Below are 72,089 nucleotides of genomic sequence, written 5' to 3' on the forward strand. Positions count from 1 at the left end.
TTAAAAACATTCTAAATAGTGGCCACTGGTCATTTTATATGCCATGAAAATGAAAAATAATGAAAAAGTTTGGCTTCAATCTCGCTGAGGCAGTGAAGGAAAGTAAGTCCCCCTTCCCCTTCCCCTTCCCCTTCCCCTTCCCCTTCCCCTTCCCCTTCCCCTTCCCCTTCCCCTTCCCCTTCCCCTTCCCCTTCCCCTTCCCCTTCCCCTTCCCCTTCCCCTTCCCCTTCCCCTTCCCCTTCCCCTTCCCCTTCCCCTTCCCCTTCCCCTTCCCCTTCCCCTTCCCCTTCCCCTTCCCCTTCCCCTTCCCCTTCCCCTTCCCCTTCCCCTTCCCCTTCCCCTCCCCCTCCCCCTCCCCCTCCCCCTCCCCCTCCCCCTCCCCCTTCCCCTCCCCCTTCTCCTTCCCCTTCCCCTTCCCCTTCCCCTTCCCCTTCCCCTTCCCCTTCCCCTTCCCCTTCCCCTTCCCCTTCCCCTTCCCCTTCTCCTCCCCCTCCCCCTCCCCCTCCCCCTCCCCCTCCCCCTCCCTCTCCCCCTCCCCCTCCCCATCCCCCTCCCCCTTCCCCTTCCCCTTCCCCTTCCCCTTCCCCTCCCCTCCCCTCCCTTCCCTACTGTACCATGTAGGTAGAGACATTCCCAGAATTGTTTCTCAGATGTCAACTCCTCTAAATCCATAGGTCTTTTCTAGTCAACATGTTCAAGTTTTCTCAGCTGTGACAATGGGCTATGTGTCATGAACTGCTTCAAGGGTGTGCTCAGACCACAGCCAAAGGATCCACAGTGTGTTTCCTTTGCTAGGAAACTCTGTAATGCTAAGCAAGCTTAATCCTCTAGCTATGTGCAAAGCATGTCTAATATCAGCTATCAAAAAATGGAGGGACTTTGAACATGAGGGAGAATATTGTGTTACAATACTCCTCCTTGGAGCCAAGATATGGGGCACCTCCCAGATCATGGATTTAGTCATAAGGGACACTTTTTCTGCAGTTTTGGTTTTCCAAACAGGACAGGGAAATCACACATTAAACATATGCCTGAGCTTAAAAACAGCATCAGGAGAAAGATGACGGAGAAGAGAGGTAGCTATGGGGAAGTTACATTTCTTCAAGGATATTGTTAGGTGTCTCTAGCTAGGTCAGCTGCTTCTGCACCAAAATTTTGTTCATGATTAAAGTAGGTAGCCCTGATAAGCATCTCATTTTCTATATGGATACTGTAACAAACCTAAATGCATAGTGGTCTAATGAGCTGATGGATCCCAGTGATGAAATCCTGTACTCACGAACCAGTAATAAATCAAGCACTGCTGTGATGTTAAGCTCAGTTTTCTGAGCTCAGTATAACACAGATGAAACATAAAAAGAAAAAAAAAAAAAAGAGGATTTTGTTGATGAAACAAAGATAAAAGTCTGTTACTGGTCTTTTTTGCAGGTCTCTTCTATCAGGTACTTCAGCCATGACAGAAGTTTCCTTTTGGCTTCTCGTTGGAAACAATGTTTTCCTTGCTTAAATGAATGTGAAAAAATGTCATTGTCAGTGTTATTGACTTCATCATGGATAAAGTCAAAATATTTCTTAGGATCTGTGAAGCATTTATGAGGAACTGAACTATTACATTTTTTGGAAAAGGTTGAATTTCCGGTGAAATTTGCTAAGATTACAGAAATGGAAATCTATGACTAAGTAACTGTCCACTGACATTCTCCATCAGTCTTAATGTAATGGTAGAGGGGTTTGTTAATACTGCAGACATGTAAAATACTCTGTTCTGAAGTGATTTGAAGGTTTTAAATATTTGAAATATATACATCAAAATCATTCATGTTTAAATTATATTTAAAATATGTATACTCAAGATATAATTCCAGGTGTTTTGTTCTGTTTTGTTTTGTTTGCTTTTATTTCCTCTGAAGTAGCAATAGCATTTTTGATCTTTAGATTTCCTATATTTTTTTTTTTTCTCAACACAGTTTTTCCAAAAGCAGGAAAATGATGTTTTCTAATTCATAGAGGAAACGATGTGACACTGCCAATGTCTTGACTTTGTTTTTCTTCCTTCCTCTTTAGACTCTTTAGAGCTACATACACATAAGATAACAGTCTTACTGTATATCTATACTCCAGAGACAAAGAAACAATGAGACAAGGTGAGTGAAACTTCCTGCTAATGACAATGTAGCATAAAGTGAAAGAAACAAAAAAGAAGTGGGAAACAAAAAAAGACATTGAATGAAGTGACATGAAAAATTTACAGTCATAGTTGAATCATCTGTGTGACTGTCTTTCATATAAAATAAATAAATAAATAAATAAAAATCCAAAAGATTTGTGTGACTAAAAGAGCAAAGGATATCCTGAAGAATAGTGAGGAATTTCCACTTATTGTAATTCACATGGATACCAGCTCCACACAAATGAAGGGAGATGTACAAGCTAGAAGGACAGTGGTGGGTACCTAGGAAAAGAAAGGAAGCTAGCCTTGACAGTCACACTGTACAGCTCACTGGTGCCAGAAGAAAATGTGACAGGTGTTAGACATCACGTGCAAGTGGGCTATAGTGAGAAGGAGGTGTAGGCAGGGACTTCTGGAGTAGCAAAGTACTGTGAAAAGCAATGCATAAACTGGACTTGCATCCAGCTCCTGACTTCAAAACTCCTAATGCTTTTTAAAAGGTCTTCAAGACAGAAAGATTAGGAAGACACTGGAGAGGAATGTTAATTTAAATACATAGTTGTAACACTATTAAGATATGAATCAATGGAATATATGTGCAAGTAGAAGTAAAGAGTAAAGCTAAAGCTAGAGCTGGCTAATGAATAATACTATACTTTAAAAGGCCAGTAGCCAGACTAAGGTTGACATACACTTTGGTGATATGTAGAATAACCTAAGTAACCAAAGAACTAACTGTGCTGGGCATTTGCACATCTTTGGGATGGGAAGGAAAAAGAATTTATTTTTTTTTCCCCCCAGCTTCTAAGGACTCCAACACTACAGGAAATTAATGCAGTTGAGCCAGAAATTCTAGAGTCCTGTTCTACCTGTGCAATGTATTTGTGCTATATACCTCACAGAAACATCAAGGAAGAAGTGTTACATGACAAACCATTCTGACACATTAAAGCAACCCTTGCTTATATAAGTAAAGGACCACTGGTCCAGAAAGAAGGTCCATCAGAAGAAAAGTCATTCTGGATGAGATCTGTTTAAATCTGGACAGCAAAATCTATCATAGAAATGTTCGTTTTAAATGTAGACACTATTATTTTAGTTATAGCCACTCTTGCTTATTATTGGTGGATAGTTATGTGAAAAGATATTGTTATTCAGCATCAACCCTTTAAGTTATTGTGCATGTTAACACACAGGTCCATGTTCTTATACATTAGCTAAAAAGCACCCTCTGTCATTATTTGCCTGATATTTTAATCTCCAGCCACCCAACCATGCAGTCGAACACCACCATGATACTCAGGTTGCGAGTCATTCTCTGTGTGTTATAGCAGATGCTATCAGACCAAAATCCACCTATCTGAACCTCTTGGAAACTATCTGCACACAGTGGCTGATGTCAGGAACAGAATGACTGGCAAGCAAAAAAACAAAGTAGTCCTATTAACGGACAAAGAAGATTCATAAAGGAACGGGACTAGGATTTTGTCCATAATAACAACCAATTTTCATCCCTTTTCCTGTTCTTCTGCCGTTTTAACACTCACCTTTCCACCAAACAGAGGAATAAATAAAAAACTGGTCATACAGGTTGGTATTGTCTTGATAAAATCAAGTTCATGAGCAGATATTTCAAACCCTTTATTAGCAGGACCATAAACAGCGTATGCTGTTTGATTAGGATATGATGAAAAGAATTTATTAGCAGATGTGTATTCAGCTCCACTGTTTTACTGGCAGCTTTATGAGATTCTCTCTTAGGCTGACAGGTGCGGCCTGCCAGCTGCTTTGTACAGTAAACAGGGGATGGAGACCATGCCATGTGTAACGATTTAATCAGTTACCATCAACTGCTAGAAAATAAACAAGGTTTTGTACATTTCTTTCAGTTCCATGTATATTAATTGAAACCAAATACTACGAATGACACTGAAAGGGAGTATCAATGATCAGAGAAGACCTAAATTTAATAGGATACAGCCATGTAATACATAAATATAATAAAACACAGTCATGTAATACATAAATATTTGGTTAAAAGATAGCAGAATTTTGTTAAACTTGGCAATGGGAAGTCTTTTGAAGTCTCATTTGTCAGTTTCCATTCATGGGACAGTCAAATCTAGTCAGTCGGGTCACAGCTGGCAAAAGAAAGATGATCCTCCTGGTTTATTGTTCTGATAGAAAATTGTCATTACAAATTGAAAACACAGAGCAAATAAAAGAGGGCAAATGGGGAACTTGTGTGGTTATGTATTTTTAACTGTTGCGTCTGGCTGTACTTTGTTTAACAGAGGTTGCAGAATTCAAGATGTCTATATCCTGGGTCTCATTACTATTGTTTAAAAATTTCTATACCACTAGCTTACAATTAAAATGTTCTTCCTTGTCTCAGCTCTTATTTCCCATGTTTTTGGTCCTCTAAATATCTGTAACCTGAACTAATATTTTTAGTAAGTGTATGAAAGCTGCATTGAAACGTTTTTATTTTAAATGTTTGCATGTCAAAATAAAGATCCTTTTTCTGCAACAAAATGAGAATGTTCACACATTTTAAATAAAAAATAAAGTTGCTTAATCAACAGAAGAACTTTTTACAAAGGTTGAATTAGCTTCATTTTCTACATGCTTATATTGAAAAAATGTCATAATTTCATTACAAGCAAGGGCACCTTGAGAGGTGATGCAAAAAAATCTAGAAAACTTACCAAACTCATTGCCCAAATTATTATAGCAGTGATGAGTTAATAAAAATAAAATAAAATAAATGATAATAAATAATAATAATAGTAATAAAGATGCGTGTCTCTTGAGGAGGATGTTGTTTCGTTGAACTGAGAAGCCAACTTGTGGCATCAGGTATTTCTACTTCCTTCTTATTAGAGCCAGTGGTGTGTAAAAATGTAATGTTAATTTCAGAGAAAGTGCAGTGGTATTCACTGGTTGCACTGGATAACCATAAGAAAGAAAATACAGTAGAAGAGTGAAGAGGAGGTAACTAGTGAAGGGTCTTGAACATATGCACCAGAACTTTGAGATTTTAGCAGAAGGGAAGGCAACTGAAAGACTTAAAAGAGCATGAGGAAATAATGCTGTTGTGAAGGGATATGTCTGTGGATTACAAACAAATTAGGGAGATTAGCAGCAAACAGAAAAGCTAAGGATGATGGAATTAACGGGTGGAAACTTGCTGGGAGTAAATGCAGTCTGGAAGTAGGAAAGTTTGAACCAATGAAGGAGCAAAGCTTTGAAACAGTGCTATACTGGCAGAGATGAAAGTTGAGACCTGCCTACTGCTAAAGAGGGTTTTACAGGTTTGTGAGAAGGTCTCTATGATGCAGTTTCCTACCACTGGACTCAGTGATGCGAGATGTCTCCTTCAGATCTATATTTCTGTGACTGAAGTGAGACACTAAAAGGATAATTTAAGCAACACCAATTTTAATGACTTGAAGGTGGTGAGTTTGTAGTAGTAACAGCAAGAGGATCTGAAGCTGAGATAATGACTGCTGGTCTTAGTGGGCAGAAATATGACATTTTTATAATGTATTATGATGCACTTATTCACTGTTTTTCTTTCTGTGCACCTTGGTTTGTTTTCTTGCTGAAACTGCTTTTCAACATTTTTTTAAGAAAAAGTATTAGATCAAGAGCATGTGCTGTACAACTCATTAGGAAATTGCATTTAATGCATACGCACTCTTTCATCTCTTTTGGGATGCTTCAGAAAATTTGCCTTGATCAGTTACAATGTAGGAAACCTGGCTAGACTTTTCCATGCAAATATCCCCATCATATTGCTTTTCTGTACATTTTCAGTGTAGACTTTGTCTTAGGGCACACATTTACAGAAGAAACACTCCTTGAACCCTTTCCATAGAGATGGCTTTCTATCTTCTCACAAGTGTTAAGACAGCCTTTACATCAGCTGGGGATCTAGAACAGGTGAGAACAGTAGCTCCTGGGTAACCCACAGAACTTGCATCTGCATTAGTAAACTAAATGATACTGTGGCCCTAAAGCTAAGCATGCCATGATATGGTTTTCTCCATAGTAATAAACTCATCACCTCCAAAATAAGGTGGCCACATTCAAATTCAGGATTGGGAATATCTTCATCCCATACATTATTCCCAGACCACACCTGGGAATCATCAGGAAGAGTGCTAGTTATCTTGAGTCAAAATCAGGCAAGGCACCATTTAACATACAGATAATGGAGTGCTCTGCTTAACTTGCTGGTAAAAATGAAACCTTAGGATACAGCTAAGTCTGCAGTCTGGGTGCGCAACAATCACAGACTTCAGGATGTAATAAACCCATCATAGGATACATTTATATTGCATGTCAAGCTCAGGTCAGCTTTCTGGATCTGAACTCTAACTTACCTACAGCGCAAAAATTTACAGCCCTAAAACAAGATTGCATTTCCCCCGATGGTAAGTTTTTAAGACCTTGGGGCTGCTAAGGTCCAAGGTGAGACAGCATATGATACTCAGGCCTGTTTTGTGGCCTGAAATTAATAAGGGCAGTTTGAGAAACTACTAACTGTCTCCCAGAGGCTAGACACTGGTAAATTGTTCCCAGAATTGGCCTCTTGAGGCAGCAAAGAGCACAAGGTGTGTTTGTAACAGTGATGGGATGGTGGGAGGACTGTTTAGCTACTGCCTACTAGCTAAGCCTCATGCAGTAGCAACTAGTCCATAGGATCAAGGCTATGTTGCAAGTATTATAGACTGAGAACGTTATCTTCTCTGTGTGTTGTTCAAATCCTGTCATATATAAAGTTTCTCCGACTTTGTTCCACTTGTCTCCAACATAGCATGCATGTCATCTGCTGGATTGATTACTGTTTGGTTTCCTAAGCAATCTTGCTATATTCTTCCTGTCTACTTGAAAACAAACTATACTATCTATGCCCTATTCCTAATTAGCGCAGGCACTGCATGACCTATCATATCAGAGACATCCTGCTCTGGTTTCATAACCAAAGTTTTCTTATCTTAACCCTACAAAAGGTATCTCAAATAAGCATGCAAATGCAGCCTTAGAAACCATCTGCACAGCTTTGCAGACAGCTATTGTGCATGCCTTAGTACCACCTTAAGCACACCTCCAATGACCTTGGAACTTTTTTGTGAACATACATATTCTTCACTCTCTATATGCACAGATTTTAAGAAATCACAGAAACAGAAAACTGTCTGTCCAACTACTTGGCTCAAATCTCTGGAGTGCAAAATATACAGCTATAATAATTGATTGCTTTGAGCTAAACATGTGCACTGTAGCTACACAGTAGTGGCCATTATTTCCTGGATATTTCTGGTTCTCCATGTAAAAGACAACTTATTTCTCCTTTGTGTACCTCACTACCTCCTGCTCTCCTCCCTGCTTTTACAGGCTGGTGCACTTCTGGAGAACATAAATGCAGCAAAACATATACCCTTCTGGGCCCTTTTGAGCCTGATGGTTTTTAAAATAGAAGTTTCTCCCTTACTCCCCAAATAAACAGAAGGATCAGGCAACATTTAGTCTTAAGCTCAGAGCCCCACTGAAACATATTCCTAATGTTATTTATATGGTATTTCTATGTGGAGAGAAGTTATCCTCTGGAACCTTGCCAAGGAAAGTGCACAAGTAGGTGAGGGCCTAGAAACAACTGCTAATCTCTGAGAAGACTATGTGCTTCCACCTCCAGGGTCTTTGTTTAAATTCCTTGCTATAGATTATATACATCACTGAATGTATTCTTCTTGTGATGAATTTAATCACCTCGAATCTGGACTTGCATTCTAACTTTGGGATCACTGCAGTACACCATAGCTATAAATACAAGTTGTGTGTTGTGTTCTTTTTTTTTTTTTTTCAAATGTCACGGAGAATTCTCTGAATAACTTTGCAGTCTTGACATCTGAAAAACAAACAACAACAACAAACAAAACAAAAACAAACAAACAAAAAAAAAAAAACCCACAAAATTTTACAGAGAGGTAAAAATAATGAAGATCATTTGAGAAAATATTTTCTGAAAGTATATTAACAAAAACTTCCCCCTTTTTGCAGGTAATGCCCTTTCTGTTTTAAGCACATTCTACAGGCCAAATGATTCCAACCTCTTGCTGTTAATTTCCACGAGGTGCAGTCAGTCTTGCACTCATGGTTTTGATGGAGGTCAACAGAATATAGACACACATACATTCCCATGCCCACCTATAAAATGGCATCGAGCAATCTGGAAGACATATGATGACAAAATACATTGCTTGCAATATACTCAGTATTTCAAGCACTCCGACATGCTATTAAATTCATAACTGTCCCAGAAGAATTTTAGGACCATGAAAAGAGGTTCTCTTGGTAGGAACTTAGTTGAATGTTAACAGCCACAGATTGATTAAATTCAGTGGGACTATACATGTGAGAAAAGTCCCCAGTGCGTGTTACCGTTTGTAGGACTGGTCTGTTAGTTTTGACTCAAACTGAGTTCATGGAAACATAGAATCATAGAATATCTTCAGTTGGAAGGGACCCAAAAGGATCATCCCATCCAACTCCTGGCTGCATGCAGATCTACCTAAAAATTAAGCTATATGTCTGAAAGCATTGTCCAAATGCTTTTTGAACTCCAGCAGGCTTGGTGCCATGACCACTTCCCTGGGGATCCTGTTCCAGTGCCTGACCACCGTCTCGGTGAAGAACCTTTTCCTAATAACAATCTGAACCAATCTGATGCAGCTTCATGCCATTCCCTCGTCAAGTGAGTTGTACCACTGCTTGTGCATTACTACTAGGCAGTGCGCCTGTTTGGCAGAATAGCAGTGTGTGTGTCATGTCCAAAACACTCCTAATGGAAACAAATAAATAAATAAATAAAACTGCAATGAAAACAATAAAAAAGAATTTGGCACTAAGTGAAGGACAACCTGGGAAGTGCTGATAAAGCAGAGGTGTTTTTCTCCTCCAAACAAAAATGCTAGAGTTAATTTGTTGCAGTTTTGTCTGCACAAGACCTATTATATGGGCTGTAATTTCACGGGATGGAGACTGTGAACTCCCAGGTCACTTGTAAACTGATCACTCCCCAGCCTCTCCTCCTTCTGCTTTTAAGTGTTTTGAGCCTGGTAAATTGAAACCTGAAGAAACACAGAGCTCTGATCTTTGGGACCTCTAGAGCAAACCTGGACTTTTGCTGATTTGCTCTAGGAAGTAACTGCTTACTTACCCCATAATTAACACCACAAAGCTGATCTTTGGAAGATAAAGTATGGGAGGTCAGAGACAGGATCAGGGAGAAAGGTTACATTAGAACTGCAGCATTTGGGGCCTGATTGTCTTCTCATTTGCATCAAATTGATCCAGGAATTATTTCGTTGAAGTCAAAGGTGTTACTCAACTATAAAAGCTGTCTGGATTAGAAGCAAGTCATTAGTATCACTTGTTATACATTTTAATCTGCATATTTAGTAAAAAAAAAAAAAAAAGCAATAGAAACTGCTTTCTAGCTGCACAATTACTTTTACTCTTTTATCTCACAGCAGAGGCTATGTTAACATTTTCTTACAAGTTCTGATTTGCAGAAAGGTTTCAAACTCATAAATAAGTATTGCTATTGATTGGCTTGCTTTAGCCAAGAAACTAAGTACAGTAATATTCATGACATTGAACAAGCACCGTTAAACAAGCTTTGTATAAAGTAGTATATTGTTTACTAGTTTTAAATTGTGTATTGCTGCTAAGAGTTAAAATCACATTCTTGTAGCAAAATGATAATAATAATAAAAAAAAAAAGTCCAAACCCTCAGCTGGTGGAAATCAGAACAGCTCCACATGTCCCTCATTTGCATCTTGGAAGGCTGATTTCAGGTTGCTATCAAGTTTATATTAATGAGGAATCAGTCCAAAATATGGGATACAATAAGTAATGGAATCAGTTTCCATTTCTAAACTAAGAAATTCATGAATAATAACAAGAACTCAATAGGTATATAACATATATTTGGAAATTCCTTTCCAATTTTAGACTCAGATTCCTGCATTCCACACAAATGTGGCTGTACCACAATTTTATTGTTGACAACCATTTACATCAGAAATAAAGAATCCTAATTTTGAGGTTACAGCAAGACTTATTTATACTACAGGACTGGGTCCTACCACATTTTAAATTTACTGGATGAATAGTTTTTTTGTGTCCCTCATTTTGCGTCTTTGTCACACACTGCATCCCACATTCAGGCTTTGGCATGCGAGAGTTATGCATCCCGAAGACATTTTCCTCATAAAACTGGCTGTTTACTTTTTGTGCAGCAATACCACAAAGCTAATGCTCTTTCTTTTTAAGAGGGTCAGGGTCCTTGGGTCTATTTTAAAATGAAAAATGAAGCAGTGCAGATCAACTAAACTTCAGAACATAAATCAAACCTCAAATAATGGAATGGGCAGCCTCTATTTCTTACCCAGAATATGTGAACACTGAAGATGGATAAACAGCCTGTTAATTTGCCCTCTTGTTTTAATCTTTATCTGAAAGATGATTCTAATATACAGAACAGAACAGAAATGTGTTTGTGGAGTACTTTGGCTGCCAAGAATAATTTCTGGCTTGCAAGCAAGAAGACATCACCAGTTATGGACACAATAGTCTCTTCCTACGGCTATACCTATGCTAATTGTCATAAGAATAGTCATAAACAGTAACAGTAACATTCTGGGCACTGCAACACAATTACTTATGTGGTTAAATATTTAAGAATTGCCCCTGGCATGATCTGTCCAAGCCACCTAGCACTTTCCCAAACAATTCCCTGGCACAATACAGAAGTTGATGTGGTAGAATAACCACTGAGGCAGTTTGAAATAACCCCCATCCTGAAAACAAAGAAAACTTAATAATATGTAAGTGTCAAGGCAATGCCAGCTGGCCCCCTTGTCAGAGAATAGGCACTGGCACTGTTTCATTTGTTAGTATAAGTGTAGTTTGTAGGACTAAGACACACCAGCGCAGTAACACTGTATTTCTGGATGCTTCATCCCTAAGACTCTAGCAAATGAAAGGAAATCCATGTAGGGAAGAGCAACAGAAATGTCCAGAAATGTTTCCCTCCAGCATTTAAAGGTCCACATTTTATAGCTGACTCAGGAATAACAAAAACACTGGGAATACTATCATCTTGTGCATGTATGCCTCACTGTCAATAATAATTGACCTGTAGTGATCATATAGCTTCTTTACAAACATACTTCAATGATGCATGATTATTTCAGGTATCTCAGTCCAACTTAAGATACCACCAAGAATTTTCAAATCCCAGGCAGCCACACGCAGACCCTCTGCCTAGGACGCACATTGGCTGGACAGTAGAGCAGAGTACAGGAACCTTTGTGAGGTACATGAACACTGAAGAACATTGCTATGGAAAGCAAGCAGAAAAGTCATGACAGCTCATAGACAAACTGTTAAGCCTTGCTTCCAGTTCAGGGACTAACAGTATCTTTGCTTTCCAGGTATTCTCTGTGTACACATGCTATATGCCCAAACTGGACTCCTCTGCCTATCTCACCAGCAATGCCCAGGGCAGCAGATACTCATAGCACATCCCAAGACCACAGTGAAGACTACTAATAAGTGATGACTTCTCTATATTTTTTGAAAACAGTAAGAATAGTTCTCCATATTTCCTCTCAGGTCCTAAACTGTAGAGTTAACGTGCCTTTGAGGGTTGGTCTCAAGCCAACTTGTCTCTAGTTCAGCGTCCCCCAAATGAGACTGTAGATGTAAACTAATGCTGAGGACACTCACCTTGCACCTTATTCAAGAAGTGAGTTCACCACCAACACCACCCTCCAAAGGAGACACGTATATTTTAACTAAGTGTTCTGGAGCACCTCAGCCGAAAATGAGAAAGGAATATTTTGGGGTATATTCTCTCTAAAAGGTAAGATGCATCTTTTGCAGGGGAAACAGGTTTAATATCTGAAAAATAGTTTTCCTTCTCCATGCAAGCCTTCATCTACACTGCTCAACATGTAACCTAGTATTACAAAATTGCAAATCACCTACATTGACCTCTCAGAAGCTGATTACATCTTCATCATGGTGGCTACTGCCCCTACTACTTCTAACATGGAACAAGCATGATAGATCTGTGCTCCTCAATAAAATCTATCACACTCAGCCCATTGTAGTTCATCATGGGCTTCTGAAAATTTTATTAATGAAAAGAGACATAAAGTCATAATCAGTAATGAAGGAATGTAAGAAAATTCAAGTGGAGAACTTCAAAAAGAAAGCTTCAGAACGAGTTTTCTTCAGTATGTTCCTTCTTTCTCTCTTTCTCTCTTTCTCTCTTTCTCTCTTTTTCTCTTTTTCTCTTTTTCTCTTTTTCTCTTTTTCTCTTTTTCTCTTTTTCTCTTTTTCTTTCTTTCTTTCTTTCTTTCTTTCTTTCTTTCTTTCTTTCTTTCTTTCTTTCTTTTTCTTTCTTTCTTTCTTTCTTTCTTTCTTTCTTTCTTTCTTTCTTTCTTTCTTTCTTTCTTTCTTTCTTTCTTTCTTTCTTTCTTTCTTTCTTTCTTTCTTTCTCTTTCTTTCTTTCTTTCTTTTTTCTTCCTTCCCTCCTTCCTTCCTTCCCTCCTTCCTTCCTTCCCTCCTTCCCTCCTTCCTTCCTTCCTTCCTTCCTTCCTTCCTTCCTTCCTTCCTTCCTTCCTTCCTTCCTTCCTTCCTTCCTTCCTTCCTTCCTTCCTTCCTTCCTTCCTTCCTTCCTTCCTTCCTTCCTTCCTTCCTTCTTTCCTTCTTTCTTTCCTTCTTTCCTTCTTTCCTTCTCTCTCTTTCTCTCTCTTTTCCTTCTTCTTCTTCTTCTTCTTCTTCTTCTTCTTCTTCTTCTTCTTCTTCTTCTTCAGGCAGAATAAATTACTAGGACAAAAATTAATTAGGAATGGTTCAATTTTGAAAATAAAGACAACATGCCATCTCTCCATCTCTCTCTCTCTTTCTTCCCTCTTTTTTTTTTTTGAATAAAATGGGAACAACACCTTTTTGAGGACAGCTAAAGTAGGAGACTGAGTGGACATGTTACTTGACTCGAACTTTCCTGTTAACAAAACTCTCCACCATCAAAAACCTGTCAAGGGAGTTCTTGTATTCAAACAGACAGCAAATTAAACATATCACTAACCTCAGGGAACCTAGAAATACCAAAACAAGGGATATTTTTAGCCTAGTTAGCTACTTGGGAGTGGTAAGTGTCTGCTCTTATTAAAATCTTACAACTGTTTCTCCCAAATGTCAAAATTGTAAAGCCGTTGACTGATACAGCTGAGATAACCTAGGCAATGAAATCCCACTGCTTTAGGTGACAGTGGTCTCCCCATGACGCTGCCATGGAGCTAATTTACTTTTAAGAAAAACTAGGATTTCTTCCAAGTTTAATTAGAACACCTTCATGATCCAACTCATTGCCTCTTTTCTTAGGTAGCGCTTGAGCTTCAAGCAGAGTGTATGTACAATGGGTGACTAAATTTGCCTTTCTGGTCTGGAAGCTTTGCTTTTTTCTTCACTTCATGACCTTGCTCTTTATTCCATGATTTTCAGTGTTCTGAAAACCAAGGATAGGACTTCTAACTGAGTAAAAGCTTATGTTATAATAATAATATTAATAATAATAAATGTCTCAGAACAAACTAGTATAAAAATCTATACACCATTGGCAGAAACCAACAGCAATATTAAAAAATACAGAAGACAATATGTACAAAACCAGCTCTGTTGCATATAGGAACACAAAGAAAATCAATGCCTGTGTTATAAAAAATAGGGTGAGATGTTCATAAGCTCCTTTGCATTCTGGATGTCCTGGTTTCATCTGGGATAGAGTTAGTTTTCATCCTAGTAGCTGGTATGGTGATGTGTTTTGGATTTAGAATGAAAATAATGATGATAACACACCAATATTTTAGTTATTGCTGAGCAGCGCTCACACTAAGCCATGAACTTTTCAACATCTTATGCTGCCCTGTCAGTGAGGATGCTGGGGATGCACAAGGAGCTGTGAGAGGACACAGCCAGGACAGCTGACACAGACTGGCCAAAGGAATATTCCATACAATATGGTGTCATGCTGAAAAATTAATATGGGGTGGCTGGTTGGGGTGCGGGTGCTGCATGGGGTCTGGTTGGACTTGTTTAGCGACTAGTGAGCAATTGTGTTGTGCATCACTTGTTTTGTGTATTATTATTATTAATTATTATTATTATTAACCCTTCCATTCCTGTCCTCCTAAAAAGTCTTTATCTCAACCCACCAATTTTTTACTCCGCCCCCCCCCCCCCCCCCCCGATTCTCTTTCCCATCCCACTGTGGGTGGGAGGGAGAGAGCGAATGGCTGTATGGTGCTGAGCTGCCTGCTGAGTTAAACAACAACACTGGGGCATCCAACAACCGAGGGGATATTGGAGACCACAGGAGCTTTGTTGTTTCTGGTCCAATCATTCTTAAAGTTCGAAGGAGATTTGAAGGTGCCTAGACCATAAGGAGAAGACAGCAAGCTGGGAAGTCTACTTAGGGTAGTCGTACAGGAAGATAATTGAGACAGGAGTTTCTTAGGAATAGAACTTTTTTGCACTCATGGGGTTTAGAGGATGGGTGTGGAAACAGCATGCGTGCTTGTCCATCTTGTGCTTGACTAATCTGAATAATGTCTGGCAGAGCTAGGCGTGCACAGTCCACAGCAGCCAGAGCTGGCATTTTGTCAGCCTTGCCCAGAACACAAACCTGAAAACTTTGGGATTCAGTTCAGCCTCAAAAGCAGCATGCATGAGGAGACTCTGAATGCCATAACTAGCTTGCACTTACATAAGACTATTAAATTAATTAGTCGTATGGTATAAAATGCAATTCAATCCTGGTGATAGGTTGGTAGATTAATTGTAATTTACAGCCTTGTAAAAGGGAGATATTAAAAAAACAAACAAACAACAAAAAAAAAACAATGAAACAACAACAAAAACAGTATATAGAAAAAGAAAACGTGAAAAAAAAAAGTATCCCAGTACTCCAAGCCTTCTCCTTTTTTTCTCAGTTTTTCCAGTTAAACATAGAAGTTAAAACATTATGGGGTTTGACTGCTTTCAGTTTCATAAAAAAAAAAAATAATAAAAAAAAATAAAGCAGACAATATGGGCAATGTCGAGGTTTCATTTTGAAAATAAACTCTGATATCTAGAAATATATTTATTTATTTATTTCCTGATTCTTTTTTGAACCATTCAAATATGATGAAGAAGGTGATTATCCTTGAAAAAATCTTGAACAAAAACTTCCCACAACTTCTAGTGCTCATCCCAAGCTTATACAGCCTACTCCCTTTCTTCTAAATGATATATGACTTTTCTTACACAGGTTTATTTTTTAAAAAGTCAGTAAAATAGTATGGATTTCAACATAGAGAAATTCTGTTATAGTCTTGAAAACCTACAACACCTGTATAGGGCATTTTAAAAGTGAAAGACACCATTCTGGGTCCTAGCCCTTTCATATCCCATTCAACAGCCAACACATTTTGGTGATAAAGCCCCAATATTTCATAACATGAATTTGTCTATGTCATATAAGAAATATGCACACAACTTCAGAAAGTGACTTTGTGTACTATTACTTCTTACAGCAAAGTAATGGGCTCAGCACATTCCCTGAAATGCTTTTCATTGCAGAGGATAACTCTCATTTTTCATTTTTTCCTGTTTCACAATAATGTTTTTTTCTTCATTTTGTTTGAAATTTGCTTGCATCAATAATGAGAACAGTGAATCTAAATCTCCACAGTTTTTTACTCAAGTGGTAGAAATTCCCTGAGTGCAGCTATCCTGGATGAATATTTTCATGTCTCTCATTCGGAGCCTTCATAACAATATGTTTTGCCCTCAGTTGACTGAGAGGGCCTGTGTTTCAGAGAATAAGGCTTCAATGCTTCCTGAAAGTGTGACAGCTTCAAAGTATGTCCAATGAGACCCCAGAACCACCAGTCATTTTGGAAAAATGTTGTTGCTATTCCTCTGATCCATTGTCTTTTTCAGAGTGGCACAACTGTGTTTGCTGTGCACAATTCCCAACAAAGTGATTGATGTGGAAGGCAAGCCAGGAAAATCTCTACTCCACCCCATTTTGCATGTTCCATGGTCCAAAATGTTCAATAACTGCCCAGATGGGGAATATATTTTTTCCTTTCTGTTCCTCTATATATTCCTTCTGCAATTTGCATTATCATTGGGTCGCTCGCATGCTATTTACTTCATTCTACAGCTTGTAACCCTTTAACAGTCTCCCGCCTACAACACTGCTCTAGAAATGTCACCAGTGAATTCCTGACATGAAATGTTCCTGTAAACAGAAAGAATGTGAGCAAATACATCCTTTGATTAATCCTTGCCACACACACACACACACACATTGCTTTATAATCCAAATGAAATCTGCAAGCAGTCAAGGTGCTTGCATTCAGCCCTGTGTTGTGGTGACATATGTGAAATGTTCTGCTCTCGCTTCGGTGTTGTATAACCACCATTGCTACAGCTTATGTCTTCAGTTTCTTCTTAGGTTGCATGACCAACACTGAGATTAGTAACAAGTTTTAAAAGATGTCCACATACTGATAATTTATCACACACACATTACATAAATATATAAATAATGTGTACACAAATATATCAACTGCTGCACATGTAAGTACCTGATTTCCCATAATGAGCAATTTAAGGAAGCCTATACCCCAATAGATATTAAATACTGTGTCTGAACCAGAGGTCTCACTTTTCTCCTAAACATGCTACATTCACTGGGCTGTTGGATTTATGATACTGCTCAACACCATGGTGCCTAAGCACTTTTTTTTTTTATTAAACCAAAAGAAGTTGATTTTTATTTAATTATTTATTTATTTTTTGGAGGGGGGTGCAGAGTGTAATAGTTTTCTAGTAAGACACAAGAAAAATGATCTTTGTAGGATTTATTGCTTTCTGGTTTTATTTTATTTTATTTTTATACATATAGCATTTTGGTATCAAGGGATAAGAGTATTGCAAGTACTATATTTGGAGCAAAAAAATCCTTCTGCACCAATGTGCTTCTGGAGTAATTTCCTTTGCATAACCCTTAGTTTGCACCAGTGTAACTGATAGCTGGTGATGTTTTTTATGGTAGCAGGTTTGTGCCATCACCGAGAGCTGGGTTTCTCCCCAGAAACATATCCCCACCCCATGCAGAACCTGTAACACAGAGGTACCACCATTTCCTCCCAAGAGGAAACTGCAGCTGATACAGAGCCACACTCCATTTCAGAGGATTTTTGCATGATTAAGGATCCCTACAAATTTCTGGTCATGATATCAGTAAGTCTGAAGAGGATGCAGCCTGAAGGTACATTATGTTTAACAGCCTTGATTGTGTTTTACTCTGTTAAAAGGACACCATTATACTAAGTCTCTAGTAATTGCTAAACCGTTACACTTAAGCAAATTTCCATGAAAGATATATAAGTCCCCAGAGATGTTCTGGCACAGGAGTGTTAAGTGCAGCATCCTTATTTTTTAAGTAGGTGATTCCTTGCTACATAAATGTCCCAGTCTGCTGCTTGCACAAAGGTAAGATGACCCTCCAGAGACATTAACGGGCTCTTTAACTCCTCCGTGCCTTATTCACAGCCAGGCAGCATCCCACCTCCCTGCTCCAGCCCCGCTTTGCTTATTTGTGTTTATGGTACACAAGGCGGTAGATAAACAAAAAGGTTTTAGACACTTTCTGTTCTTAGCTAAACCTTTCAGTTACACATTAGGGAACAGAAGTGTGGTACGACCCTCTGTTTATTTGTGGTTCTTTTAAGTGATGTCCAGAGACCTACATTTCATGGTTGTTTGAAAGTTTATATAACAGTGGGAAGCTGTTAAACAGCAGTTTACCTTCACTTTTTTTTTTTTTTTTATCGTGTAAAGGATTTGAAATTAACACTCAGTCTACCCTATTATTTTAGTTATTACTCAACATTCTCCAGGTTTTCTTTTCCCCCAGAATTTACGTTTCCTATAAGTAATGATAAGAGTATTCATGTCACCAAATATTTAGTAACTATGTGCTTTAAAATAGCCCTTGCAGCTTTCATAATTAATTGCTTTTGAGCTCTGAGTTAAAAAAAAAAAAAAGTTGCGATTGAAAATTAAAATATGCATTCTTCACGTTAGACCTATAAATGAGACAAAAAGTACTTTCGTAGAAATCTTTTAATTTTATTTCCTTGCATTCTATTGAGTAATATGTAATTCAGTCTTTTAGATCAGCTGGAAATGTTTTTTGAAATGTTCACAACTTTCTTGCATGTCTCCCAGTTCCTAAAGCTTTGTCATGTTCAAACACCCTCAAGATCTCTTTAACACTGCACTGCATTCAGCATATAAATTTTTGTCTCATGTCTGAAAGCTCCCTTTTTTTCCTTTGTATAATTTGACCTAATTCTCTTTCCTTAAGTCAATGGTATTTTTGCATTGCTGTAGGATCCTACTTTTGCTTTGGTGTAGGATCTTTTTCCTGCTTTATATAGCTGCAGCTCTTTCCAACAGCAAACATTTCATTCATTAAAAAAAAAATAAAAACACACCAATAAGCAAAATCCAGACTAAATATTTACTTTATTTACAAGCCAGATCTTAATGCAGTATCATCTTGGGATACTGGATACGTTGCTTTTCTTCAGATCTTCTTAAAACTTCAAGCTAAGAAATATAAGACAATTTAAATGTAAATCATTTAGCATATAAATTTGATTTTGATTTAAAAAATAACTGAATAATATCTGCCAAAATTTTAATGTAATGTATGCATTATTTTGGCTCCTTATATTAAAATGAAAGAAAATCCACTTTTTAATTATAATTTTAAGTTTTTGGAAAATTACTTTAAACTTCAGCCTCAAAGACAAGCCTTTTTTTTTTTTTTTAAAAAAAAAAATATATATATATATATATAAATTATTTGTGTCCAGGATTTTTTTTTTCTGGGAGAACATGGATGGAATTCACAGTAAAATAAATTTAATATAATTCCATCAATTATTTTTGGAAAGCTCACATGACATAGTCATATCCCATTAATTCACAGTGATCATTAGAAGGCCAAATGAAAACTACAGAATAATACAAACTAGAGCCAAAAACTTGAAATGGCTCACTACACAAGGCCACACTTATTTTAGGTTAAAAAAAAAAAAAAAAAGAAGAAGAAGGAAAAAAAGGCATATTTTTCCCCTTATTAACATTGTGTAATACTTTTAATTTAAATGACCATACTTTCTAAAACAATTTAAGGATAATGAATTCTCATGGTATAATGTTATGTGTTTATATTTTTTTTCTGGAACATTTCAGCAGCTTCAGACTCTCTGCTACAAACATGTAAAATGTTCTGCACTGCAAGGCAGTGGCAGACATAAAATTTCTCTTCTAAAGTTGCTGAAAACTCCAGAGTTTCTGAAGACAAATTTCTCTTGTTATCATACTTAGCATTTGTCAAGCTATTCCTTCCATTCTCTAACTCTCCCATAGTATATATACATATATATATGTATTAGTGAACGACAGAACTGCAAATCCAGTCCCACCCCATGAAAACTGGCCGTATGAAACTTTGCTATAGTGAAACTCCACTTAGATTGCAGCAAAATTAAAATCACAGAGCACGTTTCTGCTTTTTGAATGCGCACACTGCATTTGCAGAGCCTCTTGAAACTGCTGACAGCCAAGAAAACAGCCGCACTGAATGTCTTAATAGGTAATAATGCTAGCAGGGATTTCTGAGAACGATCACCAGTTCAGTTCCCCGTAGGAAGCAAGCAAAGGGACCAACTGTAGCTTTTGAACATTTAACCTAAGTTCGGCTCACAGTTAAAAGACAGATGTGGTGCGAAAGCTCCAATTCACAGTTAATAACTTCCCCCTCCTCAAACATATACAACAAAAAAAAAGAAGAGATTAAAAAGATATAAAGGCTTGTTTAGGCCAACAAGTTGTTAAATTTCTAGAGCAAGGACAATTTTCTAAGTACGATCATTTCCTCCAACAAGGTAACTCATGTAAACACCATCAGGGTCGTATTGTTTGTTCTGTGCTGCCAGATGGGGGATATAAACCATGCAGAAACAATTTCAGATTTCCACCCTGATTAGTTCATCTTGAATATTTTCACAGTGTGAATCTGGAAGTCAGAAGTTTACATAATGGTTATAAATTAGGGAGAAATCCTGCTGCCAAGAAAGTCACACTCAGACAAACAAACTGTCTCCTTCCTAACATGTTTTAGGTGTTGCTTATCAAACACATTCTCAGCTGTAGGTGGAAAAAAAAGAGCTTCAGCTCCTCATCGGTTTTTGGATTACTGTTTTCCCATCGCAGGCTATTTATTCCAAGCAGCGATTTACCCAGTTAAAAGCGGACACCTCTCCACACCGTCCCCATCAGCCAGGGAAGGGGGAGGCTTGCAACAGCCTGCAGCTCCCCCCGTGGGTCAGCAGAAAATCCACAGCTTGCAAAAGCCTTAGATGAGCTCTCAGCTGAATCCTCGTCCAGTGAGAAAATTCACTGGGAAAAAAAGCAAAACCCAACACCCCGAGTCTTTCTACCAGGTGGCTGAGTGAGAGACCTGGTCCTGCGCCTCTAAACTCCTCGTGTCCCAGAGGGTGGCTGCGGTGGAGGATGCTGCTTAGCACCTTGCGCCTTCCCAAACCTCTCCAAGGCACAGCTTTTGCTGGTTTTACAGTCATCCCAAAGCATAAGCCTTAAAAAACAGTATTATCTTACAAAATCTCAACAGATTGCCAGTTCTTATTAGAATCGATGGTTGTGGTTAAAATGAAAAAAATAAAATAGAAAACACAGTGTAGCCGTGCAGTAGACAAATACCAGAGGAAGGTCTATGCAAAGGGAGCTTTTGAGGAATAGACAGATGGAGTAGGCAAAAGGTGAAGTTTATACATTCTTTCCAATTGACTTGGCTGAGTGATAAAGCCAGCAAAGAGCTTGCTTTTATTCAGCAATCATTTTGATCTAAAATTCTTTGTGTACCAGTTACGTAATTGAAATTTCTGGTTATTATAAGTACAGGGGTGAATTCTGCCCTCTAATGTATGCACAAGTTCAGCTTTCCTTTAGGATCATCTGGGTTAATGTACGTGTGTGTCAGGACAGAGTTTAATATTATCTCCGTGGAACAGCGAACAACGTTAGGTCAAACAAGCCAGTTTCATTTAATACTAAGCATGTTTAAGAAGAAATGTCAGAGTTCAGTTCCGCTGGCTCGTGATGTAAATCAGGAATCAGTGAAGCCAGACACCTACCCTGCTCTTATACTAATTTTGCACTAGGATTACTCCGCTGAAATAAATCAGTTCTTTACCAGGAATCCACCCTACTGACATATGAGCAGTTCATAAACTTTATGCAAACTAGGAAATCATGCTATGCAGGTGAGTAAATTTATTCATGTGGTTTAACTACTTGCTACAGTTACATACTTTTGTGTTCCTGCTGCTGAATTATTTTGAGCTGAAAATGCCTTTTCTATTTAAAGGAAAGTTTTGCTGAAAAACCCTTTTTTTTCTCTTCTCTTCTCTTCTCTTCTCTTCTCTTCTCTTCTCTTCTCTTCTCTTCTCTTCTCTTCTCTTCTCTTCTCTTCTCTTCTCTTCTCTTCTCTTCTCTTCTCTTCTCTTCTCTTCTCTTCTCTTCTCTTCTCTTCTCTTCTCTTCTCCTTTTCTCTTCTTCCCTCTCTTCCTTTTTTTTCTCCTCTCCTCTCCTCTCCTCTCCTCTCCTCTCCTCTCCTCTCCTCTCCTCTCCTCTCCTCTCCTCTCCTCTCCTCTCCTCTCCTCTCCTCTCCTCTCCTCTCCTCTCCTCTCCTCTCCTCTCCTCTCCTCTCCTCTCCTCTCCTCTCCTCTCCTCTCCTCTCCTCTCCGCTCCTCTCCGCTCCCCTCCGCTCCTCTCCTCTCCCTTTTTTATCCTCTCATCTCCCTTTCCCATACCTCTCCTGACACATATGTAAAGACTATAGACTATACAAATGAAAAAGTCCTCAAATATATTTTCAAAAATTTCTAACCTGATAATAGGATAATAGGTTTTGATTTTTTTAGTGATTTTTTTATTATTATTATCGTTATTATTTAGATAGAAAGAAAATGAATGTTCTCCAGTTAACTGTTTTACATAAAGAAACTGTGACACTTTTCATACAGAAGAGCAGATCAATCCCTAGAGCATAGCAGACAGAATCCCACCCCATTTCATCTGTGGCTTATTTGGTCGGCTTTTGCCAGGTGGTAATGTTTGTGTTAGCATCTCTCCCCAGTATCAGTTGTATGAAAATATCCCCCGTGCTAAAGGACTTCAAAGAGGGAAAACACACAGTAAGGAGTGTTTGCTATACTTTTAGATGGGATTCCCATGATCACACTCAATGCATTTGCTGATTATTATTATATTTTTTTAATCCTCTACCAAGCTTGGGACAACATGTACCCACACTACCTGTTTCCCTGCCTCAGTTTCGGGGGGCTGAGGTGTACAGCCCCACAAAGCAGGGGCCAGATGGGCTACACAGCTGCAGGGTTCAGGCTCTGCTGTACCCACAGCCTTGTAGCTGCAGCTTCTGGAGGTGGAAAACATTTTCTCCTTCGAGCTGATGCCGGTGGCCGGACGTGTGAGCGCCCAAGGGGCCGCGGGGCTGCTTCGGCGCTGGGGCGTCCCGGCAGGGACCTGGCTGCTGCCAGGGCCCTTCGCCTCCTGTCCCCTTCACAAGCTGTTAAATGGCGCCTCCTGCCTACCAGCGAAAGAAAATTGCCTTGAAAAGCTTTGCCACTCAAGTTTTTGACCATTACTCCACTGGGGGTTTGCCCTTCACACCTCAGAGGTTGCACCTGAGATATCCTGGCGGGCAGTGTCCCCCCACCCTGACAGGGGACAGCGAGGTGGCCAAGGTGCTCTAGGGCAGAGGCCCAAGCTTTGCTTGGTGCCCCAGCACAGGTCAATATGTCTCCCTGCCACCCCCACGTCAGCTGTGGCCCCTGAGACACCCACAGGTGTCTAAAGTGATGGGCCTGGGATGGAGGGGGAGTTGTGCTGGGTAAGCACGGTCCCAGTGACCCACCTCACTGGCTCAAGGTCACAACAGGCCAGAAAGGATGAGATAGTTTCACCTAACTTTAGACATCTACAGTGTAGACATGCACAGGCCTACATCCACTCTGTGGTGCCTCTATGCCATGGGTGGGGAAGGGCAGGTACGGCCAGAGTCCAGCATAACTCACTCTTGAGCACACACCTGAACGGACCAGAGAAATTGCCCCCCATAAGTTCTTGTTTTCATTGATAAAGTGTTCAGGAACAGAAAACCGTATTGCAGAGGTCCAAAGTCTAACAGCAAGGTGAGCTGACCCTATTTGTAGATCCAAGGTATAGCAGACGCTGTCTGGTAGGACCTGGCCTCCTCTTGGATTATTTGTGCCTTCCTCTGCTTCCTGCCTGCATATCACAGAAAATCTGAGGAACACCTAACTATTCAGACACCCAAGTCACTGTCCTTGGTTAACACCTGGCAAATTTTGAGCCACTGCACTATTTGCTGCTGTGGTGCCATAGAGAAGTCTTCACTTTGAGGCAATACAGCATTTTGCATAGATGTTGATTGCAGAAGAAGAAAGGGAAGCAGAGAAGATCTTTCTTGAATGAAGAAATAGTGTCTGTATAATTGATTAAATATTTTTCTTTTGTTCTCTCTAGTGTTAGTTATCATAAATTGCCATGACCTCACAATGCTGATGACATTCATTCCTGCATGAGTTCTGCTGCACATAGGTTTAGGGCTGGATAAATTAAATGAGTTTAAGGATTTTTGGAGGATAATGATATAGCCAGGCTTCTATAGAATACATGCTGAAAACAAGGTTTTTTTTTTTTAATTTGTGTAAGGGAATGTGTTTTCACATGTAAGTACATTGGCTCCATTTTTTTTCCCCACTATATATCACAGTAACTCTTGAACAAAACTCAGGGGAAATAGGGCAAGCAGTATTAAGCCTCTGTACTTTGGTCTGCCAGAGTTAACTCTGCAAATTCTCAATTTTCACATTTTCAATTTTTTTTTTTTTAAAACAAATGTCTAATGCACCCAGTAAGCATTATATGAAGTGTAAATATTACAAATATAATAGGGACTATAATAGGTGATTTTAAACATAAGGCATAAATTGCTCACACATACTTCATTGCATCATTTCTTACATATATGGCAATATATTCAAGTGGATATAGAAATCTATTCCAGCGATATTGAAAAGGACACATTTTAGTCTTCACATCTAAACGTACTCCCCCTGAGCTTTCTACCCATAATATATAGAGTGCACCACCTGGACATTTCAGCCCTGAAGAAGATGACAGTACTTCAGTCTTTTCAAAACATCTCTGAACTATGTCAAGAAGCAGTCCTGGTTCTGCTCAGTTACGTTATTCAGTCCTGTGGATGATATCTATCTGGTCTATGAATGCTGATGAAATCAAAAAGTGCAGCATGTACCATAATAGCAGGCATTTGGATCAGCACATGCAATAAGTGTTCTCAGAATATCTCCAAGACTCACACTCTGCAAAGCATTGCCTGTCTCTTGTAAACACAACTAACTCAAGGAAGAATGTATAAACTCTCCTTTCACTCAGCTTTGCCCTTTTTCTCTCTTTAGTGGAGGAAGAATCTCCGCTTAATGCAGTTATATCTTTGGTGACTATACATCTGCAGCCTTTCAAGAGACAGTTGTTCCCTCTCAGGTTCTTCTTTCAGGTCCTAAAAATAATAATAATAATAAAAAAAGACCACAAAAACACAGACCATGAACCAAATCTTATCTAAATGGAGGCTTTCCTATGAAGGTGGAAAAAAGTATTTACCTGATTCCCAGCAATGATATTTCTATAATCTCTCTCTCATGCTAGGAACATCACATTTCTGCAATCATGCTGTCTGTAAGCCACCCAAAACACGCTGAGCAATTGTCACAACCTATTTCTGGATTTTCCAGAGGCTTTCAGGTTTATCCAGGTGTGCAGTCAGTCAGCTTGTGTAAAAGCATATCCATTGCAGATAACGTTCATCTCTTATATTACTGCTTTTTTTTTTTTTTTGTCTTTCTTTTCATTTAGAAAAGTCATACACTGAAAAAGAGATGGGCTGCAGGCATACTGTGACTGCTTAGAGCTTTTAATGCATTTGCCATTCACATGAGCAAAATTGAAAATTTTCACATGAGAAAAATTGAAATTTTTTGAGTTTTCATTAAAATAGAATTATCCTCTTTCTTTTTGTTTATAAGACATTTTGTTAAAAAAAAAGTTGTTAAAAAGAATCTTAAAGTTATTTTTTAAGTTTAAAGTTATTTTTTAAGCAGGCATATTATACCATATATATACAACAGGGAGTCCAAAAAGTTTCTTGAAGCTCTTCACATTTTTTTTAACGATGCTTTTTTTTTTTTTTTTTAAGATGTGAATAGAGAAATGGAAGACAAAATAACTACTGTGCTTGATAATTTCTCTATTTAAATAGCACCAAATAGATTTTGAGCTTCAAAAGTCTTTTACATGAGTTGGAGAACGGAAGTGTGAGTGGAAACCATTACCAGGACTACTACTTGCTGGAAACAATTTTCTGCAAGACTGGTTTCACAGTGCCACATCACATCAGATAACATTTTGATAATTATATCTTTTCAACATTAAGAAAGAAAAGGATTTTGCGATTTCTAAGTATAATTTGCAAAAATATAACAGAATTCAGCATGAGCATTGCTGAAAACCGTAAAACCACAAGAACCAAGAATGTGTTCATAAGCATATTTCAATGTGACAGCCATTGCTATGCCGGTTTCCTCACAGCTATTCATATGCTTATTGGTCAGGTAAGAGTTAATTGGACTCTGCAAAAAATCAGAAGTAGCCACTGAAGAGAAAAGCTTATTAAAGCCTTGTATAGAAAATACTGGTAAAATACCAAGTCATCACAATTGGCTTATCGTGCTTTATCAGAGTGGCCGAAGAAATATTTTCTATTTTGCTTTTTTAAATAATAATAATAATAATAACTTTGAAAACAACAGCAACAAAACTTAGGCTGAAACTGAAGGATATTTCTGCCCCCCCCATGTACAGAAAGAAATAATTTTTCAGCAAAGTGATTGTTTTTCACATTGAGTATGCAGCATTAAAACACATAAGGAAATCTTTTCTGAAAGTCAGAACATGTGTAGCTACAATTACAATGCCTATAGTGCATTACAATGCCCAAGTTTAATTGGGAAACTCACTGTAGAAGACACTTAGAATCATAACAGGCTTCTTTAATCAGCGATGTCTGTTCCAGTCCTCTTCATCAAAGGCAACGTGGGCAACTCCATGGCAGACAGCAGCAGGACCAGGTTTGTAGGCAGTAAACCGCAAGATTTGCCATATTGTACCAGCGGAGTGGGCTCTGGTCTAAGCAGACATTGCTGGGGCTGAGGAGTCAAAGGCAGGGATGCTGCCCTGAGAGACATCAGTTCTGTGGTTGCAGCAGTGGTCGGTGGGGGAATTTTAGCTCATTTAACAGCTCCATCTCTGTAAGTGCTTGTGTGGGTGATTCAAGAGCATCACAGTCTGCTCAGACTCAGTGTTCCTCACCAACACTCTCTAACTGCCAAAAGTGGAAGATGGGAGACGGACCACACATAGCCACAGCTCCTGCATGTTAACAATTAAAATCTGCTTGAAAAAAAATTAACAATGAAAACTCTTAGCTATGTCATATTCATTCCCTCACACATGAATTACGAGGTGAGCCCTTACTTATGCACATATTTTTGATATCACACTTCCCACACTGTAACATAGTCTCATTTTTGTATTTATTCAATGTAGGCTGGCTGGCAGCAAATGATACACTTTGGGTTTTCATGAATATGTTATGTGCACATAAATTTGGTGTGGTGGACGGAAGAGAGACCATGGGTCAGGCACATGAATAACTAAGAAATAGAAACAAGTAATGGCCATTATATCATTTTTTTGTCTTCTCACAGCATGTTGAAGACAGAGTTGACTGGATCACCTGCACCCTGTAGCTGCTCATATATGTAGATGCTGCAAAAAGAATTTGAATTAATAGCTATGGGTGGCCTTTAGGTCATGGGCAGTAGCTGCTTAGATTTCCCTGCATCTATTTCCAAAGTAAAAAAATTGCCTACACTTGATGCCCATCAAACACGTGGGGCAATAAAACAAAATGAAATAAGATTAAAGTAAAATAAAATAAAATAAAATAAAATAAAATAATTACAGAATGGGAACCAGCAGCAAGAAGAAAGTCTTACAATTAGAGACCAAACCAGAGGTTCCCAGTGCTGTGTAGTAGGTCTATGTCAACACAGTTCAGGCTGGTACAACATAATGGTGTGTGCACAGGCTCCCTAATATGGCTAATACATGAGCTTGTAGGCTTGCCTTAGTTCATAAAACAACTTCCCTGTCATGGATCCTCCACATTCTTGTAGGTCTAGTGGCAAGGTCATTGTGCTCCTCCTATCTGGCTTTGGTTCAAAGATGCTCTTGGGAAGAGATCCTGTCTGTGCAGCAGGAGGAGTGTTTGCCCTGTGCCTTCCTTCTGCTTGGTTTCCTCCAACACTCCTGAAGGCACTGTTTCCAGGATGGTGTTCTTAGAACAGTCGCTGCTGACAAAACAAACCCAAAGCCAGCTCTGCTCTGTGCAGCACCATCTATGCAGGTGAGTGATACCAAGAAGCTATTTACAAGGAAGGGGCAAGAAGTGTATCGTACATGCAGTGGGGTGGCATTTGTCAGGCTCAGTGTAGCCAGCTGTAGTCTGAAGGATTGCAGCAGAGAGTCTCCCTATGCTCCATCCCTTTGTGCTCAGCAGCTGGAGGTAGGTAGTTCCAGGGTACATGGTGATTCATTTAGCAAGTAGATGTAAAAATGGGTCAGATTCTTCACATTGTAAATACACTTTATCTCCATTAACTATAAAGGATATCCCCAATGACTAGCTCAGATGTTGGTTCCTACATTTTAAGCAGAAAATTAGAACAAAATGAGTTCCACCTAGACCTAGACTACAAATTAGGAAATGAGATGCTTTTTTTTTTTTTTTTTGGGGGGGGGGGGGCGGGGGGGATTGTTTGTTGGATTTGTTTTCTTTTTTAAACAAAGCTCCAGCAATATCTTTTCTATTATTTATTTTTCAAAAATACAGACATTAAAAATGCAGATTGCACACGCTATGGAGTGCTGATGTTTTCACAAAAAAATAAGGGTTTAGTCTTTGACATGGATGAGCCATTTTGGAGAATCTCTGGATCATGAGGAAGTTTCATGAAATGGAAGGAAATTAAAAAAAAAAAAAAAGAATGAAAATATCAAAGAAAAGTAAACAATCACATCCAGCCACAACTAGAAAACTTTCAGATGCCCTTCTATGCCCAACGTAGGGTTAGTTTAGGTTAGTTCACCAACTATCATTTATTGGTAGGGTTTCTTGACTTCCATAGTAACACAAGCTTGCTCCAGCTAAACATTTGTTGTACAGTTTCTCAGTGTGATTCTTCCCATGACAGTTGTGGCACAAGTTCAGCAGCAATCACCAGATGGCACTGTTACAGTTTCTTTATGAATAATTTTAATGGTCTTTCACAAGGAGCTGTTGCAAGTAGCAGAAAGATCAATTTCAGGCTTAGTATATTAATCATATTTAGCATATAGGCTTTGGTTCTCTTGATTTTGGGTTTGTTTTCTTTTTCTTTCTTTTTTTTTTCTTTCTTTTTTCTTTTTCTTTTTCTTTTTCTTTTCCCCTAGGAGCCCCACACTGATGTTTGGGTTGAAATTCTTGACAGCAAAGTTTTGTGGCAGTGCTTTTTGTGACAAGTTCCTGTCAAGACTGATTTATACGGCAAAATCAAACAAGCAACATTAAAAATAAACCCTGATGTGCCTTGCTAATTTCTTCTATGTAAAAAATGATGTATTACAGCCTGAAATCTGCTGTGGCTCTCAACAAAGCCACATTATTATGGTGCTCTCTTGTCAATAGATTTATGAAGTTTTGCGGATTTGGAAACAACTATATCCAAGCTATATATATGAAAAAAAAAAAAACAAACTTCTCTTTAAGTGGATAAAGATTGGAGAACTGTCAGAAGGTTACAAAGCTTAATGAAAGATAGGTCAAATTTCAGAAGCTTACGACTACAAATTTCATGTGAGCATCGTTTGTTGGGAAATATTAGGTATTTTCTCCTTCTAGCTCTAGCTTGGCATGTTGAAAAAAACATCATGTACCATCTTAACAAGGATAACAAAGGAAATCATTTTTAACACTGAAATTGTTTCAAACTAAAGTTTCCTTTAAATTTTCTAAAGTTCATAGTGTTTGAATCACTTTCTACATTTTCAATGATAACTCAGGAAAGAAATGAACTATTTATCTGGAGGTGAAAATAATTGTGCTGCATTTTCAACCACTGCAGTTGTGTACATTATGTTGTTTATTTATATCAAGTCAGCCATGTAACTCTCAGGTACAGTATCCAGATGCTCCCATCTGCATTTCTAGACTTCTGCTCCAGTTCTTGTGTCACCTGCTGAAAGAAAACAATCTGACTGTCTGCAGATTGAGCAGCCACTTCTTTGAAGCAGTTACCAGTGCAGCCTCTGACTCCAGGTCTCTGCCAGCATGCGTTCAACCAGCCTGCAGACATCAGTAGCTGGCTTTCCCCTACTCTGAGGCTTCACGTTAAATTGCTGTTGAGACTCCATGACATAAATTAAGAACAGAAAAACCAGTTTTAAGCTTACGGCTCTGAAGAAATCACCAAACGAGTTCTATTTTGGCAGCCTGCTGCTCACAACTCAGAAAATACGACAGCAAAGCAAATCACATGTCCAGTGTGTGTTTTATAACCCTGCTCAGACTAAGCCATCTTGTAGGCACATGCTTGACTATTTTTAGTGGCTGTGCTCCCGCATATATGGCAAAGTCCTTTAGCATTGGCTACTCACTAGGGGCTACTTGAAAAGTAGCAAGAGATGTCAGTTGCTGGAATTTTGACTGAAAATAATAATACCTGGATTTCAAATTTGCTGCACAGATTTGCCAAAGTGCAAATGAAGTCAGCTCTGGCAATGTGATGATTCACTGATTGCTGCCTTCAGCCATGAAAGCTCAGGATCTGACTGTGTTTTATTTTCATCACCATTACAGCATTATTTTAAAGGTACACCATTGCTCGTGGGAACGTTGGTTTTCTAGGGTGTGCATCTGGGAATCAAACATTTCTTCCCCAGCTCCAAGCAGGCACTGTGGCAAATCCAGAGGACCTATAACTGACACATCCCATTAGTCATAGAAACATCCCACTAAAATTAGCGGCAGCTTTTCATCTTTATGGGCCTCATGCCTCGGTCCATATGTAGAACATACAAAATGGATTTTTCTTTTCTTGGCATGTAACCCCGTCTTTCCGGTACTTTGGTTCCAGACCTTCATGAGCAACGCAGGTGGCTTTTGTTGCTCCACAGCTCATATTCTTGACAGTTACTGCATCTACACAATACTTCTGGATTCAGCCAGGCTGAAACATTCTCACAGTTACTTAAGATTATCAGCATTAGCACATAAATATAATAATAATTAATAATACTTTGGCTTCTTGAAGATCCCCTGTGCTGCTCTGTTGGCTCTGTTTCAACAGCACCTAAAAAAGATGACAGCAAGGGCTCCCCCATCCCTGTCTTGTTTTTAAACTATAGATGGTTTGTTTCTTAGGTGTGCAACAAAAGTGCAGCCAAAAGCTACTGCGATTTTCACTTTCACGACCACCTCACATTTGGGACTGTATCTGTTTATTCATTTGTTGGGTCTCAGCTGAAGACAGTTCAAACCTGATTTTTGGAGGTGTTGGCCACTTAACAGCTTCCATGTGAGCCAAGGAGAACTGTGACTGTGCAGCACTGTTCTTAATGTAGCTTATGGTTTTTGAAATGAGCATGCTCTACAAGAGCCCATTTCTACAGTGTTTACCTCATCTTTATTCTGAGTCTAAATTTATAACAAAAAATGACCTGAATTATTTCTGCATCATTCACTGCCTTTGTGAAATTAATAAAGAACACAAAGAGATACTTTACTTCATTAATGCATATCAAAAAGAAAATCCAAGTCTTCTCAACCCTGCAATTCTTGATTTTCTTGTTTGTTGCCTCAACATACAGGTCAAATACAGAGTAAGACTCTCCTTTTCCCGTGGAATGGTTACTCTGAAGCAGGGATCAGGCTGTGGTGAGACCTCTGCATCCCCATTGCTTTACCTGGCTTATGCACTCAGGATTTTATTTCCCAGTGCAATCAATATTCAAATCTTCCAAAGCACTTTATCTACTCAGAAAAGACAGCAACGTGCCAAATTTCCCTAGATGAAGTCCCAAAGCCACATTTCTCACTTTCAAAAGGAAACAAATATATAAATAAATAAAATAGAACTGCCTGGATAAAAAACTCAAAACAGTACTTGGAGCTAACTAATAACACAGGTATCACTTTTCTTTTTTTTTTTTTTTTTTTTTTAATCATACCATGCAACGGAATGCAATAAGAATAATGGTTGTACCCATTGAGAAATAGAAAAGGTGGTTCATTTTGGTTTGGAAAGAAACAGCAGTGTGTCTTGGTGTTGCTAATAAAAGCTTTTAGGGTTTTGCTCCCTGCAGGCTTCATGGCAGTAATCAGCAGTGCTTCTGTTAGCTCATTATCAGCATTGCTGGCAGCAGAGGAGGGAGAATTGGTTGCACATTCTGATTATTATTGTCATTGTAACACTTTATATTAAGTCTCCTTCAACAAAGGATTTACAAACCGCATTAGAGACAGTACATCAATAGAAGCTGTTACAGAATCACACTGTAACTATACAGACTGATTAGTCTTTTATTGACAGCCTATGAAAAATTTACTAACCACCCACTAACTGTTTGTAAACGGAGCTGAAGTATTCAGACTCATATATTTGAAGAACACGAGGGACCGTTCAGAGGATATACTCCAGTTTCTCACTGAACACAGGTCACAATGTCTTGCCAGAAGAGTCCTGCGGTGAGCCAGCCGTTTCTGGATGAACTAGTGCATCTTTCCTAGAACATCATCCATTCTGGACCTGAAGTTTTCAAGAATCCTTAACAACTCAGTATTTAAACTTGTAAGAAACAGAACTCATGCAATTCCAGATTTCAGTTATTGAATAGCCTGCAACAGTAAAGATCCTTCCATTACTGCAACCTTCACCCGTCTCTCTTACTCTTTCTTTCACTTGATCTATGTTCTATAAAGTAAAAAATCATTACCCAATATTTAGGTTTTGGTAGGATTTGATCTCTGTCCAAACCAGAATTCAGTCATGCTGAAGGCAACACATCCTTTCAAAGATTACATAGGCAACATGAAACAGATGGATAAAAACCTTGGAGGCTGGCCACAGAGAAGAAGGTAAAGGAGTAATGGGATACATACAGCTCTGAGCCACTCACATGCCACAGTGAGATGTTTCCCCATCACTGCACCTGCAGAGGTACCTCCTTTTGGAAAGCCCTATGAAAAACGTCTGAAAAACTAAAAGAATCACTGTACATTAATTGTGTAGCAGATAATAAGTGCAAGCTCTGCCCACATCACCGGTATTCCTCTATTCATGAGCTATGGATCATAACCTGCATTTCTTACGAGGCTGCTCTGCCTTCCCTACTCCCTCCTATGCTTCCCTGTAGCAACCTGTTTTTTTTTTTTTTTTTTTTTTTCAGAGCACACAGAGAGGCCTGGCATGGAAACCCCAAGGTGCTCTTCAGTTTGTGTCCTAAAATAAATTGGATCTCCTCTTGTTTTTCTTGAATAAGTGCAACGCATTCTAACTATTTTTTGCCAAGGTGTTTAGAAACAGTAAAGCTGGGAGATGAAGAGCGCTGGCAGACTGGGCTTGAAGTAGTGTGCTTACTGCAATGGTATTCTCCAACCAGCTGTTTCTGTTTCCCTGTAATTTGTTCAGGATTTGCATCAGGACCTCTGAGTTCACCTTCTGCAAAATATTTGTTAAATTTTTTTCTCTCTTTCTCTGAGACAAGTGCTCCCGCCTCCACCCTGACCCAACCTCTTTTTAAGGAAAATAATTTGCCAGTGGATTGGAAACAAATTAGTACCATGTTGGCAGAGCTGGTCTGCTTGATTCCCAGACACGTTCCTTGTACTAGCTAATTTTTTTCATTGTGAAAATAACAGAGGTGGAATGACATGTATTCAAGGATCTCCTTCAACAGAGGCAGATCTAAAAAGAATGTATTCATCCTCCACAGTTGTAAATGTGGTGTGTTCCCACTGGCTACAGTATACTCCGGACATCATAAGGATTGTGAATCTTTGGAGAACTCACAATTTAAGTTTCAGTGACAGGCTGTCTTCTTAAAATCTTAATTGAAAAATATTATAGGATCTGCTTACAGACTTCCATTTACATACATCTGCCTAATTCCTTCTTTCTTACAAATCTTAGACTATTTACCATGGTCATGAGATTTAATTTTTGCTATGTCCTTTAGACATCAAGACATTTTCCTGATGTAGGGAAGCTGAGGTATAACAATGGATGCAATTCACACATGAAGTCTGGGTTGAAATAAGAAATAGACGATTAATTTTCACCCATTTTTATAAAAACAAAGTTCAGATTTTTCACTTCAACACATCTTGAGGTTAAGCTAACTAAATCTAATGTAAAACTGAAATGAAGAAAAAAAAATCTAAGGTAAATGAAGTATTTTAAGTCAAGCAGAGTGTTTAATTTGATCAGAACTGAAAAACCTTTTCTTTCATTTTCATTTTGGCAAAAACAACAAAGAGGTCATTTTGGGTTGACCTGAAATAATTTTTTTCTTAGTTCAGCCAAAGAGTGGAAAGATTAGTTATTTAGACAGCACTACTCCTAAATTCAACTGCTATGCCATTTCCAGCAGGCTATCCTTCCTGCCTTAAATGAGCTTTTCATCCTTATATATACGTTTATAACAACTGATGAGAGAAATATTGAGTAATCACATAGGTCCCAGTCAAAGTTTCAAAATTCCTTTAACTGTTTGACCTTCCTTTCTTGGAAGTGAATCCTATGTATGTGTAATTTATTCATAATTCCAGTTCATGAGACTTTTTGTTGTTGACTGTGGCCATTTGTTGTTGTTGTTTTAAAAATAAAAGCTTTCCATATTAATTTGTTCCATCTCTTGCTTCGTGGGACATAATTTACAGTGATGTGCCTGGCCCTAAATGAATGCAGGTTAGCTTACAGTAGGAAGGACTGCTGGAAAAAATACAATGAATTGTCCCAAAAATAAACAAACTTAACTTTTCAATTTGGGTTCTGCCAATGGCTCTTTGATAATGAATATAAAGGAGCAGGATGTTTGCTGACCATGCTACAGATGTCTAATATTTCAGTCATGTCGAATGAATCACTTTGGTTCTGTTGGCTCATAGAGAAGTAAATAGTCTTTTTCTGATTCATCTTCTAAAACGATATTACTTTGGAGAAGCTATTTGTGAAACTGAGTGCACGGAGCAGTCTGTTTGTTCTTTTTAATTCCTTCCCCGTTTTTCTACTTATAACACCTTTTCTGACATAAGCATGTGCAGCATAAACTTTGTGTCATGTGTTATAAGGTAGAAAATCTAAAATGCTAAACACACTAGTGTACTTTGGGTAACACCTACAATCATAATGAAGTGTTTCCTGGCACACTGCATTCTGCACCTTAAATCACTTTTATATTGAGCTCCAAAAGTTTAAGGTCTTTTCTGAGTTACACGTCTCTGTTAGTGCCTGAGGAAAGGGAGCTGGGCCATGGTAGACAACTTCTTCCCAGGGCAGCAGGTGGAGGTGGCTACCAAGATCAGCATCACCAGCTTGTGGTGTTGGGCTGAATTGTGTCCAGAGGTGCTACCCAACATTGGGACAGGAGTGCACCCAACATTGGGACCAGAAGAGTGATGTTCTGCCAAGCAAAGCTGTAGAGAGGGCAGCCTCTTGGCCTGAGCCAAAGAGGGATGAGGAGCAGCTGATGGCAGAAATGTCTTTTACCAAAACACCAGGTTCCAGAAGAAATTTGTTTGGAGCTTAGCATTAAAACCCCATTTCAGTGCTGTATTTAACTGTGTGTCCATCTCTGAGAATATGAGGCACTACTTTAAAGTCAGTGGGATTTCTCACATTCTTAAAATGGGTATGCACTTCAGAAGCTAATTTGGAGTATTTTCAAAGTTTTTTAGGAACAAAGAATGCTTAGAGAGAACTGATACGGTAGAAGACGAGAAAATGGCAAAAAGAAAAAAAAAGTAAAAGAAAAAAAGAAAAGAAGAAAATTAAAACATCAAACGTCAGAAAAAAAAAATTGCACAAAGTCTGATAATTGACCCAGACATCCATAATTCGGACAGAAACCTAGGCACATTAATACATATTAGATATAACATGAATTTGAAATGCACTGGAAGCATTGCAAGTGTCTAAACTATATTAAAAACACCTAACTTGAGAAGATAATACACTTTTTCCTTGATTACACAGGAATTAAATGGGACAGATTTATATTTTAATTGGCAATGATGATCTTCATTTTCAAACTTTTCAAATTTGCTGATTGCTAAACATTTACCAGAACTGCCTGACCTTCTGATAGCCCTGACCACCTACAGGCCATAACTCCTATTCAAATTAGACTGCATGCAATCTCGTCTTTGACAATTACCAAACTACAAGAAAGTTGTTGGCCTTAAGGGAAAGATAAAAAGACCTAAATTTCCATTGCAAATCAGTATGATTTGGATAGACATTATTAGATAATATTATAGGTGTTGTCAAGGTTGCTTTCCATATGACGGTGTATTTTTCAACTATTAATTGTATCTGTCATTTTATTAGCATTAAACTATTACTGTTACTATTGATTTAGTACCATGAATAAAATCCTTTAGCAGTATTCATTTTTGCTGCTTTTAATAACTCAGAAATGCTAGAAAAGGTTGTTCCACCAATACAATTCCAACAACTTGTGTCTACCTCCACAACCTCATGTAAATGTCTTAAAACTAATGGACTTTAGTATCAAGATTGATCTACCAAGCTGCAGCAGACTAGTAAAAGCTAGAGATAAAACAGGTTTACAGCCCACTGTGCTAAGAACACAGAATATTTAAAAGATTTCACAATAATCTAGGTGGAGAAAGGAAATAGTCGTGAAAGGGAAAAAATGTGTACTGTTGGGTACATAGAAAATACTCATTATTTAATGCTATGAAATTAAAAGAAAAAAGCTAGGGCTAGAAGGAAAGTTATATGAGTTTAATTAAAATAGGTTTTAAAGTTTGTGAATTAAGGAGTTGATTTTTTTTTTTTTTAATTAGCTTGACACGCTCTTCTTCAAGTTGCATCTCTCCAAAGTAAAGCTTAAGGCCATCCTAAAAAACCAGCAGATCCTGACCCTTTAAAACTCACCTCTGATCTTGGAACAGAGCTTCCATGTTTCACATGAATGCAGTCTTCCCTCCCAATCTATTTTGGATTTTTTACAATCTCCATGTTATCCAGGAAGTCTCTGAAGCTCAGCTCCTACCAGAACAGTTTTATACCTTATACCTTTGACAGGAACTGCTGGCATTCAACTGCAGAAAGCTGACATGATTTAGGAGGGGATAAAACATGTACATGTTTGTTGCTTGAATTTTACAGCTCTGCAGGGAATGAGAATCTTTTTTTTTTTTTTTTTTTTTCCCACATAGGATTTAAAACCTTGGCTTTGTTCCACACTTGAAAATTTCAAAAATTCTCTGCAAGGAGATTGCAAGATTAAATTAATTTGGGATCAATTGAAAGGTTCAGTTTGACCAAAACAAAATCCTTTTAGCTTTTTTTTTTTTTTTTTAACATTATATCATAATATATTTAATATATATTTATAATATATTTAATAATATATAAAATATTTATAATATATTTATATTATATATAACAGCTTAAAATATTCAATGATAATCCTAATGCTTTAAGGGAAGTCCTGAACACATGGCATAATGTAACTGATACACTGATGTCTATCTGAGTTTATGGAAACCCTAAAACAACAACTGTGGGAGATGTGAAATGAGCTATACATCCTGACCTGTGTACAGGAGTGATATTTGATAATATTAATATTTAAAATAGTTTATTAAAGATCATGAGAGAAGGAAAAAAAAAAAAGAATAGGAGAAATGGAAATGATATTGGGAGAACCAAGTATTGAAAGAGGCAAATTTTTTTTGGTGCTATGAGCAAACTCTATTTATTAAAAACATTATGTCTTTACATAGTTATAAGTGCTCTTATATTGTCATACCTATCATAGAATCACAGAATTGTAGGGGTTGGAAGGGACCTCGAAAGATCATTGAGTCCAATCCCCCTGCCAAAGCAAGTTGCTTAGAGCAGAAATATTATTATTATATTATATACTTATATATATATTATATACACTATATTATTACCAAGACAAGAAGAATCAGGCCTTCAGCAATAATGAAGCTCTGTTAAGGAGAAGTAGATGTTCAAGAGCTGAATTATTTGGAATCATCACAACCAGCACTGGTTTAATATGCAGTCATACTTAAGTATTTGCATCGAGTGGTAGAACATTTTGGTATATCTTTTAACCTGTGCCATCAGAAGAGTTTTCACTCTCCTCTGTCACATTGCTACCACTTCCAAGAACATGAAGAATAGAAATATAATCAGGAACAGTCAACATTAGCAGAGCTAAACCCAGCTATGTTTGATGAAGACATGAGCATCTCTGCGCATAAGGGTGTAATACACTCTGACTTCTATAAAATTGTTGAGATCATTTCCCACACCATTCCCTTTTGTAAGCTGAGGAAATCTGGGCTGGACAAACTGTCTGCAAGATGGATTGAAAATCCATCCTGCCAGAGCACTTCATTTTAATTAATGGTGCAACAACAAATTGGCAGGCAGCAACAAGTAGAGCATCCTAGGAGTTGATACTAGGACTGACATTGTTCAGTATCTTAGTTGATGACCTCGATAATGATACATAATACACCCTTGACAAATTTGTACAATACTTAATTAAACAGAGAAGCCAGGGGTTGATACACTAAACAGGAGAGCTCAAAACCAGAGGGACCCAAAGAAACTTGAGGACTATGCTAACAGAAGTCTCAAGAAGGTCAGGAAGGAGAAATGCAAAGATTTGCACCTAGAGCAGAGTAAACACAATCAAGTAATCAACTGGCTGAGCAGCAGCCTTGTTGGAAAGGACTTTGGGTATCTAGGTGGACCAATAGCCAACTTGGTGCTTTTATCACAAGTACAGGAAACTGCATAATGGGTTACACTAGGAGGAGTGTGTCCAGAGGAATGAAGGAAGATGCACCTCCATTCAGCAGCTGTGGAGATGAAGTGGTGATTTAACAACATCCTACAAGTATTTGAAGGACATTTACAGTAACAATAGGTCCAAGCTCTTCTCATTAGTAGCAGACAGTTTAAGAAGGAGCAAGAGCAACTTCTTGCAGCTTGGGAAGTCCACCTTGAAAGAAAAAAATCTTCAATAGGAGAGTAGAACAACACTGGAAACCACATCCAGGTGGAAGATCTGTCTTTGGAAGGTGTCAAGATTTGCCTCAAGTTAACCTCAGCTAGTCTGATCTACTGCTGTTAATAGTCAGGCATTGATGAGGATATTGCAATAAACCTCCAAAGATCACTTCCAGTTTCCTTGATTCTATGATTTACTGTCCTTCCCTTCCCTTCCCTTCCCTTCCCTTCCCTTCCCTTCCCTTCCCTTCCCTTCCCTTCCCTTCCCTTCCCTTCCCTTCCCTTCCCTTCCCTTCCCTTCCCTTCCCTTCCCTTCCCTTCCCTTCCCTTCCCTTCCCTTCCCTTCCCTTCCCTTCCCTTCCCTTCCCTTCCCTTCCCTTCCCTTCCCTTCCCTTCCCTTCCCTTCCCTTCCCTTCCCTTCCCTTCCCTTCCCTTCCCTCCCCTCCCCTCCCCTCCCCTCCCCTCCCCTCCCCTCCCCTCCCCTCCCCTCCCCTCCCCTCCCCTCCCCTCCCCTCCCCTCCCCTCCCCTCCCCTCCCCTCCCCTCCCCTCCCTTCCCCTCCCCTCCCCCTCCCTCTCCCCCTCCCCTCCCCCCCTCCCTCTCCCCCTCCTCTCCCCCTCCCCCTCCCTCCCTCCCTCCCTCCCCCTCCCCTCCCCCTCCCCCTCCCCTTCCCCTCCCCCTCCCCCTCCCCCTCCCCCTCCCCCTCCCCTTCCCCTTCCCCTTCCCCTTCCCCTTCCCCTTCCCCTTCCCCTTCCCCTTCCCCTTCCCCTTCCCCTTCCCCTTCCCCTTCCCCTTCCCCTTCCCCTTCCCCTTCCCCTTCCCCTTCCTTTCTTCTTAGAAAAATCAACAGTTCAGAAAATTTCCTTTCTGACTACAAAGCCATGTACACTCCTTAAAACAGGCAAGGGTCTTTGAAAGTGTAATTTGAAAATAATATGACTACACAGGAAGGTAAAGTTAAGAGCCGAGCTAATGTGACTTTCAAAATCTTTGTTGTTTAGGACAATGCATAGCAGACAATAGATTTCACTTGATCCCTATATTGTATACTTTTTACAGCAATTGCAATAAACAATTTAAATCCCTTCCTTCCTTCCTTCCTTCCTTCCTTCCTTCCTTCCTTCCTTCCTTCCTTCCTTCCTTCCTTCCTTCCTTCCTTTCTCCCTTTCTCCCTCCCTCCCTCCCTCCTTCCCTCCCTTCCCTCCCTTCCTTCCTCCCTTCCTTCCTTCCCTTCTTCCTTCCTTCCCTCCTTCCCTCCTATGTAGATTTCGTAAAATAAAGAACACCAAGTGTAGGATGCTATTTCCAAAGCAAGATCTTTACTCATCAGTTCTGTACGCAAAAGAAGGGAAATCACCATGACTAATTGGGAATGAATTCAGCAAGCTGAATCATGCAAAAACTCTCAGGCTTGTGAGAGAAAGTAATGGAGTATACAGTCAGGCTAGTAGATAATCTGGAATTTTGGTACCAACATTCTAACTCATTCCCAATTTATACAGAATTTGGGCCATCTACAAAAGACTTCACTGTTCTTTTCTCTGATTATATTTAAAGTCTCAGTTAGAAAAAAAAAAAAAAGAAGAAGAATTAGAAAAAGAGTGATGACAATCCTGCTGAGATAATATCTTGTCATCTCAGTTCAGTTCACTTCTAGTGAAACTCCACTGCTTGGACAAATGAAAACAAGAAATTTATGTAGAAGTTAGCAACTTCCCAGAAAAACAACTTCACACAACCTTGCGTGTCAGATTTAGGGAGTGGTTCAGTGTTACTTTTTAAGATACATATAAGATAAAATTAATGTGGTGGGAAACAGTACCTACATAAAATTTCCCAAGTAGACAGATAATAAACAATATAGTGAAACAGGAACCACCAGAGAAGTTTGCTCAAACAAGGAATTGGAAGTTGTTAACACAGAGATTCTGAAAATGGGCAGTTCTGGCCTCTGGAGAGACTTTTTTCACTCTGTGTGGCCCTTGGAATATTTTCATCCAAAAGGAGTTCCCTTGGATGAGATCCTTGGAAAATATTTCCCTTTGATCTCTGGTGTATTACTCCTCTTTTGCAGCCAGCCAAAGTTTAAAACTAACTTGACTCCCCTTTGACTGATACAACTTCCACAGTTAGATACAGAATTAACATAGCAGGGATCAGAAAGACCTCAATAATCGCCGAAAATCATCAAAATGATGCTTGTGTTGGGCAGAGTTAAGATGAAAATTTTGGACATGCCTGGAAGAGTCTTCTCTCATCAGCATCAGATGCTTAGAAGGGCATGGGCTAGGAAGAGAATCATCAGCTAGTGGAGAATTCACAACTGCACAGAAGACTATGCAACTAGGTCAACTCATACTACCTGGGAATCTGCACCCCGAAGACAGAAATCATAACAATAGCCCTAAAAATAAGTTCTCACAAACTGGCCCACTCGTCAGCACTGCTTCTTACTTTAGTGAAGCTGGAGATCTGCTACTAATACAGGCTTCTCTGCCCTAAATCATTTATTTTGGCAGCTCGTAAAATATGGAAACTCTAACACTCAATATTCCCCACTCTCTCATGATTACTGTTCAGGGACAGACTCTTTATATCAAACTGAAACTTAAAGATTGTGGCATGTTATCAAAACCATAATGAAATCTTGTGCAAGCACAGTAATCAGAGATGGCTATTTGTCAAGACATACTGTAGAGAAAAACAAAATCCCACAGTAGAAACAGGAGTGCTTGCTCTGCTGAGATACTGTGAAAATGAAATGAGGCTCTTTTTTCCTCCTCTTCAATCAAAACTCAGTATGAAAACAAAAACGTTACCAAATAACTTTTGCTGATAAAAAAAGTTGGCTGGAAAGGAGCAGTGCATAATTTATACTGAAACAACATTAAAAGGGGGATTGTTCACATGGATATTTCTGAGTGTGGGATCAGAAATTTTGGCCCTGGGGGGAGCTTATGTTACTGCCACTACTGGGTTGAGGCTGTATTTGACTCTCTCTGTGAGACAGTCAAAATCTGGGAAGCTGCATGGGGAATGAAGGTGCGGGCAGATCTGATATTACTTTGGAGGTCCCTGGTGAGCGCATGCCTGTGTTTTGACCCCACCTGCTGCTGGAGGTTACCAGTTCTATCCACAGAATATCTGCAGAGGTTTAAACTTGACTCATTGCTTAATGATGAGAGCACTAGAGGGGGAGTTACATGCTCTGGGATCTCCTTCTGGCTGTGCCATTGATTTGTGAGCCAGAGGCCTGCTCAGTAAATCAGGGATAACATTATTAAGTTACTTAAATGGACTGTTGGGATGTTAATTACCCAGCACATTTGTGGTCAGATTGCCCTTCTGAAAATCAAGCTTTGCTGTCTAAAATGATTCTTAACTCTGGGCACAAAGATTGAATGAACACTTCAACCTAAATGTCCCCATTCTCTGCTCTACAGGCTCTTATAGAAGCATAATTTCAAATATCATCCCACTTCCAAAAGAGGAGGGCAGTGTCAGGTCAGGATTAAGTATCTATCAGAGATCTGTAAGGAAGATCTTAAAAGAAACAGTGCTATCTAGTGTTACTTGTTGCACAATTGTGTGAGTGCTAAAGGACTAAATGTGCATGTAAATACTGATGTGAAAAGGGCAGAAAGGGTGGGTGACAGGGGTATAAGAGGATGCTTTATTTCTGATCATAAGTACAATCTATTACTGAGGCAGAGCAATGCAAAGTTAGTACCTGTCAACAAGACAGGTGGAAATTTCTGTGTTTTTTTTTCTTTTTTTCTTTTTTTCTTTTTTTTTTTTTTTCTGATAAATGTTGAGTGCAGCTGTGCTTGGCATATGCTTGTGCTGTAAACAGAAGCCATAGCCAGGAAACATCATTCTGATTTTTCCACTTCTGCTAATTGCTGCTTCTGCTTCATCAAGGGTGGCACCCAGGCCATATCCTGAAATCTATTCAAAACCAGGGCACAAATTAGTACCAAGAATTGCCTAGGCTTGTAGGGACCTAAATTCATTAATTCATCTGAGCCAGATGAAAGAGTTATAATGCTTAATTTTAATTACACTTAAATACTCAGAAGTTTCTTTGTTGGTGGATAACCACAGACAGAGCTAGGCCCTTCTTCATGTTCTCTACAAGGAAGGAGAACGAGAGGGAGTGAATATGGTGATTGCCTAAGTAGTCTCACGGTCAGGGCATTTGCCAGAACCTCAGTGTCATTATCTTTAAGCAGCATAGTTCATGACTGCAGGACTCCTACCTCTTGGATTTCATGGTGTTACAGAAAAGGTAATATCTGGATCTAGATCTTTGCAGTTCCAGGAGGTATCCATTGTAAGAAGAAAGCTATCTCAATTAGAATTTCTACTCTTAGTAAGTCCATGCCCCATGGTAATCCTATAGTCCTGCCAAATGTAAATGCATCTGTAGGGCTAGTTTGCAAAATTTATGTGAAAGAAGAAAGATATTAGAATAAAATAATAATAATAAAAAAATGTGATGGAAGGTAGCAGACAGCAGCTGCATTTCTAGTTCAGAGCATGGTGACCAGCAAATCCATCATTAGAAGTGTTCTTCAGTTTCACTTATCTTTCTCAAAAATGTAAAGATTAATAGTCTGTAAGAAGGACCAAAAGAAAAAGATAGAAAGACAAAATATCCTATATTTATGTGTTCACAAGCCTGCTGTCTGTGGGATAGCAGGCTGCTGTGTTACAGCATTCTTGAGTCAAAGCGTTCTGTTATGGGAGTGTCATCTGCATACTGGCTATTGCCACAGCACAGTATCTTTTCCCAACTGAAAATATATTACTTTCCCTCGTAATGTGCTCTCAAAATGTCTTGGTTAGATCTCTGTAATTTTCCATTTCTTTTACTTGAAACCCTTTCTCTTTGACATGCCACAACCACTTGACCTCCAAAGTTAAACAGCTAGGATAATCTTCCTCGCCCGCTGTACTAAATCCATACCCTTTCGTTAAAAAATCTTTTATTTGTTCTGCTTTTCTGCACAATAAGTAATGCTTCTTTTTGATATCAGCTCCTGGTTCTGCCTTCCTGACAGCTGTACACACCTCCATTGCCATTTTCCATGTCTTCTTGTCTCCATCTATCACTCTGGATGCCTTAACAAAGAGCTATAGAGTTCTCAGTTAAAATTCTGAACACAATTTAACCATGTTTTATACCAAATTAGAGAATTCAAAAATATTTTTACTCATTTTTGAAAAGCATGTGATTTATACATGCAATATTTATAAAAGCTTTAAGACTCAGTTGTAACGTTTTCCCCATACACTCCAGGGATGTGTCTATATGAGGTCTTTGAAGTAGGTTGCAAACTCACTGTCTGAGACCTGTACCTGCTCAAAGTCAAACAACTCCAGTTCCAATGTGCAGCTATGACTAATGCTGCTGATTTGGATCTGATTATTCTTCTGCTGCCTTAAATCACAAGCAGAGGTAACCCACAAGGCTTGTTAGATCAAATGTAGGTACCTACAGCATAAAAGCCAGCATCTGATCCAGTTATCTAGGCTGTATTTATAATCAGTGGGGAGATATTGCTGTTTCTAGAGTGGAGTTCAGTTCATCCTGAAGTTGGTGCTAAAATGGCCTTATTTTTGCTTAATTAAGCTGTATGTGTGCCTATTTGTCTCAATTAGCTATAAAAGTTTACAGTAACTTAGATGCAGACTTGTAAATTACTTGCCTTCAAATTAATACATAAATTCATGGTCTGGACTCAGTTCCAACATGAACCTGTCTTTAAGGACCCTTTCTTTCTCTACTGAATGCTCAGGACACCTATGCAGACCTACGTCCACTTTCCAAGGTTTGAGTTACATTTTCCTGAATCTGGTTAAGAATATGTCTGGTATCAAATAGTTACACAGGAGGATCTTCATTTATAAATCATTTGTTCAGAGAAGTTATCCGCTGGTGGTGTACTAGAATAACATATATGGATTTTTTCACCATGATAATTAGAGAATTTTAAATGTATACCAAAGCAAAATAGCATGGCTCTTGCTGCAGCTGCAGCAGCAAAGTCGCAGTTTCCAACAGTCTTGGTGGTAGCTGTATAATTTCTACCAGAATGATGCACTATTCCTATTGTGTGGTGACTGGATATTATATCACCATTTTTTAACAGTATTTGATACATATGAAAATCACTTAATACTTAGATTAAATTTCCATACTGTTTAGTAACTCATCACAGAAACTATTTTAAAAGATGTACAAATTTATCTCTGCAAATAATCAAATTACTTCCTTTGGGGTGCCCAAAGAAATATTGCACATAAATCTGGAAGCATTATTTCCTTTAAAATTTTCCTTCACAGTGCTTTATTGATCTCTTTCTTGTCATTGCATCACTATGAAACATCTGTGTTTTTCCTTCAGCTCACCATCAGTTCCATTTGAAAAGTCTGTAAATTTTGTGCTCCTCTAAAATCTATAGATAATTGATTCCAGGAGTTTGTGTCCACAGCAAACTGTGTAGCTGCAGTTCCACTTCATTTAACAATATACAGTTCTTTGTTAGGTAGAGATCAAAGAATATAATTTTATTAAGTTTTATTTGCCAGATTGGAAAAGAATGGGCTTTCTTTATTTAAAATAAAGAAGGCAGGCCAAGCATTTTCCTTATAGAATATAGAGTGCAAAGAGAGGTAAAACAAGAACAAAAGCAATTCATAAGTATCTTGAAGTAGTTTTCTAATCAACAGCCTTAATGTGTACTGCATTCAAAATATTTTTACCATTACTAAAGAAAAGTGTTTTTACCAAACAACACTGAGGAATAAAAAGCCCTGGGAAATGCAGACGTAAGCAATCATTTGCTAGAGTTTGTAGCTGAGGGGAAAGAAAAAGAAAGAAAAAAAAAAAGAGAGAGAGTTGGATAGAAAAGAGAGGATACGTTTAATGCTATCCTGTGTTCCCATTCTTCATGATTTTAAGCATTTGAACAAGTTTCTGTAAATCTTTGACTATCAGAACTACCGGCTAGCCTGTGTAAATGTTTGCAAGATCAGATCTTTTCTGTATAGCAAATGGTAGCATTTAAGAGTCACTCTGCTATGTCTAGAACACTGAAGTAGTGCAATACCTAAGCATATGCCTAAAGCATATAACAGGATATCACTTTTTAGTTTGGTACTCGCATGCCTAAATGAGGGAGGAATCTTAGTGGTATTGCTTTGTAAGGCTACCAGCCACTCAAAATCCTCCTTTTCTGGCTGAAACTTGTCCATTTTTTTTAATCTTTTATTTATATAAATGAAGAAAAACACTTCCATGTTGTTTCTGAGTTTTAAGTTCTTCACTGAAAATGTTTGAAAGACAGTGACAGAATAATATCACTTCAAGTAAAATATAAAATGGCAAGAGGGAGGTGAATAAGTAAGGCAAGGAATGATAAAGATGCTTCAGATCAGCCTATAAGAAAGGTGAAGAAAAGATGAAATATAAAAATCAAAACAGGATGTCTTGGAAAGTAGCTGCCAATAGCAGCAATATTTTATTTTGGAACGGAGAAGTTCACATCTTTTTTTTGGTACTTTATTACTTCTGTTTTAGGTTTTGGGAGGCCTGTGTATTTGTTTCTGCTTGAAAGCTTGGTGAGGATAGAAAACAGAGTTCAGTTTTCCTTCACTGTAAATTAAGTGTTTTTGGAATGTGTAATCATATAAAAAAATTTGGCAGTGATGGGTACCATGTAACAGCTTAAATAGTTTTGGATACTTGACTCTGTTGATGGACAGAAGTTGTTTATTATTCTGTGTGACAAAACAGCACAGTTCCTGATTCTTATTTATTTTATAAGGTCACTTATATAGCATTGGTTTCCTTAAAATGAGGCTCGTGTTCAGAGTATGTACAGTTAAAAATGGGACTAATTACTGTACAATGGGGCATTAAAATTAGAGCAGATTACAACTGCTTGCCTAAGAGTTTTAAAGCAAACAACAACAACAACAAACAACAAATCCTGACAAAGTGGAAATAAATGGAAAATATCCTGGTTTTATACAATTCTGTGTTGAAAATTCTACCTGATATGAAGTGTGCACATATTTTGCAATTAACATTTAGAGGTTTTACAATACTTTGCATTGAAATGACAAACTATTTTTGAGACAGTTCCAAATTCAAGATATGAATGATTTCACAATTTTATCTAAACATTTCAAATCTTTGAAATGAAATATAAGAGAAGAATTGATTTCAGTGATTTCTTTGAAATCTGAGAAATATCCTCATCCGGGCTGAAAAAAACAATCCAAGTATTGGATTTTCCTGGCATTCTTTTAATACATTTTTAATAAATTCAGAAAACTCAAAAAACATATCAAAAACAATACCAACAAAAATTACAAAATATTATATGACAATACCCAAACAATATTAACTTTATGAGTAATAAAAATATATATGAAGATGAAAAATATTCTATTTAAAGTATAGCAAAAATAGTTGTTTTTTCTCCTAACGTTGCCCAAAAAAAAGACAGATTACGTTGTTTTTTGTTTAATTTCTTTTTGGATTAATTTTTTTGCTGAGCAGGAAATCTGGTTTTGGTAGCACAAGCAACTTCTTCCAAAGCAAACATTTTCTATATGCCTCACCTCTATTTTTCTCAATAAAAATGGTAGAAAAGTAAGATAATTATGCCAAAGCTGGAGATAATCCCACTATTTTAAATTTAGGTAAATTCAAGTATTGCTATTTAATGCAAGTAATTTTATTTGACATGTTCCTATTACAATACTACTAGAGTGTTTCCCAGGCTAATTTTTACCGTACCCATTTTTTGCACAAGGTACTGAGAAACAGAGGATTCCTTCCTCTTCACTTTAGAAACTTAAGAGGATTCCTTCCTCTTCACTTCAGAAATTTAGCTCAGGGTGCTTACATTATGTATGCTTTAGGATCTGTTTCCCTGAGTTTCCTCTATAGCCAAAGGAGATGGACAGGAATCATCTAAGGGAGGTTAAGCCCACAGCAGTACCATATAAAACAGAAGGTAGTTCTGGAAAGGAACAGAAAAAGGGGGAGGGGAAGAGGGGGAAGGAAAAAATAAAAATAATAATAAAAATATAAAAAGCCATTATGTCTTGATATAAAACTTTGGTGCACATACAGCTTGAAAGTTGCATGCAGTTCTATTTACAAGTGTCCCTCAGAGAAGCTGAAATGGAAACATCTGATCCCATTCTCTCATTTTTATCAAGAGTGGAGGCCGTCAAATGAGATGTCAGTTTCCAAAGAACCATAAGATTAGTCAAAGGCTGCTTTCAGACTTGGAACTCTAGACCATGGATGTTTGATATGACCCATGATGACCATTCTTATGCTCCTTGTTTTCTTCTTCTGAATGAGTCTCTGAGCAAACACTGAGGGACACAGGAAGACTGAACTCCTGACAGTCATGCCAGTAACATTTCTAAATGTGGTATGAAGGTCTTAAAGCACTGCTTAGTGTCATTCAGGAAATTTGTGGTGCAGCAGGGCAACCCAGCTCCAGTCTACAGCCAGCAACTGGAGACATTAGTCATGTCTAAAAAACATTTTTTTGACTTACACACCTTTTACCCTGATTTCAAAAAATTATTTGCAGCCAAAAGCGGAAAGGGCATCTGCAGTCACTCATAGGATCTGGTCTCCTTGATGGCTATACAAGAGACGTCAGTTGACTTGTGGGCACAAATATAATTTCTGAATTGCATGTGTATATATCTATGTTATCATACTCTTTCACTGTGAAAGCAGTAACTACTGTATGTGGTAAAATGATATACTGTTGTCCGCAAAATGTCTTTGGCAATAGGATGTTCACTAGCCTTGGAATTTTGCCTTGTATAAATATTTTTAATCTACTCCATGTAGGCATATTTTGGCTGCAAAATAAAGGGTTTTGGAGATTAATATATCCAGGCTCAGTTCTGCTTATATATCCTACATACATCAAGGTTTTATTGAACTCTGCATCTAGAAACTTTGTGTAGCAGCTGTTTTGGGGGTGCCCCCCCCCCTTTTTTTTTGCCTGCTTTACTCAAAGGAGGATTATGACTATATCCTATTTTTATACTCTACAAATGTAGTAATTTAATCTACAGATATATTCTCATTCTTCAGATGTAACCTATATAAAGTATGTTCAAATTTATAGTCATTGCTTTTCCTGTAAAGAATATTATTGGCCTCTTTTCAAATGTTCACATTTTCCCAAGGAACGTCCAAATAGCTATTTATCAATGAATAATGAATATAACAATTATTTGACAGTATCAAGTACTTTTCAGCTGAGTATCTCAAAGCTTTTTCAACTATTTATTAATCCTCACTATACCCTTGGGAGATATCTTTCACTAGTCTGGTTTATTGGCACAGCAACTGGGTCTCAGAGTTGCATGCCTTGTTTCAAGTCTGAGAGTCCATCAGTCACAAGCAAAAGCACAGCCTAGAGCTTCTGCTACACCACTGCTGTGTGGAAATGTATTGGGCTCTGTCACTTGTTAAAACTTCTGCCAGAGCAAGACGAGGTTTAAAGGAAGGCTGAGATGGTAATTCTGCCCAGGTGTACTTTACCAACTCTTTTCCAAAAACTGCTACTATCAGGGAAAAATATACATAAGTATATGCATATATATATATATATATGTATATATATATATAATATATATATCTCATGTAAGCATTCAGCAAAGTTCTGCATGTTATATTTCTGTTGTTCCAAGTGTGTGATGCTGGTTTTCCTCAACTGTCAATCACATTGTGGAGAAGGTGACAAGTAAAGAGGGGGTTCCCCATACATCTCAGCCCTTGATGCCCCACTGACAGCCTTAAAGAGGGGTTCAGTAGAGGAAAACATAATTACTAGGTTTTTAGGCTGGGGGGGGAGTGACGTACTGGAGAGGGGGTGTTTGTCTAATTCAAATATCAACAGTTCTACTGTGAATACGGGAATGGCTTTCAGATGGACCACGGACATTCACATCTTTGTCCAATTTCTGCCTCAATCTGGTTGTGATAAAATGCCTGCAAATGCCAATTCAGAATACAATTTAGCAGCTGCCCAAAGCGCCTTTAGTTTAAGTCAAACCCCATTTTAGCAAGAAATGTGTTTCCCACTTCTTACAGAACTGGAAGTTGTTGCTTGCACCAGTTGTATGTGCTTTTCTTCATGTGACACTGTATACATTTCATGTGTAATACAAGTTACATTAATTGAAAGAGACTGTGAGATGTTTTATTTATGCTCACTACCACCTGATTTTTTTCAGCACTTTGCTGGAACAATTAGTCTAGTATTCCTGTAAACTTATATCTCATTACAGAGGGCCAGACTATCCCTCTGCAACACAGACATGCATATTACCTCTGTAACTGGAAATGAAAGGCTGACACCGGCCCCAGCCCCTGAACCTTGCAGACCAGATCAATGGCCTTTGCGATGCGTGAGTGCGAGAATGCAGGGTTGGAGGCGTGGAGGCTATTCCTCCTCCCTCCCACTCTCCTGCCCCAGAAATCAGTGGAGAAGTGAAAGAAACTCTACCATACATTCAAAAACCATTTGGCAGAGACCAGAAGAGATGGAGAAGTAGCAGTGGTGACTAGATGCAGATTTCTAGAAATGCAGTTCAATGCAGCAGACAGAATATGGAAGAGTCATTCAAATGGCACTGATTGGAAAAGTAATGGGGACCTTTATGTTAAGTATGGGGATTTTGCCTTTCAGAGAGCTGAGATGGAACCTGTTCTCAGTTTGACATTGCCATCATGCTGTTGTGAATTATTCAAAGGCTGTTAATGGCTACTGCCCCTTGATCTAACGTATCCTGGGAAAAGGATCAAGTAATACCCAAGTTACACCGAAGAATCAGAGGTAGTGGTTACACTGTTTCTGGAATGTCCAGTGAGAGGAGATAGGCAAATCATGAATGGTTGTACTGAATTGCTCATCAGTGCTGCAGGGGAAACTATTATTTTTTTCTTCTTTTTCTTCTTCTATTCTGCCTTAATGTCAAAAACAACTCCTAGCTTTTCCCCCTCCAAAACATATTACAGACAGGAAAACTGGATCATACGCTGTTTCTATCCTCCCTCTTAAGTGGAGAAATAAGCTCAATTCTTTCAACTTTTCTTCAGAAACCACATATATTGAATTTTCTATCACTCTGTTTACCTTGTTCCGTCACCAGCATACCTGTGTCTTCCTTGAAACCTAGAACTTGTCACACTTTATCCATCACTTCTTTATCTGAGACCTCACCATTTCCAAGTAAATTACCTACCATATCTTGTATAAGACTTTCTCTTTAATTTCTCCCAGAGTGAGACTTGCAAAAGCATCAGGTTGTTGACTACTAAGGAGCATGAGATTTCACCTAACCAGAGTTATCTTCTGTACTTCTGTGATGCAGAATTATGGGGTTTCTCTGAATTTTGGACCCTACAACAGTCTTGCAGGTATACTGATTCTCAGGTTCAAACCAGCTGTTTGTTTATGGGCCAGAGAAATATTATCTCTCCTTAAGGAATGTTTTGAAAATTTTCCCATTCCCCAGAGACTCCTCCTTCTCTTCCTGCATGGTTTCCCACAAGAGAGGAATGATCTGGCCCGTGAAATGGATGCTATTTTATGAATAGTTAGCCTCATGTGTTTACAATGTGTTAATGATAGTAAAGCATAGGAAGTCTTTAACCTAATGCTATTGCAGACTGAGCCACTGTATACATAGAGATTTTTTTCTACTTGCCACTGTTTTTTAAAAAAGCTTTTTTCTCTATAAGTCATTGCTACCTTAACTTCACCATCAGTAAGAGCAAATTACAGGCCTCTCCAACAGACATGGACTGTTTCCAAACACAGAGACCCGTCTCCAGCAAAAATAATTTCTAAGTTTTGCCACAGAATAGCTTCTCTTCCCAAAAGAGAGTTTATAACAATATCATATAACCTCATGTGACCACTGTTGGGTTTTTAATGATGGCCACCATTATACAATGGAGACAAGAAAAGTGGTGGTGGTAATTTTTCTCCTTGATCTCCATGTCACTCTTCCTACCCACCTCTGTTTTACCACCACAGACCAAGTAACTAATGCCCTCACACTTCCATGTTGGGCTAATCTGAACTGAAAATCCTTGGTCTTGCCTCACAGGCCTTTCTGGTAACATTCCTCCTAAGCTTGACCTCACTTACTGCACCCTTCAGGATGTTATAACATTTGATCTACCATAGTTTTATTTATTATGTGACAGTGCTGGCTTTGCTCCTTTGGCTGCACAGGATACACATTTTGCATCCCAGGAGTCACTAGGGATCGTGTGAATGTCCCAGTAATGAAGGATGTAAAAAGTCCAAGGTTTAAGTACAAAAATGGGAATTAAACTCTTATGAGCCTGTTTTATACTTAGAATCCTCCAGCTAACGTACCAGTGCGCCTGGCTAGACTCTAGTAATAAAATGTTCTTGTATTTTGTTCAACAAGAAAGATTCAGAATAACACTGTCTTTCTGGATATACGTGTGTAATTGAGTAGAGCATATTTCTGTGGTTTAAGTAGTCATGTTTGACATGATCTGTAATAATTAGCAAAGCCTCATTGACCTATAGCACTCTTAGCTGCATAGCAGAGTCTGTGAATTGCTCCTTGAGGAAAATTCACCCTTAATGTAATTCCATTAACTTAATACCCTTGAGATTTATACTGATATCTACCACTATCATCAAAGAGTTTGGCTAATTAAACTGGGGAATAAAAATTACCCTTTTCCAACTTTTAAAATTCCACCCAGGCCAGAAGGGAAATCCCCTGTGGTTTTTATTGTCCCTTCCCATAAGGATAAACAACCTTCTCTTAGAGCTCTTGTCTTTACCCACTGTGACAGTTAAATGGACACTGCTGGGTTGAAAGTAATGCTCCTAATATTGACTCTTATTTGCACTAGTATAAATCATTAGTATCTCCACTGTAGCAAAAAATTACCATGAGAAAAAAAAAAAAAGTATAGGTGGGAAGCAAAACAGACCTTCATATTTACAGCAAATGAAACAGTACTATCTATAGCATGTTATCTATAGCCTGTCAGACTCACAGAACTGTACTTGTTCTTCAAATTCAATTTACTTATCAGTCTTCATGACGTTAGCTCATTGTTTCTGTAAACTTACAGAGTTTATATGCTTCAATTGTATTTTGTTTTCACCACATATGATAAAAACTACTTTCCAACAGTCTTATAGGATAATAAAAAATGTTCTTGTAAACAGTAATAATAGGTAAGTCTTCTATTAGACCAAACAGTAGAATATCACTACATGTTCCAGTCCCAAATAATATATAAGTGTCAAAATCAGAGGAGCATATGTGAAATATTAGAAATTTCTTGTGTACCATCTCAGTAACATTTTTATTCTATAAACTAACTGAGATAAATTTGAGGTTTCCCTTTCATGGGCAAATACTTCTACTTAAAATAATTATAAAACTCAACACCATATTTTGGAAACAGAAATATCAAAAAGTTCCTCAGAAAAGGAAATTCATGTTAAAAAGTTGTTTAGTCATAATTGAAATATTGTTTTGAAAGTTTCAGAATTAAGTAATTCTTGGAAAACCATTCTCAAAAGCTCCATAGCTAGGGTTTCCTCATTGACCAGCAACACTAAGACTATGAAGGGTCAGGACCTGTGGAGGCTGGGGCTGCCCTATCAACATGAAACCAAATAAGCAATTTCTGGCCCAATAACAACCTGTGAGTGGGGTGGCAGGAACATGGTAGACTTTCAGCAGGAAGCTGTTTGTATTTCATCAAAACTTCATCACAGCTGACACATTCCTACAAATACTTCTGTTTCCCCAAACTGGCAGTTTCCAACAAAAGAAGTGTTTGATCGCTGGCTCCCAACCAACCTTATTCTGAAGTGCTCTGTGCAACCTGGTCCATAAACAGTAACAGGTTATTTCCAGCAGTTTACACCTGACTGGCACATACTCAGCTCTATTTCACTATCCAAACTATTCCTCCAGGCACTTTTGTTTACACACATATCCTTTGGATAAGAGCATAATTTAGTCTCACTAAGAAAATATATCAGTGGTCACTGATCAATGTAATATACTTTAGAGACTAAACCAGATTAAAGTGAGCCTATTAATACCAGAAAATACCAATCAATATTTGAACTGTTTATCTATATATATGCTAAAAGTGCATTAGCAAAATAGCAGCTTATATACAAAGCAGCCCATTGTACCCACGTTGGTCCATTTTTCTTCAATCTACAGCTGTGCACGTAGCCCCACTGGTTGTAAAATGCCAAAACACTGCTCCTGACAGATCACACCTGCTTCAAATAACACATCTCACCCCACACTAATCTGCAGCTATAGGCTGGTTTTAATGATTTAAAAATGCTGGTATTAACTCTTAATGCTCAACTGGTTTTTATGGAAGCAGCGGAGTCCATTTTGTCTAGTTTTAATACAATCCCAATAAAACAGCTGGGAAATTGCAGTGCCAGGGAAACGACATTCAAATCCACCATTTCCCCTATTGTAATAATAATCAGCTTGACAAAGTCAGATAGTAAAGCAGATTGTAGCACTTTGGGGCTTTTTATACATATATTTAATTATATTGTTAAGTTCCCCATTTGAAAGCAATTAAAAAAATACTTTCAGTTCAGGATTATAAAACTACCTACTTCTGATTTCAGCCTGACATTTTTATTGGTAATCTGAGTTATAACATGCTCAGGTTCATTCCTCATTGATTGGTTGCTGAGCTTTCTGCCAGAGTTTTATAGCTTTATGGGAAAGTACAGTATTTAAAACTCCTTTAAATTCATGGGCTACTCCTGCTTCTGAAAAAGCTTCTCTTGACTTCTCAAAAATGCATAACAAAAGCCCATGTTTACTTAAAAACATCTGCTGCATCCTTTTTGGTGTAACATTAAAAAGTGGCTTGATGTTTTCCATGCTTCCCTTTTACCCTTGTGTCAAACTGCAAGAAAATACAATTTCTTACCAAACCGGGCTTCCCCTCTTCCCAACACAGCCGGTGGAGCCGCATGGTGGAACGGGGTACAAAATGGGCATCCCAAGGGAAGTGGTCACTTACCACATACACCATATAATACAGTCCTGTAGGACTTCGGCCTAGCTAAGAGCTACAACTTGACGAGGACAGGAAGTAAGCAAACAGTGGGCAGGAGATATCATTGCCTGGGCCTGTTGTTGGCTTCCCAGCTGAGAACAAAAAGGATCTAAAAAACACCAGCAAAATCATAGAAATCAGAAGGTTTCCTTTTGCAGGTCATACAGGGAAACTCAGATCAGATTCTGGTAATGAGCTGCTTTTTACACTAGAATCAGAGGCAAAAGTATACATAGAAATGGCTCAATGTTTGTTATGCTTATTGTTCTGTGATATTTCAGTTCTTCTGTTATTCTGTCCTGAAACATTTATGACTTATTTGTTCATTATTCAGCTTGTAGCCAGCTCCCTCTGTCTTGCTGGAGGCACAGATCAGCAAGATTGGAGGGGAAGGAGGATGAAGGATTACTGGCCCACCTCGCCTGGGATGGGATGGTGGCCACAGGCTCTGGTGTCCACGGAGCTCCCTGTGCTATGCCCTGCTTGTCAAGCCTCCCTCAGCATCTGTAACGGCTCCCATCAAAATTTTGAAACTACGGTAGGCAAAGGTTTTGCTTGAGACAGCACAGCATATACCAGAGGATGCCCAAATAATGTTATAGTTGTAATATCCTCACTGAGGCCATGCTGAGGCCATCTCAGTGTCATACGCTTGGCTCCATCTCTGGTAAATACATGAATGGATACTGATGATAAACATTGCTGCGGTTTTGTAGATGCTGAGCTGCTCTCAAAAAAATTAGGAGTCTCACACTGAACTTTCAAAACATGCTTTTTCTGTCTGTTAGCCCAAGACTGCTACTTCACACTCACCCACATTGGTGCAGGCTAAACCTCAGCAGTGAATTTATGCCATGTAAATACAAGCTTGCTTTTCCAGAACCCTTTCTAAGAAAGCAATGCTTTGGAGCTAAATATCTCTCAAACTTAACACTGTACTTACTGAAGGAACACAGGGCGTATGAAAGCATAACAGTAAGAAGCTGTTTATACCCTTTAATATTATAACTCAGCTTTTGTCATAAATCTCTCTCCTTGATTGCACATACCTCCAGCATGAACTCATGCTCCTTTTGATTTTCCTCTTTATTACCCTTAGCCAACTGAGTGATGTGTGAGTTCCTGTCATGGTGCTGACTCTATTACAAAGTGCAAAGGTAATTTACATCACGGGGCTGGCAGGGCAACCAATAGCACCATGCCTGGGAGGCATGCAGTTCCAACAAGCCTCTCTCTTTTATGGATGATAGAGGGCAATATTTTTTAAAAAAACAAACTATAAATTTCTGTGCATGTTCAGAGGCAAGTCCTTGAGGTGGGAAAGCAGATTTACATGCAGCATCATGAGGAGTCAGCATCTTCTTTTTCCACTGAAGAGCCCCAAGAGCAGAGCCTGAGCCCCCACCTCCCTGCCGAAATTCCTCTGGCTCATCGTGGGGCAATCAGAGAAGTGGGAGAGCAGAAAATTCATGTTTCTTTGCTGTGGAGGTTCACTGTAAGCCAAGACTCCCTGGAGTCAGAGCTGCAGTTTTCACACAGCTCTATAGCCTGACCTATTTGGAAATAGTCATTCAGTTTGGATATAAACAAACCCTCACTCTATCAGAGTTCAGGCAGGGGCAAAAGCCCTCCCCAGAGCACAGCCTGAGTGAATGGGGTCAGTCTTTAGAGAGCTGGGAGGAAGAAAATCCTTTCCAGGTGGCCCTTGGTGATACTTACAACACTGATGGAAGCAACTAATTTTGGAGGCCAGTCACCCTACACTGTCTTTATAATCATTAAAGAGAGAGAGACACCTCAAAAAGTGGTTCAGAGAAGCCTAGTTAGGCTCTTGGTGTGATCTGTGCTCTAAAGATGACTCACCCTTTCCAGTGGTATATAACCTGTACTCCTACCTGAGATAAGAGCCCACAGTTAGCCTGGATGAATGCACCCAGCTGTTGCTCGTGCGACTCTAGAACCAGAAATGCACAAACCTGTTTGTGGCCGAGGAGAGAGGCACAACATCACCCCTCCTCTCTGACAAAGTGCTCCACCTGATGCTAACATTTGCAATCAAATATGCTATTGCTCTCTTCACACAGAGTAATGGGAAGGGAGAAATCTTCCTCGTCTTCACACACATTGCACATATGTACATTTAGACAGTGACGGTCTCATTTTACTTTTAAAGAGGTTCAGCAACGTGACAAACAGCAATGATCCATGGCAGCCCTCGTGTTCCTTCTGCACCACATAATGAAAAGGACTTTCTTGATCTTCCTCAGTGGGAATTCAGAAATATTTCACTGTTTAGTGATAATCCTTGTTAGCATTCTTTCTCTGGTGTTCAGCAGCATTTTTAATGATAGAAATGTGTTTGTAAGATATGATGAGGTTTGATAGATACCAAATTTGCATCCATCTGATCAAAGCTATTCAAAGCAAGCAGAGGTATCAGAGCTTGTATTTCAATTATACAGGAGTTAAGCATCCAGGTAACTTTGGGAAATGGATTTCAGCAGCTGGCAATATCTAATTCCGATGCTTATTTAACTTCAGAAGAACTGCTTTCTGTAAATTGTGATGGTGGTTATGGATCTTCACTCAGTTGCACATAGATGTGTTACACAGCTTTGCCAGCTACATTTTCTGATAGCTTGCACTATACACTCAAGATGATTCAATATAAAGTTTCTTCTCCTGGCTTTTAGTGCACAGTTTAATTCAAGTCCTTTCATAAAGGGGTTTAGTGTAAGCCAGGGATATTAGGATGATGGACCTGTCCATAAAAGCATAACTTTTCAACCACCTCCCTAAGCAGAAATGGAAAAGAATTATGCTCTGCATAACCTTAAGAGAGCCTCAGCATTAGTACGAAAGGTACTGATGTAGCCTCTGTAAATAGTCTCACACCAAACATTTCTACGGAACTTTTTTTTTTTTTTCTTTTTTGAGCAGTAGCTTAACTCCAAAGCCATATAAATCTACCTTGTTTGTAAAACTACTGTAGGGCAATACAACACAGGCCAAATCTTCATTCCACTGACATCCATGAGACCAATAGCAGCAGAAGAAAGCAACTCTCCCATATGTTTATTATACAGTATTTTATCCGGCTGTCATGCTCCACTGGCTTTTCACTGAGCTGAAGTCTGACCTTCAGCTTAGTACGTATATGCAGGGCAAAGTGACTGTGTGTAGATTGCTTTATTTACCAGCAATCCCTGGGTGTTGCATTATCTCCCCCTGGGGCATGTTCTACATCTGCTTTAAGGGTGTGTTTACACTGGAGTGAGTGTAGTTTGAGCAGACATTCCTGAGCAAGCTTTTTAAGGAATATCTGAGTACTCCTTGCAGCACAGCTGTGATAGCATGGACTTTAGCACAGGCTGGCTACCCCCATATTTACTCAGTTTTGGGGCTAGATTGAGCCCAAAACTGCTGACCAGAACACTCTCCAAAATCCAGGAAACTCAAAGACTTTGTAGATCCATCCATGCTCTGGTTCCCTGATACTGTGCAAAGCACAACCCGGTGAGATTGCAGAAACCAGAGCAATGCCCGATCCATCCAGCATCCCACCATCATCAGACACTGTGCACTAAACATACTTATTAAATATATCATGCCTTAGACAGCTAGGAGAAAAATGTGTAAACACACTTATCCCTAGGCTGCCTGGACTAAGACAATGATCTGTTTGCCTTCAGCAATGAGGCCAGTCTGAACCCTTAAATGTGGTTTGTGGGAGCATTGTAATGGTAAAGTACCAAAAGATCATACTTTAAAAATGTATAGTTCAGCACGTATATCTAATGATCTAATACTCTAATACTAATATCTATATCTAATACTCAGCATGTATATGTAATTGATCAAGTTATGGTTGCTTTAACTGTCGTGCGTTTCCCTGTGCTCCCTTGGCACCCGGTGTATCCCTCAATTAACGTGGGCCAGCAGAGCAAAGCAAATGAAGCCAAACTTAGATGCTAAGTTGACAGGAGGAAGGAGTGCAAGAACACTTCTCTGAATTGTGCTTCTGCTTTCCTCTTTCTTGTCATTGCTGTTCTGGTAAAATTACATTTTGTGCCCTCCTCTTCATAATCCATCCATCTCTGTATTTGCTCAGTGTCTGTTAAGTCACTGAACTGTGACTGTGAATGAATCTGTGACTTACAGATTGCATAATTTTATCTGCCTTTCTTATCCATGGTTAAGTAACCATAGGAAGGATGAGTATTTTCTGTATGTGATAAGTTCTCCCTTTTCTCCTACAACTTTCTTGAAGGCCCAGCCAGGCCTCCCAGGTCTCCTTAATTGTTGTAGAAGACCTATTTGAAGTGATGCTGGTTATTCTGAGAAAAACTGCAATCAGTGCTATCATGATCCTGTAAACACAGTATTGAATTTGGACCTGAGACATCTGGGATTTATTGCCATGTCTGACACTGGTTTATTGGGTGGTGGCGAACAAGTTGTTTTACTTCTGAATACCTCAGTTTCTTCATCAGGGAAAGAGGAATACCATTCACTTCCCCTTTAAGTCTTTTGAGATCCATTAATGAGCAAAGATATCCAGAGAAGCAAAGTTTTTCAAGTGACTATATTTAATGTGATTATATTTTTTTCAGCAAGTCCACTTGTGTTCAAGAGCTGCTGTACTGCTGGAAATTAAAATAGGTCAGGGTCAAATGTTTGTACAGATATTACAAATGTGAGTATTCATATTTTTCAAAGTTTATGTCTCCATTTTCCTAACAATGTTAGAATTTGTATCTGAATTCTTATCTGAATTCACTGTGCAACCCTTTAATAACTATTTGAATTATTGACAGTGAGGCTTGCACAGAGGACAATTCTGGCTATACCTTTAATACTCCAAATTACTTTTTAAATGTATCATAATAACTCCAAACAGTAAGCAGCATATTGCTATAACTGGCTATTTATTACATCCACGGTAGAAAAGGAAAGCAAGTCTCTATTATTTTTTTGTTCATATAGATGTTCCTATAAACCAGATAGTTAAGTGATGTATTTATTTTGGTAGCAAGCCAAGCAGAAATATTTAAATCCTACTTTTGGAAGCAAGAATTATCTAATCACTCACTGGCTTTTATAATAAAACATTTATCATGGAACATTAATCCATTAGTACTTATTTTCCATCCCATCCTTTCACTAGCACCTTGCTTTGAACAAGGTTGAGTTTGGCTGTGATTTTTCCTTTTATCATATATCATAGTTACATGATGGGACACACCAACACTGAATTCTGAAAAAAAACCCTTGCACTTTGGTTGAACTTGGCACCCAGATGTTCTGCTTGTGCTTCCACTGCTAACAAAATAGTGCATGTGTGAGTTCTGAAATTAGTCTTTCATCGTTATGTACCAGGGCTTCATGGTTGCAAGGAGGCATGTGGAAACAGCTAAGAATAATTACCTGTTAAAGAAAAACTAGTGTTTAACTAGCTTTGTTTTTTCATGGCTTTAATTTGCATAGCACATCACCAAACTGCCACGCTTAAGCTCTCTGGCATTGAAGTCAAAAATGAAACACTTCAGAGGGATTTCTGCTTTGTTTTGTTTTGTTTTGCCAAATTAGAGATTAAAGGTAACCCCTGACTAAAAAGTGCAGTCCCTGACTCTGTGATGCCACATCACCTATGGTGTCATGTAACTGATCAAAGGTTTGACTTCCTCAGGCTCTTGCTGGACCAAGATTTGCAAAGCCACAGCTCAAGCCAATGTCAGTTGAGCATCAGAGGGTAACAGGTCCTCCTATGGTGCAAAACCTACAAGAGGAAGGGGAGCACTCAGGGAATTCCACAGTCTCACTGCATTTTCTTCAGCTTTCTCTGAAATTAAAAAAATAATAAAAAAAAAAAAGCCAAGCAAACAGAGAAAAGGTCCTTAAGGAACCAAAACTTCCCACAGGACATCTGTGTAACTGAGAAGTCTCAGCTGATCTAGGGTTCTTGTGTGCTGCTCTGCCCAGTAGCAGTTGCATGTCCTGGTAGGTATGTTTGGAGACATTGTCACAGCTGGATCTGTCCTTCGTCCTCCACTGTGTGCTGGGACTGGGAACGGGCTCAGGCTGCAAGTCTGTGACTTTGGGTCCCAGGTGAAAAGCAACCCTTCACACATCCCAAATGCTGCAAAAGACCAATGTCATGTTCCTCCAAATGGGGTCCTGCAGCCCAGTGTCAAAGAGAGGTTGGTACATTTGTTTTCCATTTCTGTGCAGACTTCTCTGAGACAAAAAAAAATCCCTTTTGTAACATATATTACAGAAGGTATGAAACATCAGAGCCAAATCCTGCAAACTTGGGGTGTAACATTTGCTGCTAGAGTAGAACCTTTGTAATCCATAGGTGTAATAAATACAATGTTCATTTTGTACAGGACAAGAGCCAAAGTGTTATTAATTTTAAAACTGGAAGAACCTGATTTATCCCACCTCTTTTTTACAGATTTAATTGAACTGCTTCTGTCAAGTGCCTGCTCAGGTAGACTGCAGCTCAGGAATTTTGGTGACTTTAGTCACTGCAGTGACTGGTGAGGCTAGGGTAAGGCTAATAAAATGCATGCAAAGACAAAACTGACCACTAAAGCAAATTACTTCTGGGAAATAAAAGAGGAGATCATTTCAAAACCTATGTGTTGTTTCCATGCTCCAACATTTTTTCCCTGTTGCCTTTTAATAGATTGATAACAGCTTAGTGGTCTTTGTACGTTCACCAGAGGAAAGCCTCTATTGCTCCAGGTAAGGTGCCTTACCTGGCAGAGAGCAACTGGATACAGAGACAGGAGTAGTCCTTTATATGTTTTAGATTTGATGCTTAATCAGAACTCTCCCATATGATTTTTGGGAGTGAAATACTTTCTGTCTTTTCCTGACTAGATTTTTAACCCTCAGACCATTATTCTGTATTGTACACCTGCACTTCTTACAGAACTTCTTAGGATGTCAGCAGAAATGTTATGTGCAAAGAAAGATGCAGTGCAGATGCAAATAAACAGAGCTATTCAGTAAGAAAAATCCCTTTAAAAATCAGTTTTAAAATTATTTGTACTGTCCAAACATTTAAAAGAAGACCACTATATGTTCGTTGTCCAAAAGGAACATAAAAAGTAGATTCCTTAACTTCATTTTCTTTAGTTATTTGACTAATTCCTTTCTACTAATTTATGTGAAGGTTTTATCTTTGTAAGATAGGCCACATATATGCACAAGACTGTATTACTATATTTTTAAAAATAATACTATTCTTTCAGATGACTTTTATTTTCAGTAGGCTAATCTAATGTTTATACTTAGACACCCTTCCTAATTTCTCATGCATGTTTCACTTGTTTATTAGAATAGTTCTTAAGAATTTTTTAAACAAAAGTAATTTAAAGTTATATTAAAAAAATATGGATTGAAGATACAGACATTGCAGTCAATGGAAGAATACTATTTTATTTCTCCCCATTAGGAAATCATTAGCTGCATTCTGAGGAAGAAGTTATCAGCACAGGAATCTGAGGATTTCTTGTCACTGAAATAGTATTACCTCATCCTTTAATTACACTGAGCTGTCAGTGCAGGTGTGTTTAAGGGATCGGATCGGATAGAATCCCCTCAGCACCTACTGAGCCAAAGATTCATTCAGCACGTGTGTCAAAGCAGGGTACCATCAAGGCCACTCTAATTTTTGGAGCCAAAACTGTCCCAATGGACTGCTCCTGCAGCAAGTAATAAGTAATAGAGAATCACATCCATATCACCTTCCCTATTCTGGAGTCAGATTTACCTGTGTAAACAATAACAAGTAATATAATAACATGGAGCATAATATAATATAATACAACACAGTACAATAGAGTACAATGTAATATAATAATAAATAACTATAGAATTATTGAGTTATGAAATTGAACACTGAATTTTCCACCATTTTTTGATATTAGAGGATTATTAGGACAACTTCTTATGACAGGATTTTCATACCTTCCTCTGCTGATCCATCCCTTCTCTCTGTGCTGATGGGGGACGTTCCTACATGATACAACACTATGTCTCATCTAGTCTGGTAGGTTGCACAGTTGTCCTACAAGAGGGAGGTTTATATCTACACACTGGAGAAAGATACCTCTCCACCAAGTAGAAAGGTGAGATTTATGGCCACACAAGACAGGTGTTCTGCTAATTCTCTTATAACAGAGAAAATAAATTTTCTAGAATATACGAGCATACCCACAGTCCTCAGAGTTCTCTGAATTATAATTCAAATGCATATGTTCGTCTATCCTTTTGCACTGATTAATTAAATATTTAAAGAAAAGCTCTGCATGAGAAATTTTACAGCTAAACATGTTTGTGGAAAAAAAAAAGGAACAAAAAACTTGTCATGTCTTCTGGTAGATAAGGTAGCTCTCTATCTTTTAAGTGTATTTTAGATACATTTTAATTCTGTGATTTCTCACCAACAGGAAAGTCAACTCTTTCAGTACTTATCCTTTGTTAGACTACATAGTATGGCCAAAATGGCAGAGAATGTTAAACACTTGTGACAGTAAATGCATGAAGACATTATAGGATTTCTTATATGGAGATTGTACTGGCACTGTTAAAAGAAAAAAAAAATCACTTAGAAAAAAAGCTGCATGGAAAAAAGAAACAATCAAAATTGTCCAAGTAACACTATCATATAATTAGATTGCTTGGCATAATTTAATACATGAAATGTCCTCAGTTCTCATACTATTCTCTGTCTTGATTGAAGAAGGAACTAAAAGACCAGACTTTTTCCATTGCTAAATTTTCCATTGTGAAATTTGATGTATTCATGACTACAGAACCTCTGTTAATCAATAAATCACTTGACAACTTTGATTAATTAGCTAGTCAACAGCTCATAAGACAGTTCAGTCAGACCATCTGCATTTTCTTTTGTCCTATGTGATTTTTCAGTGAAGTAAAACATGGCTGTTCCCGTTCCCAGACTGTTTGCTTTAAATGTTCTATGGAAGAATTATGTATTATTTTTATTTGTACTTCAGTAGCAACTAACGGCCTCCTCTAAGTTCCAAGCTCAATTTGTGCTAGGTTTTATATGATCCCATTTAAATAGACAAGGCTGGGGGGAAAAGAGATGTCAATACCGCCCCACAAGCCTGGAGGCAAAGCCAATACCAGAGGTCAGATGCGTGGAGTTCTAACCCAGAGCCTCGCCAGTCACACTGCCTCTGCTGCGAGAAAATACAGAATGCTCTTGTCTAAGCAAACAGCATTGTTTTCAAAGACAATTTACCAGCATGAGTTTTCCTGTAAAAGGAATCATTTTATTAGCGTTCTGGGTGGGATGTCATCCTACAATGGGATGTCTCCCACAGAGCCATCTAACCTACCCTTACTTAAACTTTAGGTGCTGCACGCTACTGACCTTCCAAAGAAAGTGCCCCAGTCCCTTCAGCAGGGGAGATGGAGATGGTGGAGGCTGGTAGTAAGCAATGCAGAGGCACATGTGGTAGATGAGAGCATCTTTCCCTGGAGAAAAATAAGATTTGCATGTGTCTTAGTCAACACACAAAAACATTATGACTGTGAACATGGCTGGGCTGTAAATTCAGTCATGTTGGTACCCTTTGGATATGTGTGACAGACAATAAGACAAATATAAACTTAATTTAACTTCTCACCTTGATGTTCCTATTAAGTTTCATGCATATCTCTTCAAGAATGTATCATGGAAATGTGGTATTTGCTACAACTCACATTTATTGTTTACTGTGCTGATGAGTATTAGGCTCATCAGTTACTTAGTGTTTCTTGCTCAACTTCAGATTTAATGTTCCCTCTGGCTTTGCTGACGCCTCTTCCAAACTCTCCTGACTGAGGGGGAGTTCATAACATCCCTTCTGCTCTCAAACCCAACATATGTCTTTGAGTCACCCCCAGCTGCCCATGCTTGGAGCTTGCATGGTTCCACAATCTCGGTACCGACCTTAAGACTGCACCTTGCGACCTTCTTCTGGTTTATTTAAACATGGAAGTTATTGTCTCTACTCTTATTTCCTCCCAGTGTTTCTAGTTCATTTATATACCTCCTACTATTTTCATCCCTGTTGCTTGTGATAAGCCCTCTCTGTGATTTTTGTCATTCCCCCTCACAAACTTTTGTTACAAAATAAGATAAGGAAAATATCAAATGCTGGGATTACCTACTAGTCAGAAGTTTCAGTATCTGCGACAATGATGCTGATCTTTTCAATTTTGATGCAAGTAGGTGTGAATTTTCCTATCATTTGCCAGAACAAATATGAAATAAGGTGGAGACCAGGGTATCTTTCCCTGGGTCACATGTAGTAACAAGATTTAGTAGTCATTAACCAGAGCACCATTTGAGACTTGTATTTCAAACACACGATGGCTGAGTTTCCATCTCAAGCAGCCAACAAGCAAGAAAACCAGAAAACATTACCCACAATGCTTTAAATGCTTTATCTTAATGCTTTTTTTTTTTTTTTACTTGCTTCAGAAATAAAAAACAGAGGCCACTGAGCAATATATTGAAAAAAATTGAACCATACCAACCTTTGAAGAATCACATACAAAATAGTATTTTAAATTAAAAAGTATGTGTGTTGCACTTTGGACCAGGTTGCCAGCTGATGTAAAACAGTTCAGCTCCTTTAATCATACGGGGCTATGCCAATTTACATCAGCTGAGGATCTGTCTAATAATAATACATGAAGCAGGGCTTCACCACATACTGTACTGAATGTTGGAAAACATCCTGTACTTAAATGCATGCAGCTCTTTAACTCAGAGTATGAGACTGGCCACATTGTTTGACATAAGGGTTAGTTTTCAGATAGTGAAATTTCAGTTGCCAGGTGCCAGAGGCAATTTATCAGACACTCATAAAATAAAGATCAAAAAGCCCATCAGTCTCCCACTGCATCTGGGATCTAGGAAGGAACACTTACAGCCCCCTATCCTTTAAACAGCTCTCACTTAAAGAGCTCACTGTTTATAATAACAAGAAAAGGAGAAAGGGGTCAGGTCAAAACCAGCAGAACAGCAGGTGGTGTTATAAAGTTTTTTTTTGTTTTTTTTTTTCCTCCGCAGTTAAAACTTTTGTGAAATAGTAGTTCAAATGTACTCATACAAACCTGTTTCACGTTTTTAATTTGTATTTTTAGATAATTTTGGTTATTAGAATACAAGTCACAAATGACTTGAACTTTTTTCTCTGCTGTTTACTCCAATACATTACAAAAATAATACCGAATGATTTCCTTTTATGCTTCCCTTTTGACTGCAAGCCCTTGTTACATGCTACTGAACTCATGTTTTAAATCCACAACCAAAATTCCTCCAAAGTTCAAAGGGTTTTCTGAGCAGTGTTGCTGTTCATAACCAGCTTAGCTGGAATGGTGCAAGATGAGAAGTTTGGACTCAGATCTGAAGTGTACTATTATTTAATATTTAATGAGGAATCACAGTCAGTCTTTGCTGAAGTCATAGTTGTGAACCTTGCCTTCTGAAAAGTTGCAATGTCAAGGCCCTGGTTCTGCCCTCTGGTCTCCCTGGTGGGAGAAGCATCTCCCCACATCCAGGCAATGTGTCATGCTCTTGTTTGAGCCCATCTCTCATGACACCCATCCTCAGAGACAAAATAACCTATCTTCATCAGGTGAGAACTGACCACACATGTTGAGAGTTGTCATCAGAAACTCACATAAGAACATCCCTCAGATGAGATGGAGATAAGGCATATTGCTATTCCAGAGGAGTTGGTGAGTATACCATGAAAGCCTCACCTCTGGTCTGCAACTGACAGTGACAAGCTGATAAATTTGATCTATTAATATGTAACATTACCACTGAGAACACTAGATCAAAGATCTCCACCAATGTACTAAACACATCCTGTGAAGAACTGAGTACATGCAGCTTTCAGAAATGTTAGCGTTGCATGGAATTGAACACACACACACTGCAGTAGAGGGGATGGAATTTCTCTTGATTTGATTAATTTAATTTAGGTATCTACCCAGGCTATAGCAAATAGTAAATAGTATATAGTAAATGGAAAGAAGAAATTATCTAAATTAATATCCTGAATACAGTCCAACTCAGAAATTCTGCATCATCCTCTAGAGGTGTTTGCCTCCACCAGTCAGCCTCAATAGCCCTAGCTCCAACATGATGCATCAAATTTATCCTTACTACACGCAACGTAAATGACCCTCCCTGATACAAATATGATCTTCTCTAGTCCATCCTGGTTTTTCATGAATTATTTCAGAAGTGTTCTCTATTGTTACCTCCACTGAATCTAGCTGTTTCTTTACCACTGCATTGATTAATAGCCAACTGTTGGGAACAGAAATGCCTCCCAGTTCACAAACACAGTGCTCATCATTTTTCAAAAATGTAAACGTTTGTCAACAGTTACTGCACAGAGGTATTAGAAATCCATGGGAAAGAAGTCGTGTGTCTTGGATGCAAAAGTAAAAATACTGTTTGCTGGGGAATGGGGAATGTGACCTTTTTTAATTGTGACCACAATATCGTTACTACACACATCAACATCCATTGAGGCTAGTACCCCTTAATTTTCTGACTGCTATCAAGCTTCCCAAACACCTTGTCCAAGAAATCATTTTTCTACTCCAAAGCATGAGTCAGGTCTCCCATCTGCTTTGGACATCCATTCAAAAAAGCTTATTTGGCCTTAATCCCAGTCACTGAATTCTGTGTGGTATCCAGTATAGTGTATGCATTATTTTGAAATGCTGTAATATTGACTATGTTATCTTTGCTTTATAACTGTGATCCCATAGAGCTTTCCTTTGTATTTCCAGCATTCATTTCCCAGGCAGTTTTATAAAAATATAATGAGGTGCTATTATTAAAGCCTATTAACTTATACAGGCTTGTTTCCTGATGAGAACTCAATTTTATTTTCCTTAAGCAGCAGGCCAGATTGCAATCAAGTAGTTTCTCCAGTGAGTATCCCAACAAATTCATCACCTGATTTCTTATACTGAGATAATGCCACAGTAGACACAAGGCCAAAACTTTCCTTTTTCGAAGTTCCAAGAGTGACATATTTACTCTTTTCATAATAATTGGCCATAGGAAGGTAATTTTTTCCTTCATTCCATTGTTTCTTGTCTTCTCTCTCTCTCTCTCTTTTTTTTTTTTTTTTTTTCCCCTAATTTTACTCCCAGAAATAATGCTGAGATATTTATGGATAGTGCTGAGCTCATGGGTTTTGATTAAGATTTCTATATGACTGAACAATATCTTTAATTCATCTCTTCTAGCAGGACTAGCATTAGGCTTGTGCAGCATGTATAGGCACAAGACCACACAAAAGAGGAGGCTTTGCATTCCAGGTCACCATCTCCAGAGGCTGGAGCAGAGCAAGGGCTGCCAAACTGGTTAGATGGGCCCCAGCTTCACCCTGCAGCTGTCAAAGCCCTCCCACGCACTGACAAAGCGAGATTTTCCCACCCTTCTCTGAACTCCAGAGATGTGCTGAGCATGGAAATGTGCCCGAAGCACCAAGGTGTTAGGCATTTTTGCTAAAAAGGGCTGGAGGAGGAGAAAGGCCTTGCAATGAAAGTACAAGGTTGTCTGGCTTCACTTTCAAGTCCTGTTGCAGATTGCTTGTGTGACCTTGCGTTTTACTCCCTCTATTTCTAGTCTGTTTTGACTTTGTGTTTCATAAAGCATCAGAAGGGAATGAGGACATCAAGCAGTGATTGATGGAGATACATACACAGCAATCAAATCAGGTTTGGTCACCAGCACACTTTCCAAAAATAGTGCAAAATCAAAAAAAAAAGAAAAAAGAAAAAAAAAAGAGGAGCTTTTCAGTATAGACTAGGGAATGCAAACAGCAGATTCATTATAAGATAATTCTGTATGTTTTACAAATACTAATAGGTCAGCAGCTGAGATATGCAATTCTGCTCCTACCAAAAAATGATATTTCAAACATACTGAGCTCCTGAGAAAATATTTTCAGCCTGAATCACAAAGAACATCTTCTGGCACTGCAAATGTCTCATGAGATTATTTAGTTGATATACTTGTGAGTGTCCAAAACACAGATTTTTGGAAAGCTACTTCCATCGAACTGGGATTCATCCTAAATTTCCTTGGCACCGATTTAATGATATCTGAGGTGATTTAACAAGTATTTCACAAATACCAGACCTAAGAGAAAAGTGCTACTTCAAGTTGTCTCAGTGGATAAGACATTAACAGGATGGTTGAGCAACCCTTTCATGGCAGCCCTTTCAACCAAAGACCCAGTGAACTTAACGTGTCTACATTAAGTCTAGTCTACACCGTTATATTCCTAACGTGGCAGTCACTCTGAAGGAGGTTTTTAAATTTCCCATGCCGTCTATGCGGAAAACTCCGTGCTTAAGAAAGACTCTGTTTAGATATTTGATTTCCCTAATTTTAGGCACAATAGAATGCCAGATGGGATTCCCCCTACAGGAGGCATAGTTTGCCCAGGCAGATGAGAACCACCTTCCATTACCAAATGAAAGCTGACCTAATTTTATATAAGATGTTTTTATGATATTGAAGGCTACCACACCACATAAATTCTCTAATATCTATTTTTAACTTGGCTTTACTCACACATCTCTTTAAGCAGGTAGGAAGCCAATCCTAAGCATAGCAGAAAAGCCTTAAAAATATCAAAATTAGATGTCTATCTATGATTTTCATGCATGCTAAAGCCAAAAGAGAATATTATGATCACCTGATCTGCTGTGTAACATACTACCTACATTTTGTCTCATATTTTATGATAATGTACTAGATTTAAACCAATTCATTTTTAATTAAACACTTAAGAACTCCAAATTTCCTTAGCTAAGCTGCTTCAAAGTTTCATTAATTACAGTGCAATCAAGTTTCGTTTCTCATTAAATTGAAGGAGTATGATTTGAAACAGAACTTGTGAGATTACCACTTCTATGGATATGCGTGTACAGTTAGATAGCAAAGCATATGCTTATATATAAAAATTGACATATATATTCCTGATGTGAACGCAGTCATTAAATAGAGCCAATTATTCCTTTATGCTATTCAAAACTCTACCAATTGCTCCCAGCACAAACCAGGTTCAGATCTTGGCTGTTTCCACTGGCTCTGTGATTTTCTCATCTCTAGCTTTTCCATTCATTAAAGTCATAATGAACTTCTCCTTTCCCCCTATCCTTCTCAGCCCCCAAATCCCTTCATTAGCATGCCTGACAAGTCTTATCATGTCAGATGTGAGCTCCCTACTCACGTCTACTAACGCTACTGTTCCCACCTACCTCTGAAGCCTTCCCTCTGCCCATTCCCACGCTCTCCCTCCAAGCACCTCCCAGTCCTTAGGCCTATCTGCTCCAGTTGGCTCTTTTCCTGCTCCCTGTGGTCCTCAGGATCTGCCAGCTGGCCTGCTTCTCTTCTTCCTCAGAAAATTAGATACTTTTGCTGTCCCCACTACCTAATGTGGAGTCAGGTTCATGTAACCCCATCTCAGCAGGAGAGCTCTAAACTCATCTTTTTGCTCTTGCATTGCTGTTCACACCATTTTTGGGGCCAGACTCCAGTAAAAGAGAATCCAAAAGTTGTGCACAGTTGTGATTAAAGGCATAATAAACTGGCTTATAGACATCAGCTGCTGGATGGACTCTAAATTCCTTGATGGTTTTATGAACACATCACCAAACATTGATTTGCCTTTAGCTCTAAGACTTCAGTTTCTTGTTTTGAGAGCAGATGTTTTGCAGTTTTATACAGATCTATTAAAACAAAGAGAACAAAACCAACCAAACAAAAAAACACTTGAGTTGTTATAAAAACAAATATAAAAAGAATTAGAAAATAATTTTCTGAAAACCTTGTCAGAAAAACATTTAATTAAAAAAAAAAAAAAGAAAAAAAAAAGGAGAAAGAAAACGTCTTTGTCTCTCCATAGTATGTGAAAGTTCAAACTGACCATGCAGTTTGGTTTTAATGTCTTAAGTAGCCATTGATTTTTTTTTTGTTGTTGTTTGTTTCAGAGTGCTAATATCTAGTCTAAAAATTGCCTAGAGTTGAACTTCTAATGATAAGGTTACTCGATGCTTCTAGACAAAAGGAATTACTTTTCTCATATGTTATGAGAACTAATCATCATGGGAACAAAAGGAAAAGTTGGCTACTGAACTAGAGGAACTAACAGATCCATTACTTTCCTGGAAATGTTTCCTTTTCGCTGGCTAATGTGCATTATGAGCTAATGATAATGCTGCACATGCCTATATGGAAAGGATGACCTCTTTCTATCCATTCTCTGAGCAGACAGACAAAATCTATCTCAATTTCAGACACCACACAGCACATTACTATGTTTTAGCGTATATTTACACTAGAACTGGGTGCTAGGACAGCTCTGTAATTTCCAAATTGCAGATGGTTCATGTCTGGGCCATTCAGTGCACAGCCTGCCCCCATTTATATGGACTTACCCACACGTAAAAAGCTCTGTTCTTTGAACATCTTTCTCATCCTTTTTGATTATCTACACAGAAATTTGTCCTCTTAGAAGAATTATTTTCAAGCCTTCTTCTGGCAGTGAACTTCATCTCATTTGGCAGATGTAAATGAAAAGCAATTTAATATCCAGTAACCGTGGTGCCTTTCTCCCAGATGGTGTTCTGAACCTGTTCTAACCTACATTTATTTCCCCTGTTCTGACAGAGGCAGCTTATTCTTACCCATACCAACATCACCTTATTTTTGACATGCATGACAAATTAGAAGGTTCAAAGTACTCAGTTTGGTCTTTTCTGTTCCGGATCCGCAGTGAAAATTTATCTAACTCTAGAAGCGGTTCCTCATCCTTCTTTCGTTCCCTCCTTCCACGAGCATAAATGGAGGATAGGAGAAATATCTGGTAGCAAAGGAAATGGCAAAAGTCAGGACGGGGAAATTACTGAATAATTATTACCATGTTCT

At 38.5% G+C, this 72,089-nt stretch overlaps 1 long non-coding RNA gene across 2 annotated transcripts; it reads left to right on the top strand.

Moving 5' to 3' along the window:
- Positions 1-19,244: 19,244 nt before the first annotated feature.
- Positions 19,245-39,347, top strand: LOC310897806. 2 transcript variants are annotated; one of them, XR_014582602.1, is made up of 3 exons: positions 19,245-21,667; positions 27,770-27,999; positions 33,078-39,347. It is a non-coding gene; the product is annotated as an uncharacterized lncRNA (long non-coding RNA). The 2 variants fall into 2 exon arrangements; XR_014582603.1 differs by lacking the exon at positions 33,078-39,347 and adding an exon at positions 29,085-33,068.
- Positions 39,348-72,089: the final 32,742 nt, after the last annotated feature.

This window comes from Anser anser (assembly GCF_964211835.1).
Source record: "Anser anser genome assembly, chromosome: 3".
Lineage (NCBI taxonomy): Eukaryota > Metazoa > Chordata > Aves > Anseriformes > Anatidae > Anser > Anser anser.